Genomic DNA, 70,174 nt, shown 5'->3' with positions numbered 1-70,174 from the left:
ATGTGTGGGTGGGGGGCATGCATGTTGTCTATCAGCGTTGTATGACCCTGGCATCAAAAATGAAAAAAATAAATCCTTTGCGATGATAGGTATAATGCATTTTTTTCTTTTTTCTTTTTTATAAAAGAAAGTTTCTTTTTTATAAAAAAGGCACACATAGGATTTTATTTTTGCAAGATAGATCTAGGAAAACATGTTTTACCTGGTGGATTTATGAATGGTATGATAGAAGGCCATTCATAAAAGTGTGTGCACTGCTTGTATGTCTCTGGGTGTCTCTCTCTCTCTCTCTCTCTCTCTCTCTCTCTCTCTCTCTCTCTCTCTCTCTCTCTCTCTCTCGCCCAGGCCTGGCTTATAACATTCCTTGTAGTTTACATTCCTCTAAGGTAACCAGGTAATGGAGGATGTATCACTCTAAACCCTGAACACACCAAACTAGACTGGCCGGATCAGAAACTGAGTGACACGCAACGGAACTATCATCTCAGTGCTCGGCACGCACACCTGGCCCATGCACGCACACGTGCACCAACGCAAGCATACATGCAGAGGAACACATCTTGATAAAACCAAGAATGTAATGTAGAAGTCCCCTTTTCTGCAATGCAAACCCATGTTCATTCCCTTCCCTTTCTCTCTTCCTCTGTCCAATGACTTTGGCCCATTAGTGAATGAGTTCAATCTGAACCATTTTTGTTGTGAAAAATAATTGCAGTACGAATCAACAGTGTATGCTGCCAAATGTTTGTGTTTTTATCAAGTTGAGATCATCATCCACCAGTGTAACTACTTATTATTTAAATGATGCACACAAATATTATTTCCAATTAAATGATGGCCGCATAAATACAAAACAATTTCAAATTTTTTTTTTTGATTGACATACGAGGTAGTCTAGTATTTAATTGAAGCAGGCCTAACCCTAAAAGGTTCCAATGCTCAAATGTACTACAGAACAATAACGATTTGGCAAGTACATACTGCCGCCATTGAACACGTACTCCCTTCTGAGCTCTCTAGTTACATAGGGACCCGACGCCACCTCTTTGCCTAGTTTTTGATGATTTGTAAATTTTTCGGCTGAATGTGGGCCTGTGAAGTCCTTTGAGACTGGTAATTGTGGTAAGGGACTATATGTCTAAACCCCAACTGATTTCAGTGCAAGCGAGTTGAGAAGTTGGCCTTATGCATTTCCTGCCTGCCGTATCACACAAAGGCATGCCCCGTGTTCCCCTTCTGTCCTCCTACCAGAAACTCGGCAGCCCCTCGGTAGTGGAGAGGAAGCAAGTGTGTGTGTGTGTGTGTGTGTGTGTGTGTGTGTGTGTGTGTGTGTGGGTGTGTGTGCATGTGTGCGTGTGTGTGTGTGTGTGTGTGTGTGTGCATGTGCTTGCAGGTGTGCATGTGTGCCTGCGTGTGTGTGCATGTGCGTGTGTGTGTGTGTGTGTGTGTGTGTGTGTGTGTGTGTGTGTGTGTGCGTTTGGTAAAAGGAGCTGCTAGGGAGGTTATTGTCACAGCCTTAGTATCGCGTGCGCTGGCTCTGCCCAGACAACCCTGCTCTTCTCACGAACAGCTTGCACAAGGGAGCGGAGGATTGGCTAAAGAGGGAAGTATCTCATGGAGAATCTGTCTCACAGCAGGTCGCACAAAGATTCTGATGAATGTCCCACTTGGATCTGTTACACACCATTGATATGTCATGCCATCTCTGGGCCATCAAGATTCGGGGGGTGAAACTATCTTGTGAAAGCTCTCCTTCAGTGGCAGATGGCACAGAGTGTAGTGATTCTGCCCTCTGTCTTTAGTGTAGTGTTTGTCCCCTGTATTCATTTGACCTTCTGTTAACCTGTGCGCCAGAGTCTGAGTTCCTTAACTCCTGCCCCAGTTTGTCGTTTTCTATCTTATCTCTGCAATTGGATAATGCACCCAGCAGAGATTGTGCCATTATCAAGGTACCTTTGAGCGTCAGGACCGCCTCATTGGCTGTATCATGGAGAGGACTACAGAACTCGCTCCCCAGCTGCCAGGTAGCCATATTCTTGGCTGCCCTAGCTCTGTTCCTGTTCCAAAACTGCTTAGCCCCGTTCCTGACCTGCCAAGCCCAGTTCCTTTTCCTGACCTTCCTAGCCCTGTTCCCGTTCTGGAGCTGCCTAGCCCTGTTTCTGTTCCCGTTCCCGTTCCTGACCTGCCAAGCAGTCAAAAGGGGATTTTTAAGGTGTATTTTCTACATTGGTTTCTACAGTTGATACCTTTACAGATGCATTTTTACGGTTTACTTATTCGTGTCGAGTTTGTCGAGGCGCTTACAGAGCCCTGCCTCCAGCAGTGATTGGTAGAAAACAAATATGAAGGGAATCAAAGTGAAGCACTCTGTTATGTGCTCGTCTGCCTTCAGATTTGAGATATTAATCTAAGATTCCTCAGACCAGCCTCAGGCTAATCTTGGTGCCTATTGACTCAAACTGTCACGATAGCTGCAGGAGAATGATATGAATGAAAAGTAAGTATGCAACACTGTTGGAGGACTTCAGACAGGAAACAGTCCCAGGACGGGTCCCACAGCCCCACGATGGGGTCAACAGTCCCGGGCCCCCGTGGCCCCTGAAGTCCCCAGTATCAGGGGTCCTGCAAAGATCACAGGGTGACTTAAAAAATAAAAGCGTGCATGGCATGTTTTATTATCATTATTACTAATACTATTACTACTCTGTGTGTGTTGGGGTCTAGATAAAAGTAAGACATACCTGAGAACCCCTGATTTGAAACATTATTTTAATTTCATAAGTTTATTTTTAGAGTTTAAAGCTCTTGTTTGAGAATGAATTATCGTTTGACTGTTTTGAAATGCAGAGGAATAATAGTAATCCTAATAGTAACATTAGGAAAGACATCTGTTAATAAATATTGAGTCATCGTTTTTATAAAAAGTAAGACCACTATGGGCCGAATGTGCGAGTAAGAGCACACCGGACAGACTGGACGGAGGGAATGAGACTGGGCTAGGAGAATGTCAGAGGGGGCTGTTGATCGGCTCCTGCTGATCATATGGTGGGTGCTTGCCCGTCAATTCCAGTCCCACCCGTCAGTCCCACCCTTCCTACCCTCTCCAATACACAGTGGCCTTCAGGACCCCGAGTGTTTAGAGTGTCCAGTCCACTCCAGACACATGAGTGTTTGGTATGAGTCACGCTCCACCCCAGATCCCATCTGCTGGTGTCACCAAACAAACTGACCAGGAGCCATTCAGGAGCCAGATACTAGGAGCCCCGGTTCATACAGACTTCACAATGCAGGGCCATCTAATCAGCAAACCAACTAGAATAGAGGATCGTTTTGGTTGCTCAAATGGTTTTTGTCCTTTCTTTCCTGAATGAAGTAAGGTATTCTGTTGAATTTAACGTCTTGGTTTTAAAGAGGATTAAAAGTCGGCACAGTACAGGTTCTGTTATTGCGAAGCTATGTGGTTCATGGTTTATATTAAAGACAGAACAGAGGGGTTAGTGGGGGAGGGGGAGCGACTGTAATACCTCCGCAGACCATCGCATGTATATTTGATTTGTTAATTTACGGTTAACCATGGCCTTGCCCATTATCATCTCCAAATACCCCTGGATTTGCAAAACCTGGCCCTGAGAGCTGTAGTGTTGCTGTTAATTCCCCCTCTTCAAAGAAATCACATTACTCTCTACCACTCACCAAGTCCTCCCGTTCCCCTCTCTCAAAGGACTTGAATATATATTCCATAATTGCCCAAGTGGCGTTATTGGCGTTGACAGCGTCCCATTGTGTGGCCCTAAGCCCTGCCAGTCCTACCTGGCAATGAGAGGGGTGTGTGGAATCTAACACTCTAGACAGGGCCTAGTGACAGCACCTTTGTTTGCGTTTGTTTGTTCGTTGCTAATTGATGTCAACGTGTGGGCTGTGCTGACCGTCCCCCGCGAGGTATTTATAACACTTATTCTTCTGGGGGGATATCAGGATGGCAACACCTCCTACAGGTGGAGGGCTTTTTCCACAGGAAGATGTTAACATGAAGAAAGACCTTGCAATATGATGTTGTTTATAAGATGAGGGTCGTGAGATGCAAGTGTTTCACAGCAATGTCATCTGCACATATTTCCTGGTTTCAACTTTTTATTTATGTAATTTATTTAATACAATACGATACAATTGCTTTTAATTTGTTGTTTCATAATCCGTCTTAATCCAATTCTGAATTTATGAAACTGGCATTGTGTTTGTTTTGGAATGTAATACCATGATAATATTGACTTTATTAAATATAACAGTAGCCTAGGTGATCGAACCTTCAAATCAGAATGGCACCAGTTATATTTTTAATGGTTGTCATGGTTCTGAAGTTTCGGCATGGAAAGGAATTGGGCCAGTTAAACAATAAGGTGCTGCCATTTTGTATGTTCCTTTTAGGCATTAACAGTTTCCTAGTTTTGGGTTTAGTTTCAGGAAAAAAACATGTTCATGCCAAGCACATAGAAGTAAGAAGATCATTTATATTCAGGGGAAACATACAAACAATAACAATATTGAAAAAAAAAAAAATAATAACAATCGGCTCACACAGAATTGCTGTTGTTAATGTTAATGTGTGTTTCTGTATGTGTGAGAGATTGTATTAGTATGTGTGTGGCTGGGCATGATAATTGAGTTGAAACATTCTCCAGTGGTATATTGAATTCATGATATTGCCACAATCGGTCTGTATCTAAAATTGGAAGGACGATTATCAATTAAACTGAAGGAAGCGTTCTTCTTAAGCTCTACTGATCTTAACATCCTATCCATTGTGCCATATGCATTGTCAAAGCTTTCCTATTGAGGTCCTATGTGAATGTAGCCGGCTGCACGTATACAAACATTCACCCGCGTGAGAGCTGCGTGGACTCATGCATGTCATGCGAACGATAATCCCGCGGCTGGATTAGTCAATGAGACCCGGCAATTATCAAACAAGCGCCAAGCGCCTCTTCTCCCTGTAAAAACCCACCTTGAGTCACCACATCACCACCATCTCCATGCCAGGAATCCCTTTGCATGGATTCCTGCGCCATCGTGAGCTCATACAACCTTTTTTTATTAATGTGGTTGACTTCGCAATTCAAACACATCATTAAACGCTTACTCACAGAAAACATCACACTGACTCATTGGAAAACATGCTTCCACCGATAAAGCATTTAGAGATGTGTTCATATGCTTTTATGTGCCTTCAGGGCATGGGACTCACAGTTCACATTCAGGATGGTTCAAATGTGTATTTGTATGTTCACCAGGGTTCTGGGATGTTGAAGGTTACTTGTTGTTCGGGAGGACTAATAGTCTTTTGATCTTCTCCTCTTGAGACATTAAGCTCTTACACTGAACACACACACACACACACACACACACACACACACACACACACACACACACACACACACACACACACACACACACACACACACACACACACACGCACACAGACAGACACACACAAACACACACACACACACACACACACACACACACACACACACACACACACACACACACACACACACACACACACAACCACACACACTGAAATGGGCCCAGTTTATCCTCTACCTAGAGGTGACAGACAGAAGGTGGAGGTTGCTGCCCACCAGAGATGGCCTCTTTGTCGGCCCTAGCAGCCATGCCTCTGCCATGTGATGTGGACACCAAAGCTTCCCTTTGAGGCACCCTGGTTGGATGGGGGTAAGGTGACCAGATTTCTGAGACAAAATCCGGGGACTACATTCACATAGGACCTCAATAGGAAAGCTTTGACAAGACTAAACGTGTAGTGTTTTTGTCATAGAAAAACTAAAACGGGGACACTGCCTTACCATTCACAAAGCAGGGGGTGAGAGGTGTACGGGATTACGGGCTAACGGAGTTGTTGATGGGGGGAGGGGGTACGGGCTGGCGGAGTTGTTGACGGGGGAAAGGGGGGTGTGTGACAACCGCACCAATTTTTAGTTTTTTTCATTTTTTCCAAAAGGATTTTTTCCAATCCTTTTTCCAATTTCGGATCTTTCAGTCACAGTGAAAACCGGGGACATTTCCGGGGACAGCAGTAGCCGGGGAGAGGTCACTGAAAACGGGGACTGTCCCCGGAAACCGGGGACGTCTGGTCACCCTAGATGGGGGTCAAAGTTCACCATGCTAATGGTCATACAACGATAAAAGTAGGGGCTGGTTATCAGCCAGCCCCCCCAATCAGTAGCCCTTATGTGCTGTGTGTGTGTGTGTACAGCGTCACTGCAAGGCCACTGCAACCCGCTTTAGTTGTGGGAAAAGCATCATTGTGTCTGCAGTGTTGTAACAACACCTTATCTTACCTATAGAACGTGCACAACAATAGCTTCAATGTTGGATGTTGCATGATAAAGTTAAGAATTTGAAAACAACAAATATCATAGCTGACAATCAAGATCACACACGTACACACACACACACACACACACACACACACACACACACACACACACACACACACACACACACACACACACGCAGTTGTCCATATGGAGTGATGTCTACCTGAACTCCAGGTGATCCGTCTGAAAAGTTCCCTTTTGAAATAACTTATCTTGGGGCATGTCTATCAACACGTGTGAAGGGGGGGAAATAGTCTCGATAGAAATAGTCTGCACTGTGTGTAATCAGGACCAACCACCTGTTTTCTCCACACTAAGGGTTCTGCTACCGACAATGACGTACACATGGATGAAGCATAATGGAAATAAAACATTTAATACCCGATATTTTGGGGGAGAGGGGGGGGGTCTCCTAGTTTACTGCATTTTTATTTTTTTGATGAAATATGAAATGTCATAAAGGTTGCTCAAACTGTTGATACGACTGACCATCATTATGTAATCTGTACAAGGTTTTGGCTACTCCCCTTCAACTAAATACATTTCACCCTGGTGACTCATCCTGAATGTATCTGTGTGCCTTAGATTCTCAGTATTTGTGCGTTGTTCTCGTGAATGTGTACCGAGGCTCACATCAAATACACCCAACTTCAAAGCATCCGACACCTCGTCCATTCTTCTCCCTGTCTCAGCGTGTCCTCTCCTGCCTTCCCCCTGTCCAGTCACCCTGAAGACTGTACCTTTGGGATGCGTGTAGTGGTACAGAGTGTCTTCTACTCCAGGTAACTCATACCGCACTCGTGAATCAGCCTGTGAAAGGCAAGCTCATAACAAATTCTTCGTTCAGGGTACAAACTACTCATTCGGCACTGTAATCAATGTTGCAATGCTATAAAAGGTGTGCAGATGTGTCACAGAACTTGAAGAAAGTCAAGTTCCTTTTCACTTTCTGTCACAGAAAGTGAAAAGGCACATATTTATATTTCCTTTCGAACAACAAGATGAGGGTTCATTTGAACAACATCACCCAAACATCACAACTACAGATCTCAGCATTCTGGCTCCTAACAGCAAATATGAAGAAGCAAGACAAAACGCCTTGACGTAGAGGCTTCTCTGTCTTTGTTCATCAGGAGCTGTCATCCAGAGTGGAGCCCAGGCTCCCAGCACTGTACTCTGGTGACCACGCTGGTCCGATGAAGGAGGAGGATGGTGGTGGCGGTGGGCGGGGGGGGAGGAGAGCGCGGGTTGAGGGGAAGGACAAGCCTCCTCCTATCTCTCCCTCCCTTCCTCCCTCTCTCCGTCTCTCTATATCCCTCTCCCTCCCTCTCTCTCCCTCGCTCCCCCTTCATCTCTCTCTCTCCCTCTCTCCCCCTTCATCCCTCTCTCTCCCTCTCTCCCCCTTCATCCCTCTCTCTCTCTCTCCCCCTCCCCCTCCCTCCCTCCCTCCCTCCCTCCCTCCCTCTCTCTGCTACTGTGCAGGTTCATCGGCTGGTCAGGGGAGCTCAGGTGTATCGGCAGCGTGGCGGAGGAGGGTTCTGTGGGTGATCGTGGCCGTGCAGCGAGCAGAACTGGCTGCCAGCCAGTCCGACCCGGGAGGTCCTGTGTTCCTCCTTTAGCGCCTGCCTGGAACTCACGGGCGACAAGTGGCACGCAACATGGCCCCGACCGTACACTGATACAGACAGCAGCCACCAAATAAAAAGAATAAAGCCTTGTCATGCTGTTATAACTAGGTTATCTGGTAGAGAGAGAGAGAGAGAGAGAGAGAGAGAGAGAGAGAGAGAGAGAGAGAGAGAGAGAGAGAGAGCGAGAGCGAGAGAGCGAGAGCAAACAATGACATAAGCCGACCATAATGGCTTCAGAGTAGTACATAGGCTTCACATAAGTCCTGCAGGGACATCGTGTATATGTTTAGATATGTTTAGATATAAATATATATTTCTACATAGAGGTAGAGTGCGTTGCATAACCGGCCAAAGAGGCACCATACTGTCCTAGAACACTTTGTTGTGTTTTTGTTTGTGTGTACGTGCAGTTTGACAGACTCCCGCCGTTGCCATGACGAGTGCCGTTAAGTGTGTCTCTAGACTGCAGTTCATACATTCCCGTGCCCGCGATACAATCTCACATCTACGTGTGTGTGTGTGTGTGTGTGTGTGTGTTTGTGTGCGTATGTGCTTAAATAATTACATAATTTTCAAGTATTTTATTATCAACTGTCATTCAGAATGTATACGGTAGAACCCTTCTGATCCATGAATATGATTTATTTTGTATATGTTTGATTGATTTTAGCAAAACAAACAATGTAGGCCTATGTCCTCAAGGAAATGTGGCCTTTCGCTTCTGTGACTCATCAACAATAATATATAGTGACATTTTTTTTTGTTATTGATGTTAAATAGTGCCATCGTTTTTAACAGTATACTCTGATATATGTTCTTTGGGATTTACACACACTAACTGAGCGAGAGAGAGAGAGAGAGAGAGAGAGAGAGAGAGGGAGAGAGAGAGAGAGAGAGAGAGAGAGAGAGAGAGAGAGACAGGGGATGTTTTTTGTGTTTTACTTGCGTCTTGATGTTATGGAACATCGTTATTCTGATTAAGTATTATTTATGTTGGGCGCTGTTGCAGGCAGCAGAGAGATCATACATGCATCAGCCACCCACGATGATAAAGTGCAACTGAGTATGTTTGTAAAACGCGGGGAATGCGGCACTCTTAGATGTCTGTAAATGACATGGTGGGAAAACATAAACAACACCAAAATAGAACCGGTAAGTTCTTCAAAAACTATCGGGGAATTCCATGTGCATGTTTGAATGAAGTCCGCACCTACTGCAACCACATTTCCTGCTTAGATTTTAAGTCTGTGATAATTAAGCAACGGCTTGGAATTCACTTGCAACATGTCTTTCATTTTTACAAGCATGCCTCACCTTCGCATGCAACAGGCAGGTGCTGTTAAGATACATTAATGACAGCTTGCTCTTCAGTTGTCCCAATATCCATGTCATTCGTCCTCAAGATAAACTTGTGTAATTACACACTCAATACTCAAACTTCAGCAACGTCCCCACAGCGGCTATGGTGCATGCAGTAGCGCTTAATACTTAGGTATGAGCACACCAAGCCCTCACGCAGTTGCGTGTGAACCTCTGGCATTTGTCCAGCTGAAAAAGTAAGCAAAGCACACGGTTGCGTAATAAATAAAGAATGTTTGGATAGTGGTTGTGCGCTCGATCCACCAAGTCATACAGGCTTATTAAGTAGGCCAACATTTTAGACGAAGAACAAGTTTACACCATATCATTTCCTATTCTCTGTCTTGACTGAATTCCAAAAGATCCCGTCTGGACAAACCAAAAGCTAAACATGTTGCTAGAACTAACCAACGGCGTGGGGTAATATTGTTATAATTATAAAGATTATTCATATAATATTCTCAGACAATGTCACATGGTGTCTTTGCAGTGCTATTGCTATTGTAACTGAATAGGCAGACAAGGCAGACATAGTTTGTACTAATAGGCCTCTGTTCCTTTAAACAGTGCTGGCTGATCCTAGAAAGAGTCTCATTTCGAGTACATATCCTTGCTGATGTATTATTATTATTTTTTTTAAATTAACAAAGCCTGTAAATTGATCCACTCCCGCCCTCTAGTGGACGCAACGAGGTGTCGCGCTGTTTTTAGAACTACAACCACATGACCCTGAAAAGGAACCGCAACCGATTCGATTCCGAAGTCACTTCCGCGTGTGTTTACGTCGAACTCAGAACTGGTACGCCGCAATGGATCGAAAGCCCATTGAGGCGATATTGTTTGATTTAGACAACACACTCATTGAAACTGCACTTGCATCCCGTGTTGCAATAGGAAAGGTGAGGTTATTAAACAATTCAAACGTATAAGGTTTTAATTACTTTGGTTTTAATGGTCTGAATAATAAATTAAATGTAAAAGAGCCGTATTTATTTATACAATATATTACGATTGTTGGCGGATGAAATGACAATGGGGGTGGATCGTGGATTTATATGTTGTATTTTGTTTGTATTTTAGACCAACGACTACCTGCGGAAGACACGGGGCCTCGATGACGTCACCATGGGCCACATCAATGAAAAGTTCAAACACAAACTGCAGCGCGAGACCTTTGACCCTACGTCAGGCGGCTCTATAGACGAGCTGCGGGTGGACCACTGGGAGCACGGCATCCAGGAGGCCGCCGGCAGTTGTACTAGATCGTTGGCTAGTGAATGCTACTACCTCTGGAAAAGCAGCCGTTTGGAGCTTCTCAGCCTCAGCCCGGAGATATGCGCCCTGCTGGAGGCTCTGAGAAGTAGATACAAGCTGCTCCTGCTCACCAACGGCGAGAGTCAGACGCAGAGGGAGAAGATAATCGCGACGAGGTGCGAGGAGTTCTTCGACTTTATCATAGTGGGAGGAGACTTTGCGGAGCAGAAGCCGGCTGTTTCCATCTTCAACCACTGCTTCACAGTGCTTGGGGTAGAGGCGCAGCGCTGCGTGATGGTCGGGGACTCTCTGGACACAGATATACAGGGGGGCTTTGATGCCGGGGTGCGAGCTACGGTTTGGATTAAGAACTCTGGAGCACCGCAAGACATGTGTACAGCTAAACCCGACTATACCGTTCCAACCGTTCTAGACCTGCCGGGCATCTTGGTAGAATTGAATGAATAAAATGTACCTTATGTGATGAAAGAGTGCCAAATCAAATGATTTATATTAGGATAGGATGAATGAAAACAACACTACATTAGAATAGAATCTTAGATAATAGCCGCCTGTGTGTACGCTCATTAAAATATTGGAACAATCATAAACAGCTTTTATAGTCTTTATTGCTCTCTTCAGCAGAAATTGAAATAGCATAATCATACACAGAAACACCCCTCTGTTTGGGTGTGTGTTCCAGAAATGAACATCTTATAAAATCGATGATATGTTGCATCTTTCATCCCCACTCCTCCATCATTAAGCCTTTTCATCCATCTTTAACCATTGCATTCAAACCAGCTCCATAACTTCCCGTCTAAAACAGTGCAGTAGTCTTGTTCTGGCTGAATTCCACGTATACAAAAATATCTTAAATACAACATCACATAATCATTCCTCCCTTGCTCAAAAGGCACCACGGCCTGCACCCAATCCACATGGGCGGAACCCAACCCCACCCTCGGGTCCACATTGCCCCCCCCCCCCCTCGGTCGGCGGGGAGTTCTCACTTCACGTTCAACTTGACTTTAATATTCATGGCGGCCAGCTCGGCCACAAAGTAGCGGAAGACGTACGGCACGTTGATGGTGTCGATGGTGTCGCTGCGGCCGCACAGCATGCACACCGTCTTGCGGTGGCGGATGGTCGAGTTGGTGGGCTTCTCCAGCAGCGGCGACAGCAGGCTGCCGCACGGCACGCACACCTCCGCCTCGGAGCGGTCCGAGCAGTTGAAGAGGCGGTCGTGCAGCAGGAAGGAGGTGCCGTGCGCCAGCAGCGCGTCCCGCTCCATCTCGCCGAAGCGCACGCCGCCCTGCATGTTGCGCCCGCCCACCGGCTGGTTGGTCACCTTGTCCCGGGCGCCCGTCGTCCGCACCTGGAACTTGTCGGAGACCATGTGGCGCAGCCGCTGGTAGTACACCACGCCGATGAAGATGTCCGCCTCCAGCTCCAGGCCGCTCAGCCCGCTGTACAGCCGCTCCGTGCCGTAGTAGTTGTAGCCCGCCTCGCGCAGCAGCACGCCGAAGTGGTCCAGCGCCGCGTTCTTCTCCGAGAAGGTGAAGGGCGTGGCGTCGTGGCACAGGCCGTGCATGGACGCCGACTTGCCCGCCATGCTCTCGATGAGCATGCCGATGGTCATGCGCGACGGGAAGCCGTGGGGGTTGAAGAGGATGTCGGGCGACATGCCGTTCTCCGTGAAGGGCATGTCCTCGGCGGGCCACAGGCGGCTGAGGATGCCCTTCTGGCCGTGGCGGCTGGCGAACTTGTCGCCGATGGTGGGGTTGCGCGGGATGCGCACCGTGATGCAGATGCGCTTGAAGGTGCCCGTGCCCTGGTCGTTGCTGCAGATCTTGATGTTGTCCACCACGGAGCTCTCCTGGTTCCTGCCAATCAGACGACCACAAAACATTGGAACGGACTCTGGCCCTCCTGCGCCGAGGAATGACTGAACGCGAGCCCGGCTTACGTGACTGGGGAGAGGGGAGGGGGGGGGGGGGGGGGGGGGGGTGACCTACTTGTAGAAGTTGACGTGGCTCACGCCGGTGTTGAGGTTGATGTAGCTGTAGAAGGGGTCCCCGTAGCTGAGCCTCGCTCCGATCTGCGGGAGTCCGTCGGCGTCCAGCTTGCCGCGCACTTTGGGGTCGGCCGGGTCGGCGTGGAACACCAGGTTGTCCTCGCCCTTCATCTTCTGCGTCAGGTCCACCATCTCCGTCTTGTAGATGCAGCCGTGGGCGAAGCCCCTCTCCCAGGACGACTTGTTCACAATCTGAAGGACACAAACCCCAAAGTCACTTCAGGTCATCGCCTCTTCCCACACTGTTGATGGGGAAACCCGACTCTAAAAAAAGGTGGATGTCTCACCATGGCGTCCTCCATGTCGTAGCCCGTGTAGGATATGACCGCCACGATGGCGTTGGTGCCGATGGGGTACTCGTCGACGTTGTAGTGGTCGTACATGACGGGCCTGACCAGGGGGCTCTGGGGGGTCTGCAGGCGGTACAGCTTGTTGTCGGAGCGATTCAGGAACGCTTGCAGCGGGAAGCCCATCGTCTGTTTACCTGCAGGGACCGTGGGGGGGTGGGGGTGGGGAGTTGCAGTTCAGATTCCAGTGGTCCGTGCATTTCAACATTTACTTTCAATGGAATTCAGTTTAATTGCTCGGCGGACGAATTGAGGCCTTTACCCATCTGACACTGGTACATGTTCCTGGGACTCTGGTTGTGGTCGGAGTAGGGGATGAAGTTGGCCACGACACTCAGCATGGTGTGGGGGAACAGTTCCTGGTGAGTGGTGACGCCCGGCTGTATCTCATCCTCCATGACGCCCACATTGATGTAGAGCTGTGAGAGTGACAGAGAGAGCGGTAATGTAATTACCTAGCCTTGAAAGATCGTCCCGATATTAAGGTTTGCGTTTCACAACGAATATCACTCTGGCATGGACTGGGCAGCAATAGATGTCCACATATGGGCATGGCATTATGTTGTTAAATAAGTCCAGCCATCCAATCCGATTAAGCAATCGCTCTTCCGAATCCGGTTGGAAGTCAAGCAGAGACATTCTCCTCGAAGAAAAGCCTTTCGATTGATCTTTAACAAGATTATTCAGTCTATTTTATATCAAAATGTTAGACTGCTCCGTTGATTCCCAGACTTTTCCTTGGCACATCCGTTGTTTTGAAATTCTGCAGTCTGCGGCGCTCCTTATTATTCTCCAACTGAAACTCTCTCCCCCAAGAACTGATTTAATCATTTAGTATTCATTGGAAGAGGTCCAACCGGCCCGAGGACAGTATGTTCCACTGAGAGAAAACAGAATGTGAGAGCAGGTTGGTCTCATGAGGCTGGACATCTCTCACCCACCCCTCCCATCCAGGTCCACTGCGTGACAACCATTCCCACGCACCTGTTCAAAGGTTCCTATGAGCTCCTCCTTGCCCAGGGCGAGGTTCCGGACGGGCCGCATCATGCGGCAGGTTGTGGTGAAGATGAACAGGCCGGGGTACATGCTGGCCTTGCCCGTCTTGGGGACCAACACGATCTCGGTCCACGGTGGAATCCTCTTCTCCTTCAGAACCTGCAGAAGGACCATGTGGCTCATTAGCAGGAGGCTGGTGCTGGATTATTGACCATGTGGCTCATTAGGAGGAGACTGATGCTTGATTATGTGGACTGCTGATCGAGTTACAATATTTGTGAGTAAAGATGGATATGTATTTATATGTATTTTTTTCATGTATTTTTTCTTGATTCATGTGTGAATAAGTTTTTTTGTGACAAAGGTTTGTACTAAAAGCAAGATATTTATTGTTACGTCTTACGGACTCTTTAACTGAATATAAAGCGACTGGGCTAAAAGCTAACTGAACAAATACCTTAAAGGTGCGCAGTGAGTCAGCGACCAGTGGGGCGATCTCCTCCTCCACCCAGCCCACCACGTTACCATCCAGGAGCACGACGTAGCAGTCGGAAAACGCTTTACTGGGCATCCCGTCCACAGGGGTGACACCTACGACATAGAGGGACAGCAGTCTGAGTTTTCAATGTATTGTGCCAGGTTTCAAACACACACAAGCACACACACATGACTCTGTCTTTCTCTCTCTGTAATCCGCCTAGTGAACTAGGAACATCAGCTACCCACCCAGGGAGCAGAGCAGACCGGGCAGGCTCACGTTGGACCAGCTCTGGGTGACTAATTCACAGCTGGCGGTCATGTGGTTCATGAGGCCGCAGGGCTCTCCGTCGGGGGTGTGGACGGGACACAGGAAGCCCCAGGACTCGGGCAGCAGCTTGCGCACTGTGGTGGTCCTCATCTTGGCGAAGGCGGCCCCTCGATGCACGCAGCGGAAGTGAGACAGGTAGCGGATGAAGTTGAGCTTGTCGGCCACAACACTCAGGCCTGAGTTCTGCATCATGCCCAGACCTGGGGGGGGACGGCAGAGGAGTTAGGGCTCGGTGTGTGAGAGAGCTCTGTGTGTGAGGGAAAAAAACATTCTGAGCAAACAAATCATCAGTACGATTCCAATTATTGCACGGCCATACCAGATCGGGAAACGAGAGTCCCGGTTGCGAGGAAGTATTCGAACGCTCTGGTGATCTCGGTGGCTTTTAGGAACATCTTCATCATGGAACCGGAGGTCAGCTGTTCGGTCACTTTGCGTTTCTTTCTCATGTTCAGCATTACGCTGGTCAACCAGCTGGCCATCCGCTCCTGTTTGCATTGAGGACAGGACGACAATGGAAAGGATTACAACACTTTCCCTTGCCCTGATTGAGACAGTCGCCCTATTGGAGCATGGGTATTCTAAAAATCACGTGATTCTAAAAGTCATCACATAGGTTTCATGTGATCAGCCGGCACACTCTCTTATAGGAGTGTACCATTTACTCACGTAAATATGACCCCTTCCCAAAATGACAGCAGTGCATGTAAACAAACGGAGGTGACTTATATAATACTCAGGGTGACACCACTTGCCTTGAGGAAGCGTATGTACAGCTGACCAGGTGTGAGGGCCTCCTGCGTCATGAGACTGTCCAGGTTCTCATCCGTGCACTCCTGCTTGGCGAAGGTGAAGAGCTTTCTGGTCATCATGCACAGCAGGTAGAACTTCTCCACGTTGGACTTGAGGTGGATGCAGATGCACTCCCTGGTGAGAGCAGAAACCAAGAGATTCACCATCACATGACTGCACTACAACAACAACAAGGGCAGGAGCATGATGGATGGAGATGGTGATGGAAACGTACTCAAGGAGGTATTCTGCAAACTGCTCATTGGTGTACCACTCGGGCAGCATGAGCTTGACCCGGAAGCGCTCTCCAAGGTAGTTGAGTGTCTGGCTGCGGGTCACGCAGTCCTGCTCCATGACCATGCGCAGCATCTCCGCCGCACAGCTCTTGTAGAAGGTGTTGTGCTCCTGCCCCTTGATCAGCTCCTGGTAGATCTGGAAGTCTGAGAAGTCCACCAGGGCCTGAAAAAACATGTGGGGGTTAGAAGATAGCACCATTCCAGTAGGTTCAACAACTCATAGAATTCACTTGACTCATACAAGCGTGAGTAGTATTGATGCAGAAATAATAAATACAAAAGCAGATTAAATGAAGGAAAAAAATGAGTTGCCAACCTAAAGAATTAACAAGCTGGAAAGTAGGTAAATATAAACCCATTCATTCAATATTATGACCATAAGCCATAATCCGTACCTTGAGCACAAAGCCAAGCGGAAGAAAGAAGAGCTCTTTATTGAATATGAAGTTCAACATCATGGTGCCGTTTTCCAGGTAATGAAGGTTCATGTTGACGGCCGTGTGCTCCTCCCTCACACTGTGCATGGAAATACCTGGTGGCACAGAACACGCCAGACCAACCTGTTAACAAGCTGGAGAGTCAACCAGCAATCCTGGCGGATGGATTTTGAAAATGGTTTTACCTACCGTACTGAGTATATCCCTGGCCTCTGGACTTCCACTTGGGCCTGCACAAGACTATCGGGTAGTTCCTCCTCGGCATGATCAACATCCGGATTACCTTCTCGATCCCGTTAATGATGAAGTACCCGCCCATTTCCTATTGAGGAGAGCAGACTTTGTTTTCACATAAAGCAGATGGCTGATGTGTACATGGACACGTTTGTTGCGTCAGCTGTCTTAGTTAAGTGGTTGCTGCGTTCATTTTTCATACAAGCATACAAGAGTTGGACCAGGCTTTTTATAGGCCTGATTAACCAACGTATAGCAACAGTAGTTTGACAAAACTTCTAATCATGAATTTAATCATTTAATTAATCTTAAGGGAAATTAGTAGTCAGAATCATCCGGAGTTAGTGTGCAATATATCTGTTACCTGGGCTTCTTCGTGGTGCTTGATAAGCTCTTTTGGGGGAAGGCCGTGCAGGTTGCACAGTTTGGACTTCACCATGATGGGTACCTGGCCCAGGAACTGTTTGATGATGCCTTTGGGAACGCCATTCACCGACCAACTGATATCTGCCTGGTAGACAAACGACGAGGCTCAGATTACAACACAAGGTTATACTTTATCATAACAGCTTCATGTCCCAATTGTTGTCATATTCACAACATAATATGTCACTGGCAGTGGGATAAGAAAAAGATGGGCTACTTTATTAAATGCTGTGTTACTGCTAATGCTAAACTACTGCAACAAACAATTGAAAACACTGTTAATCATTCCTCCTGGTTCACACACAGCTAACCCCTTTTAAAGGATGACTTACCACAATCTTTGACTTGTAAGAACATTTTCTTGCCCTGCACTCTGCTGGGAACACCCTCAGGTCCCGGCAGACAGTGCCCTTTGCCACCATTGGTTTCATAATGGTGGCATCGACAAAGGCCAGGGAGATTCGGTCATTATTGTATGTGAACTCCAATGGCCGAATAGCCTGAGAAAAGAAAAGAACATGCAAAGTAAAGCAAGCTGCACATGGTAAGTGACACATTTGATCATGTCGGTTTACATGAATCCGTCGTGCATTGGAAGACTTCGGAAGAAGGGTTATCAGATAGCAGGCCTTGATCATGGACGGCATGCTTCAATTAGCTCTATCTTTATTGTGTTATTGCTTGATTATAGTTCAGTCTCAACAAAATAATTAGTAATTATTAATGATCAATGATCCATCCCTTAGATCTATAATAGTGACCGGGCCCGATATTTTAACCCATATTTCTTAACTTTAGATTTAATTACTTGGTTCAAGTTCATTAAACCTAATAACACAGGAGGACACCAGGACTAACCTGCACCACGCGACTCAGCCCATCTGTGACAGCCTGGTCGAAGGACTCCGTGTGGGCTTTAGTAATATCCTGAATAGCAGCATGCTGTTTCTCCTTCGGGACGCCAAATCCTGGTTCCGATAAATGCTTTAAACTTGGACCTTCTGATAGATCATCCCACTTGGTTGAAAAGTCCATGTTGCTGCAGTGCTTGTTTACCACATGTGCCTTGTGATACCGGAAGTACAACCCCTATGTCACCCGGAAGAGAAAGCTGTTTTCACTGTATGGAAGTGACGCTTCTTCAATTCGCTTTTAGTTGCCATGGTATTATTATCTGATTATTATTCTTGATTATTATTCATAATTAAATAATGTCTACTTGAAAAAGAAAAAAAAAGTCATATTTACGAACACGTTTTGTGTTGACCTCTTTCAGTTCTGAATTCGCAATATACTGCTGATGGCAGATGTATTGGTGGTGGCTAAGTTTGATTAAAAAACTGAAGATATATAAGTATTTAGCCTAATTTCATAAAGTTTAAAGAATAATTGCATTAATGAAATGAATGCATTGATAACATTGGGTAAAGACAATCACGGTTTCGTGCAGGTTTTAATAAAACATCAAAACATACAGAAACACACGAACAGCATTTACATATTTTGACTACGGATGCCTCCTTCTACGACCTGATGACCACCTAAACTTCCAATCTGACATAAAAAAAAATATAACATTTAAAAGCACTGAAATGTATCTGGGGAAAAAACAGCAATGTTTTCTTTGGTAAGAAAGAGGAACCCAAAATGAAGAGAAAACACAGTCTAAAAATGATCAGATGTGCAACAAAACGTGCATGACAGGAAATTACATCAATGCTGTTCAAGAAATAACATCAAACAGCAAATCTTCAAAGGTATGGTAACAAATTCAGACCATTACAATCAATTGAATAAATGAATTTTCATTTACATGCAGGAGGTCGATTGCTTCTATTTCAGGCAATACAACAAGCAATTCCCTCTAAGGCACCCCTTCCCTTTGATGGAAAGACTTTTTCCAGCAAGTATGTTTTTTTTTAAATACTGACACTTTTTAATTTCCCCAAATGATTAGCAGATATAAAGACATTTGTATATTTGTGTACATAGTCTCTACAGAAATGCCATTTATTTGTATTTCTTTATCAAGCAACCCGTCTGGGTAATGCTTCTACACATAAAAAGCATGTTGATATTCACACATTTGCATTGACCTCTGAGAACATGATATTAAGTAATCACTAAATAAATACACTTCAATTATTTTCCATTCCACAACCATTGATGTTTTGCTTCATGGCTGCATTCCTTCATTTCTCAGTCAACATGTTAACACACGGTAAATAAAAACATAAATAATGTCCATATACAGGCTGGGAGAGTACTGTGGAAGTGGATCTGTGTGCATTGCTGATGCTGGACTAAACAAAAAATACATGTAACATGAGGGACAATTTTGGGCTGAAGAGCTAAGGAAAGACCAGTGGATCTTTATTGCAAATACTAAAATAAAAGTACAAAAATCACACAACTAATGTAGAAAATGTTTTCTTTTTTTATCAAGAAGTTGCTAAAAAAAAACAGGCAAATACGATAATACTGTTTACGCTATAGTGTAGCAAAATAAGTATAAAAAATTATGTATTAAATTAACAAGGTGGAGTAATGAAATGGCAGTGATATGAGGTTAATGAGCCAGGCCAGTGAGTTCCTAGGCGTGAAGCTTGAACAGTGAAGGTTCATCTTTGGTGAAGACAAATCAAAAACGGTTGAAACTTAGAAGGTATTGGAAGATATTATAGACACAAATAAACTACATTGGTCTGTATAGGGCTTGTACATCAGAATGCATCATGGGATGTTTTTGTTGGCAATGTTCGGCAATATTGAGAGGACTCAAGAGAGTTGTAGTACTGTAGAATCATAAACCAACATAAATATACCGTAAATGGGCTTGGTTAGTTTTGTCGGGACACTCTAGTCATGCGCCCCCATCAACTGACAGTTAACTGTCCAATAAAACACATTCATTGTGTCATATCCCAGATGAGATGTACAAGCACTATACACTACATTTCTTCCAAACAGAATGATCTTTTTCCTGTTCTATAAATAATTTCCTTTTTAGGAAGCATTCTGTAAGTACATGAGTACATGATTTGCATTTATAAAGAGTAAGAAATAATAACCATTAATCATGTTATATTTTAAAGAAATAGGCTAGCATAAATCAAAATATTCTTAGTGCCAAGATACCTAAAGAAACTATCAAAAGTGTCAATGCTTTCCATAATCGTCGATTTTGATAGTTTAGGTGTACATTTTTTGCAATAGAAAAACATAGATTTACACTAGCCGTATCAAATATGATAGGATTATTGTACTGAAGCAATCCTTTCACCAGCAGGAGACCATGTGGTAAAGTAGTGTTACTAACTGGGACAGAACAGCAGTCTAGTGTCTTACCCAGTGCTCAGCTAAGCAGGTGCATGAGTACGTGCAGTACGTGTGAATATGAAAACACAATACTAACTCACTTTTGCACTCCTTCCACCCTTTCAACATTAAGTAATTTGTAGCATTCACGCAACCAGCATAGAGAAATTTGGGACTGCACTTGAATACTTGAATTGGATTTTGAACTTGTGTGTTCCTCCGTCAAACCTTGGCAGTGGGCCATTTGCAGTGAGAGGGAGGACCGAAGGCTTCAACAAACTCTTCCAGGGTAAAACCTCAATAGACCTCATTAAGACATCGTTCATCATCTGTAAAGCAATCCAGAAAGACATCAATCCTCCCCCTTACTTTCTCTTCCCGATTCAGCACTGCCAAGGCAGACGGGAACACAAAGACTTGACTGATGCTTTTAAAGGGAGTGAGGGCTGGGGGATTCACAAAGGCACTGCAGTTCTTCTGACTTATCCATTATCGGTTTCCATCTTCGCCCAACGTTTGTCCATCCTTATCCATCCAACGGAAGCATTGGCGGTGGCGGGCTGTGCCACATTTTTCTAAAACTCATCCTTCAACTATTTTCCATCTCGTCGCTTGCCTTCTCCTCCTCCTCCTCCTCCTCCTCTATCTTCACTTTCAATATTTACATCCAAGTCTTTTATTCACTTCCCCCTGCCCCACATCCTGGGAGTGGAGAACACATTCATGATCATGTAACACAATATGCAGGCAGGGGCTCTCCCCCCCCCAATACACACCCCACCCTGTGAGGGCTAGGTGTGTATTGAGGGTGCGTGTGGCATGGCACACACACAGCCTTCCTGGGTGGGACAGCATGAGAAGAAGCATGGGGGAGTCCCCAAGCTCAGGGGGTGGGTCGGGGCCGGAGGGGGTTGTGCCTACAGTCTGGTGAAGGGTCCCACGTGCAGGGGCCCTCTCAGCTTGGGAGAGGAGCATGAGCCAGGGGTGATGGTGGAGAAGGATGGTGAGGAGGAGTATGGGGTGGAGGAAGAGGAGGAGCCAGAGTCGGCGCCGCTGTTAAGGTTGAAGACGCTGGAGATGGCCACATCTACAATGCCTTGGCAGAGCTCCGGGTACAGCTTCCTGTAGGTGGAGAAGATAATATATATTGATACAGAGTGGCAAAGAAAGCCATGCCTTTAAGCAATTTTATTTAAAAATTAACACCGGTAATGTCACTATGGAACGATACATGCAAACTGGTGCTTATCTAGAAAGTAGTGCCACCAAGGAGTGCCACCTTGCTCAGATTGAAAATGTTGATACTGCGAATAATATCAAGAACCAATAACCCTCCTTAAAAATCAATACATTTCAAGACTCCCAGGGGACATAATAAGTTGTCAAGCTTAACAAAAAGGTGCCAAGTCAAGGCTAACACAGAGGAAGCAACACTTAGCAGATGTATACAGTGGCATGAAACCGATACCAACGGATCAATAAGTGAAGACAAGGCTACTGCGGTACTGACTGTGCGCAGGCCGGCGCTCCATTGATCTCTATCAGCCACACCCTGAAGCTGGTGTCCACCATGAAGTCGAAGCCAAACAGCTGGAAGCTCTGGTAGGACAGGTGCTTAGTGGTGATGGAAGGCTCCACACACGACAGGCAGCTCCTGAAAGACCCAGATCACATAAGATGGTTGTTAGGGGGGCTTTCCCCATCTCAAACACTGTACTGTAAATAACCATCTTTCTTTTTAATAGGATCACTAAAGGAAGTATATGCGATAGCGATGGTGGATAAACAAATACATTCTGATTTGATAGATCTTACAAAGGAATACTCCAAACACACTCAGCCAGAGATGTTTGAAAGTGAGTGGGAGGAAACACCCAACGACGTACTTGTTTCAAGCTTTTGAATACAAAGACAAAACAGGGCCCCTCCCCCTGACATGAAACCATCACACACACACGCACTGTGGGGCCTACTTAATGATCTGCTTGATCTGAGGTAAGATGGTGGTCTCCATGGTAACGTGGTGGGCGCTCAGCAGGTACTGGCGGAACTCGTCGAAGAACAGCTCGTTGCCCTCCTCGTAGCGGCCGAAGTTCTGCGAGTGCTCCTTCTGGATGCAGTGGTTGGTCAGGTGGCTGGTCATGTCATCCAGGTCGGCGCTGTTGTACGGGTCCGAGGAGGTGCGCAGCACGCCTTCCCGGTACAGGTAGATGTTGTACTGACTGTCCACCAGCACCCAGCTCCTAGCAAGCAGAACCCAGCAGACGGTTAGAATCTGGAGGATGATGTTAGAAGCTGTTCACTGCTGTTATAAATCCCTCTCAGAGCCACCAGAAATACGGTGGTTTGTGATTATTTAATAGTAATGTGCAAATCTGTATAATTGCCAAGTTCACTCTGGCTCTTTGAAGGGGAATATGCATCTCACTGTGGGCCTGGTAAGTAATTTGAGGCCAGCATTGGGATGAACAGCTCTTGAAAGTATTGAACCTGACATTGACATGACATTGACTTGACTTGCCTGATGTCAAATTTGCGATGGCCAGGCTCCAGCAGGAGCGGTTTCTCCAGGTACTTCTGAATGATGTGGACCTGCCCCTGATTATCAATGTACTCCAGTAACTGATTCGCATCACTGGATATCAAAATACCAGCACCTGTAGGAATTTGGAGAAGTTAAAATATTTCAACTGAAATTTTTGATTTTATAGTCTGTATTTCATTTGATATTAGTAATACAGTCATATTATAGTTTGAAAAAAAATAATGAATGCCTAATTTGATTAAGACACACAAAGCGCACACAGAAAGACTTGCCTTTGGCTCCGGCTGATGACTTGGCAATCCACACTGTTCCCTCGCCGCTCTCTTTCCTAGCATGATAGGAGGCCAGGAAAACCTCCCGCTCATCTGTCTTGGGGTTGCTCTTCAGGTGGCTAATGCCGTTCTTAGCCGGGGCAACCGGGGTGTTGAGGTTGGTAGGATAGATGATGTAGGACTCTGGTAACCAGGTTGAGGCGTCAGACAGCTCTGGGCTGGTCTTTATCAGCCTGCGCGAAGAATGTCCCAGTAAAGCAGAGTCAATGGTCAGCTTTTAGCTAATGTCCAATGAATAATTAATCCATGGAGGAAAAATGATGTTATAATAAAACATGTTATAATATACATACTTCACAAGTGATGCTTTTCTGCAGAGTTTATCAGCACCTCGATAATAGTTGACCAGTTGCACAAGTCCGGGTTCGTGACCTGTGCAGACAAATGTAATAAATGAAGAATTGCATTAACTTTCCGCAATATGTACACTACAGCCTATCCCTGCCTGGACTGCAGAGGCAGACGTCAACACGTCTCCGCATCGACATGATGGAGCAACTATTTTATGTTTGAGTGGCAGCAACAGAGTATTTTATGGAAAAGATTAACGATTGCAAGCTTAACACAACAAACGATGTAATAAGGTAGCCTTCTTTTGAGTTTATCTTTCATTAGATTACAGAAAAAAAAAATGTAACATTTACCTAGGCGTCCAAATGGTAACCTGTTCCGTTCCCCCAGGATCAGGTTAAATCTGGGATTGTCTCGTTTCAACCTCTTCCAGTGTCCAGTAGAAACAAGTATTTTCGCAACTTCTGCATAAACTGAACTGTTGTCGTCCCGGGTCACAAATGTATATACAGGGGAATTCATGGTGGTAGAGGTCGAGAGGCTGTGATGATGATCTAGGGATAATAATAACACACTGTTGTGTAAAGCCGGCTGGTTGGCTCTACAGCAGGCGGACTGGCGAGGGTTATCTCCGCAGACGCAATTGTTTGTAGCATGATAATAAGTCCGTCATATCCAGTCCAGACCTACCTCCTCCAGAACTCCTTTCAGGCGTTATGCTACAGTCGATAAACCTACAAATGATCCATGTATGACACTTTGTGTTGGCTGAAGGACATAGTTTGGGTTGGATGGGTATCCCTGGATAAGGGCGTGACTGCTATCGCCCCCAGTTCACGGTGCCTCTTCCGTCTGGAACCAAGATTATCTCCCCAGCTTGCTAACTGACCAATATCATTGTTAGCCCGCAAACTTTAGCACAAGCTTCTTTAAATCCTAAACAATATACAGTGAATGCAAATTAACAAATGGCTAACTGGAAAACTAGGATCGAGATGGCAGTCACGCAATCCAAATTGTCTACGCGCAGTGTGTCTATTATTCCCTATTCTCTTGTTGAACCCAGTGTCGTCTGTCATTCCCTACAGACAGGCTACCGCAAACCGTGCCTGGTTTCTGGGTAGTGTAGTCTGCCATGCAGTGTATAGGCTACCGGTCGATTCATTATAGGATATTTGGGCTGAACTCATTACCCAAGTTTATCTATACAAGCAATGCAAAATTGTTTGATATTTTCACGTGTCATATTTTTTTTATAATTACTTATATCTATTTTGGCATCATAAAATATACTTAATATCCCAGTATGCAATTCGGTTAACATAGTTACTGTACATCTGCAATATTGCCACTAGATGGCATTGTAGACTTTTTTAATCTAAGGTTTGCTGTGAACGAAGCAAAAATAATTGTTTAAATAATGTTTAAGTAATTCTATCATGTTTTCAAAGTTACATAAGAATTAAAAAAATCGTAAATGTTTTTTTTTTTTTACATTAAGGCGTACACGTATAAATAAAATCACAAATTAAAACCACACACGAGGTCAACCCGGACTATGAAACCGAGCACACCGGCATGACACTGTTGACACCGTTCCAATTATTTTACCTTTCCCTTCTGTTTTTCCTCGTCTTATGTTTGCATCTAAATGGCCGTTTTACTCTTATGTAGAAACATTTAATAAAACTTATTTCCTCAACCAAGTGTATATAATAGTGCAGTCCGTAATTCTTGAACTCGAATATAAAATGCTTTATGGCCGTATTGTAACCAACTAATTGGAACGCAGCCCTCGCTTCGTGGATCAGCAGCTGGCGGGAAGGTTGGTTGTTGTGTGGGCAGTGGGCACTAGTTGTTTTGGGCATGTATATTTAACGGAGGTTATCGCAAATACTAGTAAGTGGAGTTCATAGATTCCTGCACATTTGGATACGTTGTTTGGCACTGTTGTCAAGTTGTCTAGATTGGTCTATAACCGATAATATTTCGATTCTTTCTATTGTTAGTTTTATTGAAGTACTACTGTACATCGTGACGTCACATCGCAATTACCGCCTTCACTTTGGAAGCATAAGATCGTTCAATGTTAACCTAATTGGGTTCACAATGAGTTTTTTGTTCGTTGTTTAGTAGTTATTTGTGAAATGATTTATCGTTAGGGGGACATTGTTCTGCTTCAAACTGCCACACGGTTGGTAAAGTTATGTTATATTTACGTTGATTTAGGATTTGACAATGCTGCAACTCTCATGAGTCCTCTCAATATGGCAGAGTATTGCCAACATAACATCCCATGCATGATGCATTCTGATCTAGCGATATAAAGCTAAAGGCTAAGCTATAAGCATCATTACTAAGTCCAATCATGCCTAGCTTAAAACAACGGTGATCCCAGTGCACAAAATGCCCAGTCTCTCCAATGCTATGGTTTTAGAAATTGAAATGGGGGTTGGAGCGTTGGTCACTGGTTAACTCGTCAGTCCTGCTGCTCCTTGGGTCATGTATTTTTAATGAATGTGGTCCTTTCTCCTTGAGCAGGCTGGAGCAGACCAGGCATGAGTGGCGCACACCTGGACGAGTGGCAGCAGAGGTCCTTTGACATTTCATCCGGCACCTGCACACCTGAACAGAAGGCAGACGCCTACCGGGCACACATCCTCTCCATTCAGTATGCATGGGCAAGCTCCCAGATCTCCCAAGCCGGCGCGGACAGCCTGCTCAGGACCTACTCGGAGCGCTACGCCGCCGTGCTGGACTCCGATGACCCGCACTCAGGGTTGAATAACTATGCAGAGAGCGCACTGCACCTGGCCCGCAGTCAGCGCAACCACAGTGACAAATGGGAGTCGTCCCTGACCTCCGAGAGTGTGCAGGAGCTGCCCTGCGTGCAGAGGATCATTCAGGCAGGGACGAAGGGGGGAGGCGGCGGTGGCTCCCTGGTGGAGCCAGCAGATGTTAACATCTCTGTTGGACAAGAAGAAGGCAGAGGCAGCATCGCTCCATTATTCAAATCCACGGGAGCTGAAGTGTACAAAAAAACAGAGGGTAGCAACACTGCAGGGAAAGCACTGGGTGGTGCTGCAGAGAGGGGGAATGACTTTGAGGGGGGTTCCACCAGCGCCAATGCGTTCGGCCGCCTGGGGAACCCGGGCCTCGCCGGTGCCACGCACAACCAGCCGTCCGCCTGCTTCCCTCCCACCAACGCTGTGAAGCGGAAGAATTTCTACAACCAAACCGGAGAGACCTCCAGGGACGCGGGTGTCAAGGGAACGCACAGAGGCCAGAGCAGCTCGGAGACACGAGCAGCAGCAGGCAATTTCCGATCAGCTCGGGAGCAGTTCATCGTCGAACAACAGAAGAAGAACTCCCATCAGCCCCAGAGAGGCCCCGCCCCCGGCTTGGCGGCGGCCATGAAGAAATCGCTCGGCGCCAACAGGCCTCGTGGGGCAGGCTCTAAGTTTGTGTCTCCTCTACCAAGATCAGAGGATGAGGAGGGCGGGGCCAGCCTTGATGCCAATCAAGAGCCTCCAATCGTGGACGAGCGGCTGAAGAACTTTGAGCCCAAGATAATTGAGCTGATCATGAGCGAGATCATGGACCATGGGCCTCCCGTCGCCTGGGACGACATCGCCGGCCTGGAGTTTGCCAAGGCCACCATAAAGGAGATTGTGGTCTGGCCCATGTTGCGCCCAGACATTTTCACGGGCCTTCGTGGTCCACCTAAAGGCATCCTCCTGTTCGGGCCCCCAGGCACCGGCAAGACCCTCATCGGGAAGTGCATCGCCTGCCAGTCGGGGGCCACCTTCTTCAGCATCAGCGCCTCGTCGCTCACCTCCAAGTGGGTGGGCGACGGCGAGAAGATGGTGCGCGCCCTGTTCGCCATCGCCCGCTGCCACCAGCCGGCGGTCATCTTCATCGACGAGATCGACTCGCTGCTGTCCCAGCGCACGGACGGAGAGCACGACTCGTCACGCCGCATCAAGACGGAGTTCCTGGTGCAGCTGGACGGGGCGTCAACCGCGGCCGAGGACCGTATCCTGGTGGTGGGCGCCACCAACCGGCCCCATGAGATCGACGAGGCGGCCCGCCGGCGCCTGTCCAAGCGGCTGTACATCCCCTTGCCCGAGGCCGCCGCCCGGCGTCAGATCATCGCCAGCCTCATGGCCCGCGAGAAGAACCAGCTGGGCGCGGAGGAGCTGGAGGGAGTGGTGGTGGCGGCGGAGGGGTTCTCCGGGGCGGACATGACGCAACTGTGCCGCGAGGCGGCGCTGGGACCGATCCGTAGCATCCAGCTCAGCGACATCGCCACCATCAGCCCCGACCAGGTACGGCCCATCCTCTACCACGACTTCCAGGATGCGCTGAGGGCCGTGCGGCCCAGCGTCTCTCCCAAAGACCTGGAGCTGTATGAGGAGTGGAACCGGATCTTTGGATGTGGCCGTTGAGAGCGTCTGGATCTTTATGAATGTTTATTCTATTTGTTCTGGGTTTGTTACTCAGTGGTTGTACATTGTTGGGCTGACATGAGGAAAATGTTGTTTTGATACAGTAATTTGAATATCTATTTTTTTATGTTTTGAATTAATATTCGGGTCACTGTTTTCTTAATTGTTGTTTCTCAGATTTGCATTTCCTTGTGTGAGGGAGCTTGTGAGGTGAAAACCTGCATTTTACCCATTTGTTATCTGGTGGCAACCAGGAGGTCTGACTCGCTTTCCTGGATGTTAATAACCACTTTCTTCATTTATTAGCATATGACCTCCACATCACCTCCTCTGTTTACTCTCACAAACAAAGCTGTGATGATTTACTTGTTTTTCCTGAAAGTTGTGTCTTTAAATAAACGTAATAAAGAGGAATGGTTTGGATTACTTTAAAGATTGATCATTCAGATTCTTAATTCTGGTGGGAAAAACCCTTTCTGTTTATATACTATACATAGTATATAGTTATTAGGTGCCATGGCTTGTATTTGTTGCTAATATAACATGATTCTGGGGGCGATTTCTGCTGACTCAAGGCTGTGAAGTTTTTCCATGGGCTTCTCGTGCTCCTGCAGTGAGCAGTGTTCCTGATGCTGCATGAGCTAATCATGGGTGTGGAAGTTAGGCAACTGAGCGGCTCCTGGGTTGCGTGATAATGAAACAGCCAGTTGTTGCGTTGCCTGTGTGTGTGGCCAATAGAGACAGACCACAACAGTTAAATCCCAATAAAATGCCAACATTTTTTTTTATTATTATTACCTGAGGCCATAGGTGCAGTTGAATTGATAGGACTGTATCAGTCTGAAATAACAAGGTCAGTGTCTCGTTGCTCTCTATTACTCTTCTCATCAGAATCTCTGTTATATTCATATGGTTTTACTCTTTAATTCACTTTACCCACAAAGAACAGTAACTATTACAGACTGCGCTCAGATTAAATAAAACAATTGAAAAATACATTTATTTCTTATCTTTTTGTCAAGTATCTCATCAATATTTCAGCGACATACTGCTTGCCAAAGTATTGTAACTTTGTTTAATTTGCCAGCAATGGAAGGAGTCATGTCTCCATGGGGCCCTGTGGGGGCTCCTCAGAACTCCAGGGGCCCTGTGTGCTGGATCGGGCCACAAACAGGATAGCATTACTGTCATCAGATTATGGAGGCAATAGACGTTTCCCAATGTCCCCTATGCTTGTATCTTCATTTCCTGTGTGTTTGCTTGTTAATGTGATTACAGGCTGTATGATTGCAAGCACCCAAAGTCTTAATTATAGCTTGCGTGTTACTGATTAAACCTGTCTTGCCAAACATTTTAAGTTCAGATCCAATCTTACACAGCAAGTCACCATTGCTATCAGGAGTAAGGGGAGAGTCTTGCTGATCTTGTAATATGCATATCGTTGAGCTATCGGTGTACCTTAACATTTTAAGGTTTAAAAGGCCCTACACCTTGACTTGTGACATTGTTTAACCCATGCTAATTACTGTGATGATCTTATTTTATGATGCTCATCCAAATCCGTAACTTCCATCTCCTGGCCTTCTATGGCTTTCATTTTAGTTTTATTTTGGCTCCTTCCTCTTCCCTATTTGAACTTTTGACTGACTTCTTGGTTAATGTATATGGATTGCGATTAATAATAAGCCACAGGCTACTTCCTAACCCTAGATTTTGCGTGTTCCCGCAAAGGGGTAGGATGTCCCAATACTTAGGGGAGCAAGGGGAATTGCTGTTTGTCCCTTAAAATCAACCCTTGAACGCTAGCCAGCTCGGGAGCTGACTTGCAGCTAAGGGCACTCAGAGCAAGTGTTCTTGTTAAGGGGAGAGAAATGGGACTGGGCCTTAGTCTGCATGCAAAATAAGGATACTTTATTTTTGTGTTTAGTAGGCCTCTTTAACAGTTTACATTTTGAATAATGGGTATTTTCATTATGCATGCATGCTTACAATATTGAATGTCGGTTGAACATAATACACATGTCATCGTGTACAACGACGTCCTTTTAACAGCGTGTTCAGCATGAAGAAAAGGCCTCCTTCTCAGCCATGTACACTTGGAGCCTTGGCGCAGTCATCCCTCTGGATCCCCATTACAGAGCAAGTGCAATCATATAATAGAGCTCTGATTCTTAAAACGGCCAGTCGACTATTTCAGATAACTATTTCAGTCGACTGGCTGAAAAAAAAATAAAGGAAGTGAGATTTGGGATTCTGGCTAGGAGTTGGTCGGCCAGATTATCCCTCTCATGCAAATACCCTCCCTACCCCGTTAGGTCCCAACGAAGCGTGGGGAACTCAACTCTGGCCGCAGCTGCTTCCCCTTTCTGACGAATCTCGCAGCAGCCATCTGGACGCAGCTGTGACGGAGCTGAGGAGCTCCATGGTGCTCCCACCCGCACTGCAAGCCCCCCAGACTCACTGGATTCCTGTAGGCCTACATTATCATCGTTAATGATAATCGATCATGGGATGTTTTGGTGGGCGATACTAATTCAACGTAAATATGCCGTAGCCTTGGCTGAATCAAACTTTGTTGTGCCACGTCTCGCATGATAAACGCTGTGGCGTTTCAAACACAACAATGTATTCTCATAATTACACCTTATTTCACGATTGATATAAAGTAAAAATTAAAAAGCTTAATTACCAATAGGCCTACAATAGATGGTATTCCAATGCTCCCGTGCAAAATGGCCATCGTGATGGGACGTCGTGATGAACCAGTCTGGAAAAGCAGTTCCGTCCACGGCCGTCGTAGGCCTACATTACCTTCAGAGAGGACACGCATATATATAGTCTATAATTTATAGAGTGTAAATACTAATTATAGTAAAACGCACTAATGCAGTACATAATGCAGTTACTTCCATAGCGGAGGGGCCCGGGGGACTAACATGTGCTGTTTATTTACATTGCAAATTGCAAACAGCAAAACTGAGAAGACGATACATAGTTTATGTGTAAATATTGAAAATGTATACTGTACGTACAAAAGTTAATTTTAATCTTTATGTAATTTAGTAGGAGAATGATAATAATGAAACTGAAAAAGAAAATAAACACACTGTCTATAAGTCACTTATGTAAAATACAATTTTATTTATATTTCGCAAGCATGAAATTACCTTTTATCACTACTGTTTATTGACAAATAGACACATGTCACTCAGCAGACACAACACGGAAACCAGGTGACCTTTGAACTTAGGGAGGAAAGGATTCCAGCAGCAGTCAGTTTTTAAGCTTCATGTCATGTTATACAGTCGGACAGGAATTATGCAGTCAATATAACTATTCTAGAAGAACTAAATAAACGCAAATAAATACAAAAACATACTGTGACCTAAACAACAAGAAAGGCAATAAAACCAAGATGTTTAATACAAAAAAAAAGTATAATATGTGTATATTGAATACAGTAAGGGGTAGTACGCAGAGGTCATTTTTTTAAATATCCTTTCAATATAAAATGAATTATTTATTCGGATCCCTATGCATCATCATATTTTTATATTTTATGATATTTTATATTTATATAAAAAGATCAATAGGAAGACATGATACAGCTGCCATGAATAGATAAACAACCTCACACCTAAATACAGCACAATGATGCCAAATAGCAATGTTGAACTTTAACAGGCTATAATAACAGCACATTGACACACACATTTTCCATGGCACTGAAACTCAATATAAAAAAAGCATTACTCTGTTCAATTTGCATTTTTGGTATTCTACAAACATGCATTTTCGGTATAAAAACTATAACAGTGTATTTTACAATGACGTCTTTAAATAACTTTGTGTGTGTGTGTGTGTGTGTGTGTGTATGTGTGTGTGTTTGAATGCATGAGTGAGTATGCACGCAACAGAGAGCAAGGGTGTGTGTGTGTATTTGTGTGTGTGTGTGTGTGTGTGTGTGTGTGTGTGTGTGTGTGTGTGTGTGTGTGTGTGTGTGTGTGTGTGTGTGTGTGTGTGTGTGTGTGAATATCGGTCAAGCGTTCCTTATATGTACATGAAACATTTCGTCTGCTTGGCGGACGGCCCCCCCCCCCCACGGACCGAGGGCCCTCAGTAGCGGTGCTCCCCTCGGGTCATATGGGAGGAGAACTCATAGCGGTCCTGGCTGCGGTGGCCGCACAGGTTGCACTCGAAGGGGTCCCTGAAGCCGTGGCAGCCCATGTGGATGGTGTACATGACGTGGTCCAGGAAGAGCACGCGGCAGTGCTGGCAGCGGTACGCCCTCACCTGCTCCCCGTCGCCCGACACCACCTTGAAGCCCTCCGAGGCCAGCTCCATGCTGGCCCGGATGGCCTCCGCCAGCTGCCTCTGCTGCTCCTCCTTCACCAGGGGCAGCACGCCGTTGCGCAGACCCCCCGACCCCATGTGGTTGGCCAGGTAGATGAGCCCCGGCCCCGCCCCCGCGCCGCCCCCGGCTCCGCCTCCTCCGCCGCCGCCGCTGTGGGCGGTGGAGCGCTGCTCCTCGTTGTTGCTCTCCGAGTCGGTGGAGTCCTGGCCGCTGGGGCTGCCCGAGCCGTCCTTCTCGCTGGACGACTTGGACTTGGAGAGCAGCAGCAGGTTCTCGGCGGCGCTGTCTTTGGACGACAGGCCGTTGCCCGCGTGGCCGCCGCCGCCGCCGCCATCGGGCTGCGGCGGCTGGGGGAGCTTGCCATGCAGCGAGGCGTACATGGAGGTCAGCGCCACGTCGCCGACCCCCCCGGAGGAGGAGGCCGGGGAGGTCTGCACCAGCGGCCGCAGCGACTCCGCCCCCAGGTAGCTGATGGCGCTGTTGATGGCCTGGTCCATGACGTGGGGCTGGATCATCTCCACAGCCCCGCCCTCGAAGGACAGCTCCGACAGACGCTTCTCACCTGAGGGGGGGGGGGAGCAGAGGGAAGGGGTTAGGAGGGTGGGGCCACAGTGCTAGACAGAGTTCACACTTATTCCTGAGGCTTTGGAGATGGCTATCTTTCTAGGGTGTTACACGTGTTGAGGTAGTAACTGAAATGTTGTTATAGTTAAAAGCATTGAAGACTTCTAAAGCCTCGTGTCCAATTGTGTCCAATTCAAACTTGGTAACACAGCAACTAGTGTAATCATCATAGTGCTTTTGTTTTTTAGAATTCCTTTTTTTACATGCAATACGTGAAATTATTAATGGCACAATGGTTATTAGGAATTATTTATATAGACTACAGAGTACGTAGCATGCATTCCACAAAGTGAGCAAATGGCAAATTGTAATGCTCTTCTAAAAATGCAAAATATTTTAAACATTATTTCATAGCTCGACCAGCTAAATGTTAAATTAAGCAGGTTTTCTTTTGTAAAAATGCACAGATTTAGTTTGTATACAAAAAAAGCAGACTCCAGCCCTTACCCATAAACCTTTGAGGCATAGTGCTCTTACGTTTAGCTACATTATTAGCTAGTCTGTCTAGCACCAGAGCTCTCTCAGATCCGGTTTGGCTTAAGTCTTCCCTCTGCTCATTCTGGTTGCTTTCTTCCTTTACTACTGGAAAGCAAAACAGAAAATATGATTTTTAGAGTTTTTAGAGGCAAAAAGTGTATTACATCTGACCCTTTTCAAAAATAATAAATCAGTCCCTCAGAGCACAATGATTCAGACATATGAAGCATTTGGCTCATTTCTACTGTAGATGGAAATGTTTACTGACTTTAGACTGTCTTTAGACTCAAAATATGTTGCTAAAAGGGATAGGTTTCAATTGTTGTACCTCAAAGCAATATCTATTCATATATTTATACATTTAGCAGCCTCTCTTTTCATGAACAAAATGCAGGCCGCTACTGGGGTGACCTTTCAATTAAACAATAAATAAGAGGGAAAGAGAAGTCCTTTTACTCGAATTCGGTCTGACCTGCTAAATTGTCACTTAACAGTCTCAACAGTCGTTGCGACACTATGGATGTGGTGACCTGCATAGTGAGAGCATGTGCTCAGGGGGCGAAGTAGGTCGCCTGTGGCTGGCTTAGTGGTGGTGGGCTGAGGGAGGCCTGGAAGGGGAGGGCAGGGAGGGGACACGGACCTGTGTAGATGCTGTTCTGGAGGCCCATGCACTGCAAGTAGTGATGACATCGCTCCTTGTGCTCCTCAAGAGAGCTGCGCTGCTTGTAGCTCCGCCCACAGTACGCACACTTGTGGGGCTTTCCGACTACGGCGTTAAAACAAGGACAAAAGCAACCAAACGTTGCTCTATCAGTAAACACAGGAATGGCATCTTTGGTAAACCAGGAAAGCTTATTTTTGTGCAATGTTAAACTTTTGTGTTTTTTGATAATACGCCCAGTGCCTGTGCAGTGGTAATTATACACGGGGACTCAGGGATAACATTAAGAAATGAAATATGTAACTGGGGGGATCTCGCTTCAATAAGATTGTGGCTGTGTGTCATCTGGTTCAAGATGGGTGAGAACAAACACAGATGCCACATTTAAACAATGATACTTCCCTTTTTTTTACACTGGGGCAAAATAAGGAAATCTCACTGAAGCCGTATGTGGTTGTAGAGTTTTCAAATTGCAATGTTATTTTATATTATTATTTTTATTTAATTATGAGTGTGTGTGTGTGTATGTGTTTGTGTATCTGTGAACTGTTGGCATGTGTGTTTGTGTTTACGTGTGTGTGTACATGTGTGTATATATTTGTGTGTGGCTGTGTGTTTTTGTATGTGTTTGTTGTGTGTGTGTGTGTGTGTGTGTGTGTGTGCGTGTATGTATTTGTGTATATTTGTGTGTTTATCTGCGTGTATATATATTTGTGTGTGTGTGTGTGTGTGTGTGTGTGTGTGTGTGTGTGGGGGGGGGGATCTATGTGTGGGGATCTATGTGTGTGTTTGTGTGTGTGTGTGTGTCAGTAATTAGAGATCGACCGATATGGATTTTTTAGTGCCGATACTGATACTGTTTTTTTTCCATCAGCCTTAGCTGATAACTGATACGCCGATACCGTTTTTTTTGAGCCGATATTTGGAGCCGATACTGCGTTTGCTCCCTCAATTTACATCATAAAATTACACAATGATGATAACACATGTTACAAGTCCTTGTAAAAATTAAAAAAAGGAACATTTATTGAACTGTCTGTTCAATATTTATTTTTTAATTAAAGATCTGCGGAAAAAATTGGCAGATGCCGATAAAACACGCAAATATCGGCTGATATATCGGTCGATCACTAGTCAGTATGCTTGTGTTTATATGTGCCTGTGTGTGTGTGTGTGTGTGTATCTGTGCTTCTGTGTGTGTGTGTGTGTGTGTGTGTGTGTGTATGTGTGTATGCGTGTGTTTATATGTGCTTCTGTGTGTGTATCTTTGCTTCTGTGTGTGTGTGTGTGTGTGTGTGTGTGTGTGTGTATCTGTGCTTCTGTGTGTGTGTGTGTATGTGTGTGTGTGTGTGTGTGTGTGTGTGTGTGTGTGTGCCTCACCAGAGTGGGTGCGGAGGTGTCCGGTGAGGGCGTCCCGCCGGCGGCAGGCGTAGTTACACAGGTGACACTTGAAGGGCTTCTCCCCCGAGTGCAGCTTGATGTGACGCAGCAGGTTGCCTTTCTGGGTGAACGACGCACCGCACTGGTTACACTGGAACGGACGCTCTCCTGGGGGCAGCACACACACACACACACACACACACACACAAGACACACACTTAAAGGGCTTGTACATAAATAACATGAAATAATCGCCTCCATTTTGTAAGTGTAGGAGCATGGGACACAAAGTCACCTAGTACAGTTCAGTACTAAAACTCTTTTGAGTCCTCTCAATATGGCGGATTTAGCCAACAAAAAATCCCAAGATGCATTCTGATGCACAAGCCTAAATAGTTATTTGTAGAACTGCTTATTGTACATTTAAAGATAAGTAAATATCATACACATGCTATCAGCAGTCATCAATTGTTCTGAATGGTACATTTGAAATCAATAATCTAGTTATTGATGAGGGTTAAGAAATGCGATTTTATCTACGACAGAAAACTGAAACTGTAATGGCATGGCTTGAGGCTGCAATGGGATCGATGTACATATGTGTTTAACTAAAGTGTTTTTTTCTGATTTATTTTTCAGAATATGATATCCTCGGGAGAATCCACCATCCACTCAGTAAAGGTGCGATAAAGATGCAATAATCGTAGTGTCGACACCATAAGTAAGATCTTCCGATTTAAGATCCTAGACAGAACTATCTTTTAAAGTTGAACTCTTGCGAGGCCAAGGAGGTCAAGAAGTCTCATCAATCAACTTGAATACAGAAGGATGGTTCAAGATCAAGTCACACAAAAACAAACAGACAGCACTGTCTGGAAGGGGTTTCACATACTCCATCCCCCCACATATCACCACCAGCACCACCACCACCACCCAGCCTGATCAGCCCCCCACCACCGCCCCCCCACCACAGCACAGCCCCTGCTTTGCCCCGCTGAGTTCCCGCACTCTGATCGAACAACAGCCGTCTCTCAGACTAGGCCTGCCACTACCGTGACGCACCATTGCCTGGGTCAATTTGATCTGAAAATCTCATTTTTTTCCCGCTCTTCTTCATCGCTAAAATAAGAACGCCACATCACAATGCAAATTCTGCCTCATTTGAATAAAGCGAAAAAGGAAACACTTTGTGTTGAGAGCCAGTCTTCCTGATCAGCGCGTTTGGAATAAACCAATATCCAGCCACCGCCGTGTTGTGGCATTCTGTGAGGACGTTTTAATACGCCTCCCCCCCCTCCACCCAGCCCCGCCGCATAAAATAAGAGTCACCAGTGAAGCAGCAAAAATCTATAGAAAAAAGGGAACTCATTAAAAATGCATTTCAGGAGCAAAGAACCCACCGGAGAGTATTTTCTATTTAAAATGGAGACACTTCATTATATCTTTTATTGTAAGTTCCTCTGCATTTGCATATGTCGAGTGTTCCTTTCTTCTATTTTGGGTTTCATTAGTTTTTAAAAGCTTGGCAGTTAAGTGCCTTTTTGAAAATGGTTCCTCGCCACTGGTTTTGGTTTATTACGATGGGATATGAATTTTGAATTTAAAAAACTTTTAAAGTCATATCATTTTCTCCTCCCGGAGAGATTCCATTTAAATGTGGCAGACGATTGACAAAACGTTTCTTGCATTTAAATAATCTGTCAACCCCATAAAATACTATTGGTTGCCATTAAGGAGTTCTCAAATGATTTAGATAAAGACTAAAACTAACAGGGGCTAATGATAATGTCAGAGTCTATTACCCACTCTTAAGAGGCATCCATGTACAGATAATCACATTGATAACTAATGACGCTGCAACTCAACACCAGATGTACAGCATACTTATGGGATCTAAGTCAATCATGGGGTTGAATAGCAAGAAGGAACTGTCTATCTCAAATAGTTACCTCAGGGGGCTTGCTCACAATCTGTGTCAATCCATCCTCATTACCTTGCATGTATCCCATGATAATAATTCTGACAAGGCCAATATTCGATCATTTGAAGCCATTGTGACAGTCGCCAATGGACCTCCACATAAGGTGCGTGTGTTTTCCCCACCGAGACCCTGGCACTCCGCGGGCCAAACGGAGAGCACAGCAGCAGGTATGGGGAGGTGCGGGGGCGGGTAAGTATCACAGGTGCTTACCAGTGTGGCTGCGCTTGTGCACCATCAGCACATTGGGGCCAATGCAAACTATCCCACAGATATCACACTTGAGCTTCCCGTTGGGCAGGCGGATGCCCCCGGCCGAGGAGTAGCCCTTGGAGTCGGGGCCCGCCTGGGAGCCGTTCACCCCTGAGGCCCCGAGCACGCGCAAGTCTTCCGCACACTCCTCCTCGCCATTGATGTCACAGGCGAGCCCGTTCTCCTCGTCACTGCGCGCCTCAACTTTAATGTTACAGGCTGGAAAAGAGGGCAAGGGGAGGGGCCACGTTTTAGAATCCCAGCGTGGTTCTTTTGCATTTGACATCTTATAAAAGTACTACACACAGACAACAAGAACAAAGGCTCTCTGAGGTCGGCCCAGCCCAGGTTGCAATAACTACATAGGGTGAATTTGAAGATAAGGTGAAATGGCATGGCCTACTTTACTCATATGCTTTCTAATATGGGTTTGTGCAAACGTGACAAAACACAGATGATCTGGCGCATTGAACCGTTATTGGCTGCCAGTGCGGACGGTAACTGCATCACAAGAACCTTTCCGTTTAGGTTAAATTCTAAAAGATTTTGATTCAAGATAACTACTCATTGCATGTCAATTCGTTTTCAATAAACTGAAAATTAGATGACGATGTTACTAAAATATTAAATGTGCACCTGTCATCTTTAAATATGTACATGTATACCGGCTACGAACGACGTACATTGAGGTTTTACACATGTCAGTGAGGGAATGAAGGAACGCACTTTGTGTCTCCATCTGACACCGCGGAGTCTTTTGTAAAACAACCAACAGCGAGATAAACAGGAAACACTGAGACAGGAAACCGTGTTACTGGGGAAACCAGGGTGGAGAGAAGACCAAAGGGGTGTAATGAATTCAATTTCATCATCTCTCTCTCTCTCTCTCTCTCTCTCTCTCTCTCTCTCTCTCTCTCTCTCACTCTCTCCGTCTCCCTCTTCCTCCCTCCTCCCTCCTCCCTAGCTCTATCTACACATCTCTCAAATGCACACAAAAGTGCAGTCACGTACAAACATACATGTAGGGCCACACTTTAACACGGTTGAGAAGTCATATCACAGGGTCAAAAAAACCTATGTTGTGTATCAGACCTTGTTCTGCACACAAATGAACGACCACTGTGGATGCTTTGTTCCCAGTTGTCCGAATAGGGAAGTGTCCTGTGTGTCAAGTTGTCAGGTTTCTCTTTCCCTGCCTGCTGTTGCTGTGGCAAAACTTTGACACAACACACAATCTTGCAAGTCCCATATCTGCAGGCCTGTGGTTTTGCATGTCACAGTGGCTGCCTGATTTCCTCACATACACTCTTGTTTGTACAAGGCAAGAGGAAGAAGAGGCAAACGTGAATTATAGGAATCTATGGGGAAAAGGGGAAGCTTCAGAAACGGGGCCGGTGTAACTGAAATACCAAGAATTATGGAGAAGTGACAGAAAGGGAAGCGCAGACGAGGAATTGTAAAACAGCCTGTAACTAAACGCAAATCACTTTTGTTAGGAGGCTTGTTTTCACTGAACTGACACATGATTCACCCGAGCAAGGGAGGGATACATGGTTGTGAAAATTGGGATTCAAATGAACTGCTTAGCTTTCAAATTCACAGAGCAGTTAATAAACTGTTCTTGGAATCATTCAAAATCGCTTTTATTAACGTTAACGTTATACCGTTTGATTTATTCTTCCAAGTACTCCCTTCAATACTTTTTCGATTGAAATAATCTCACCTATAACAAATTCCTAGAGACACACGCTGTCCTTTCAGTACCTTTCCAGCTAGCTTCTTGGAAATTGTTGCTTGGAAATTGTTGCATGGAAGTTCTATGAATTTAGAGATCTATGGGCCAAATTAAACATAGCTGACCAGGTTTTTCAGTCTCTGTTACCATCATTCATTGCATAAGGAAGGCTAGTATGATAGATTCACTAAAATACTGGTGAAGGAAAACTGATGCGATCAATAATTGAAAAAATTGAAAAAGATTGCCTTAAATTTAATATATTCATATTTATGAACTAACTTCAAAATAAAATATGTCTAGTTTATAAATGTCCAACTGGAGAAGGATAGTGCTGCGACATACCAGACTGTATAGGAAAGACTAGGCCAGAAGCACATAAAGGCATAGGGAACTATGACTGCTGGGCTGCAGATTCTCAGGGATATGGGGAAGTTGAGACTAAATTGGGAATAGGAAGAAGAGCTTTTACCTCATTTCATGTGTTGGTTACACATCCTGATTTACTCATTTTTGGAGCAACACTCTTAACACAACCCAAAAGGCTAACAACAATAGAGGCGTCTCTTGATGACCTTTAAACTTAAATCCTCAAAATAGAGAGTCATAAAATAATATTAACTCACTAAAAAACACTAAATCAAAACTAGTCTAAATAAAAGAACAAATATTGATATAAAAATGAGTGAAATCTTATAAAGAAAATCCTATACAATAGGTAAAAATTGAGTTCTCAGGAAGATAGAGGGAAAGAAGGTGTTTGAGAGCTCTTGCATGTAGCGGTGTGGCATTAAAAGGAACCCACCGGAGGTTCCTGTGTGCGAGGGCTCTGCGCTGCTCTCGCTGCCTGAAAATAGCCCAGTGCGCAAGGTAGTGGAACCACACGTGTTAAACCACCAGGCCTTCGACACACTCAACCGAGCTGGCTGCTCCCTTGCTTCTCAGTCTCTTTTTTGGTTTCCTTTTCAAGTATTCTGTTTTTGGGAACTTTTTGGCTGATAAGCTAAGCGTCTCCAAAATGATCACTAGCATCTCGTATTAAGTTATTTTTAGTTGCATGCTTTTCACTAGCCAATAGAATTTGAGCGCTTTTATGCTCTGCTTGGGTCGCTCAGGAAGCTCATACACAGACAACTACGTAAGTTCGAGAAAGTTCTAGAAGGTAAATGTAATATGCCATTGCACGTAAAGATAATCCACAAAGAATGAAGAAGAAATATAATAAATATATATATTTAAAACCTTGATCTGACACCTTTTCTATTTGTCACTTTTGAAGATCCTGATTATAGAAAATCTTTACTGGGCTGAGTACAAAGTTCCCGTTTACCTTTCTGTCACAATGAAAGTGAGCAGGGATGCATCAATATGTTCATTTTGGAATGAGTAAGCATGAGTAAGCATGTGTGTGTGTGTGTGTGTGTGTGTGTGTGTGTGTGTGTGTGTGTGTGTGTGTGTGTGTGTGTGTGTGAGTGTGCATCTTTTGTGTGTGGGTGTGTCCAATTGTGCATTAGTGTGCATGTATGTGTGCATGCATGTGTGTGTTTGTGTGAGTGTGTTTTTAATTGTGCGTGTTTGTCTGTGTACGCGTGTACGTGTTTGCATGCAAGAGTGTGTGTGTGTGTGTGTCGTTTGCGCGTGTGCAAGCTTGTGTGTGTGTGTGTGTGTGTGTGTGTGTGTGTGTGTGTGTGTGTGTGTATGTATGTATGTGTGCATGCAGGCAGGTGTGTGACCTATGTGGTGGGATGCTGGCTGATCTCTCGACATGGCTCTGTGTTCCTGAACTCTTTATCTCCATGAGTGTTGAAATGTTGTCTGATGGCAGCATCTTCTTAGGAAACTCTTACACATCCTATTTCAGTTTCCTCTGACATCTTATTTTGTGACACTGTGTGTTACCTTGCATGCTGCATTTATCTCTGCCGTTACTGAAGTGGAAAAACACTGACGACTTGCTTTCTATTTCTTTAATTTCGGCTGCTGTTTTATAATCACAATGATCCTATTTATTAAACTACATTATCAAAAACACAGCTTTGGAATATCATTTTAAATATCATATTATAACACAAAAATATTAAAATATATTTCAAGAAGATTTTACATAAAAAACATGTATCCCTCTGTACTCCAACCAATCAGCTCTATTAAGTTTGTGCTGTGACACCAGCACTTACCAATGAGGATGTTTTCCCTTTAAGTAATCTGAAACACTTTCTTCATCTGAAACACTTCCTGGTTTGTCAGCCAGAAGACCATGTCCGGAGAGCTGAGATGCTACAGATGCGATTCCCCTCATCTCTGTCCTTTATGACATTGGTGCCATGATATTCCCTGGCTTAATGTTTGCATATTCAAATCAAGGCCACATTAGCTATTCCTTAAGATTCTCTTTCACATGCCATAAATATTTATTTATTTGTATATTTTTATTTGCCAGTGACCTAAATGCAACTCCATGGAGATGTGAGTTAATTTTTCTTAAGGATTTGCGGAGGTTAATAACTCTCCCACTGGATGTTACAGGAATTAAAGATATTACAGCAGTTAGGGTTTAGTGCTTTTGATATTGACATTGCCCCTAATTACCCGTTTACTCTTTCTGATATTTTATTTTTTTCAGTTTTTTTCAGTTATTAGTGTGTTTATGTTTTTGCACACTTTCAAATAGGTGATCTTAAAATTCCATTATAAAGTTAAATCAAATATTGAGTTTTGAGTTCTGTCAGTTAATTCCAGAATATAAAAATAATTATTATGTTCTATACATTTTTAATTCAATAAAAAAGTATTAATTAAAATGTGTACCTCCTATTTATTCTCCCCCCCCCCCCCCCCCCAAAAAAAAAAAGAAATACAGTTCTGCATTTTTGTAGGTGAACAAGGAGTGGGGGAAGAGTGGGGGTAGGGTTTGGGGTTCGGGCTGGGGCTGGAGTTAGGGCTAGGATCGGGGTAAAGAAAGCGAGGGAATGGCTCCATACCTTTCTCCCCCCTGTTGTTCTGGTGCTGGAGGCCCGAGCTGGCCGACAGGTCCTCAGGGACCGCCATGGGCTCGTCCGTCTCCTCAGACACGTCGTTGATGGGTGGACTGTCCCTGCCTGAGAGGAGAAGGTGGGGGGGGGGCAGGAGGGGAGGAAGTCGGGGGGAGGGGGGAGCACCACGGAAACAACCGTTACTCACCAAAGTGTTCCGTTTCAAGACAGTGGACACAATGACCGTATTTGTGTATTTGTTTTTCAGGCCGATTGCATTACTACTACAAGTACTACTACCACGACTGCTACTATATGATCCCACACTGCCCCACCCAAACCTGCCCTACCTGGCATGTGGGACATGTCCTGGGCCTCCTCTGTCTCCATTCGGTGGAGGTACTCTAGCGGGGGAGAGAGAGAGATGGAGAGAAAGAGAGAGGGATTGAGATGGCTGTGTGAGTTTTTCAATCAAGAGTGCGCGATGGAAACAGCATTAGAGAAATAACAGGGTGCAGGGGTTTGGTGGGGGTGGTGGTGGCGGAGGGGGCAAAGAGGTGAACCCTCTCTCCGTGAAGCTCCTACACCGTCACCCCCAACCAGATCACTCCTGTCAGCGCAGCCACCGCCGCCGCCGCGCACGCCCCTATTACATTACAATCACAGACACTTTCATTAGGAGTGTGACAGAGGCCCGCGCCTCGGCTCCTGGGAGGGGGCAGCCGAGCTGGGGCTGGTGGGGGGGCCCGGCTGGGGCTGGGGCCGGGGGGGAGGGGTGGAGGGGGAGGGCGTTACGGCAGGGAAAGGAGCGGGTGGGGGGGAGGCTTTCAGTCCACATTTGTTATTTATTGTTAATTTCCTGCCACATAATCATCCAAAAATGCAAACTGACTGCCGCAAAATTAAGCAGAAAATGAGGCGGCCCCCGGGGTCAGCGGCAAGGCTGAGCGTGCGGTGGCGACCGGCTGATCCGCGCTCGTGTTCGCTCTAATTTACACCGCACGCATCGCTGGGCCCAGGGCACACACGCCGCGCCGCACCGAGCTGCAATCACAGACAAAGACAGAGACAGCAAGAGGGAAAAAAAAGAGATGGAGAGTGGGTGTGAGAGAGAGAGAGAGAGAGAGAGAGAGAGAGAGAGAGAGAGTGAAAGGGTGAAAATAAATATTGCTGTAGATTGGGAACGGAGGGTGTAATGTGTGAAACTGAAGGTGGTACAAGGACAGCAGGAAGGGGGCCAGAGACAGACAGGACAAAGATGAGTACAGAGAGACAGAAGGACAGACAGATGAGTACACAGAGAATGAAAGACAGACAGATGAGAACAGAGAGACGGACACAGACGAGGGCAGAGAGACAGAAAGACAGATGGAAGTACAGAGAGACAGAAAGACAGACAAGGGCAGAGAGACCGAAAGACAGAGATAGACGAGTACAGACAGACGAGTACAGAGACAGAAAAAGAGACAAAAAGTGAACAAAAAGTGAAAGTACAGAGAGACCCAAGAAAAAAAAGAGCAGGCCAAAGGAGAGGGGTTTGTTATCTTAAAAAAGAAAAAACACACACACACACACAAGGCGAGCGTGCTCACACAGAGCCCTCACTCCGGCCAGAACCTGCATATGTGAGGAGTCACAAGTGCACGCGGCCGTATTAATTATGAATGGCCCCCGATGCCTGCAGCAGATGGGGCCCCAGCAGCCCGGGCCCTCGGCTCTGCCACTTCAAGAAAACCCCTGGCGGGGCCGTAGCCCGGTCCAAGCCACAGCAGCAGCAGCAGCAGGAGCCACGCAGGGAGACGCGGGGGTGCCCCAAAATAGCGAGACAAGCCCATGGGGGGAACCCTAGCTCTTCCTGTTTGACAGACAGATGGCTCCACACACTTGGAACAAACACTAGGGAAGCGTTGAGGGAGAGCGGGAGGGGGGGGGGGGGGGGGGGTTGCGTGGCTCTTTCGCAACGCACAACGGACCGGCGACATAAGTCATGAGGCCGCTGTCTACCACCCCACCTCCTTCCGCGGACACACGCCTGTGAAGGGGGGGGGGGGGGGGGGGTGGTGGTAGGGGTGGATAAAGGGTCAACGGTGCACATGATTCGTCAGGCCCGTGGGCCCGTGGGCCCGCCTCGCGTGCGACGGGGACGGTCCGAGGGACCCTGGCGTCTCGGGCATCTGGAGGAGTCTGGAGGTGGGGTGAGGCTGGGCGTGTGGGAGCTGCGTGATCTCTCGTCTGACTTTGGTATCGGTTTAAACGTAGGCAGATGGCAGATAAGAGAGGAAACATGGACACGTTGGCGGGGTCGGTGGGCTCCGATGCAAATATTCCTATAATCGACCGCAGGCTGTGTGTGTGTGTGTGTGTGTGTGTGTGTGTGTGTGTGTGTGTGTGTGTGCGTGGGCATGTGGAAAGAGGAAACCGTGTCGTGGAGCCCCTGATGCAATTGTTTGTTCCGACAACAGCCAGCACAATATTTGTTTTTTTTCCAAGTTCAAGTTTCCAAGTTTACATTAGTATTTCATATTATTATTTTTTTTGCCTATTCTGCACTGGTGAGATTAATAATTACATTTGAGAAAAACACATGTGTGTCCACAGATTATAACTCTTTTTCTTTTTTTTTTATTATTGACACTGCACCACACAAACACCTTTCAGAGTGTCTGGTGTTCAGTTGAAGCCGGTGGTTTCAGTAGATGGTGTCGGGGCTGCGCCTGAATATCTCTGAGGTCATGCACTGGGAGCATATAGAGAAAATAAAGGTTAGAAGCTTTCGATGTAGAACTGGAAAGGTTTTGGTCTTAGTTGAACAAGCGAGGAGAGGCAGGAAGAGGCTTGTGGGTTCAGAAAATGTGGTGTGCATGTTTTTGGTGTGTTTGTGTGTGTGTCTCTATGTGCATGCTTTTCAATGTCAGGCAGAGGTGGTAGTTGTGTGTGTGTGTGTGTGTGTGTGTGTGTGTGTGTGCGTGTGTGTGTGTGTGTGTGTGTGTGTGTGTGCAAGCATGTTTGTGTGTGTGTTGGTGGGGTAGGGGTCTGGGGTAGGGGGTGGGGAGGTCTGCTGAAAATCAGGCCAGACCTGCAGGGTGGAGATCACACACAGTCAAACGGTTGAAAAGAGACTATGGGGACCACACCAGCAAATATGGTCCCCATGCTATGAATCAGCAGCACTCCAACTTGTCAGTATGTGTGAGTGTGTGTATGTGTGTCTGTGTGTAAGTGAGCATGTATGTGTATGTGTGTGGGTTTGTGCGTGTATGTGTGTGTTTGTATGTTTCTGTGTGTAAGTGCGCGTGTGTGTGTATGTGTGTGTGTGTGTGTGTGTGTGTGTGGGTGTGTGTGTGTGTGTGTGTGTGTGTGTGTGTGTGTGTGTGTGTGTGTGTGTGTGTATGTAATTGGAAGATATAAGGAACTCTAAAACAAGGCCTTCTGTATTTCTGATAAGAACTTTTCACGTGCATTCATTTAGGGTGGTTTAGTTGTCTGTTGCTGCAATGTAGTTCATTAATAAAATGAAATAAGATTATACAATAAAAAACTATTTAGATTTTAACTTCTCTGGCAGTTTTTTAATTGTTCACAATATGTGCACAAGCTGTAAGGGACAAATAAATGCCTCTAGTAGCCAATATATTTATACGTCTTAGTGGATCATCTTCTGTATCTTCTATACAGAACATCAGAACTGACAAGAATATATGCGGCTGCTCCAAACGACTAATAATATAATGCTGAATCATTTAGGTTTATGATCTATTTCACAGCAGATTTCAGATGATTACAAAGTTGATAATACAACATATAGTAGTAGTAGTAGTAGTACAGAAAATACAACAGGAAAGTTGACCAATTCAAGCCCCAAATTACAAGTATGAAATTATTATTTTAGTATTTAAGTATTTGAAATAAAAAATATATAATAAAAATATTCCATGCCAATATGACAATGGAATAACATAATCACATTGCCATGTGATTTGATGCCCGATCACCTTTCATTCAAATATGGGGTAAATATATAGAGGTTCTCATCAGTAATGCAGGTGCTCTACAGGAATAAGTGGCAGATCAATAGAGTCGTATGTCGTAGGAGTGGGTAGGGTGACACTTGAACATTTTAAGGGGTGAAAAGATGTTTTCCTCATTTGCATGATCATTTTAATAACCGCCGGGGCCCCTCTTCCTCCCTGCTTTTCTTGCGACGAGGAAGCTGAGGTATCTGCGCACATCTTTGCGCCATTTTCCTCATTCCGATGCTGTAATCTATTGTTTTTATTGCTTTTATAGGGTAGATTTAGGGTCATTTTGTAATGAAGTGTGGAATACATAGGATTACTTATAGCCTATTTGATTTCCACATAGGCTATACATTTGATCTAATTTAAAGTTCACTGATATGCTATGAATAAAGTCAGTTATATTTAAATAAAATGACATCTAAAGGCTAAAGGCTGCACATGCATATCGATTAAAGCAAAATAAAAAATGTTATCCTATAAAAATAGACCTATAGGCCTACATTTATGACAGTACATTAAGATTATAATAACTTTATAAACATCTGAATTGCTATAATATCAAATAGGCATATGGAATAAAAAAGTGTTTTGAAAACAGACCAAAACGTTTCACGGGGTGAAGGTAAAAAAAAAAACTTTTCTTTAAACGTCTTCCTTAAAGACGTTCAGTATTGACAAGAATTGACTCATCTGACTCATGGGTATTTTCTGACCAGCTCTCGTATCGGTTGTGTAGAAAGTTCTGGAGTCTCATGTCCTTTACGGTTTCATTTGAGCTTTCGTTAGCTCCGTTGCTGTCCTTCTCTCCACTTGGATGTCAATGTTTACGGAGAAGAAGCGGGGAAATATAATCGATGATTCTCACGTTAAAGACGTTGAGAAAGATGTCAAATCATTTGTTTTGCTTGCTTTTGAGCGGGTATTTCCTCTTAATTTAAAACAGGACGTAGGCTACAAGTAGGCTAAACCACCAAACTGTTAATAGTCGTTCTACTAAGTTTATATTTGAATATGAAGTTTATAACTGTTCTTGTTTTTTTATATATATATATAGTTATTTGACTTTTCAGTCAGCACCAAAGTGCGGAAATCGTCGCAACAGGTGTCATAGCGCGATGTACTGAAAAAGTACAGAAATAGGCAGATAAACAATAACATAAACGTAAAACTCTCCCTTAAATTGATTTGATAATCCCTTGAGTAATGAAAATGTTACAGTAGTGAAAGATAAATCCCAACATTTCCAAAAGTAGGAATGGGAAATCGGGAACAATGAGTTTTCCAAAGATTTTACATTTTATGGCCCTAAATAATACAATTAGGCAAATAATTTATATCTCAACACTTATCTCAACTTGTGAATTCCGTTATACCGGCTGGCAGTTAGACGCGCCAGACAGGAATAGATGCTGGGGCGCACCTGCGCTGAAACTAAGGACAGCGTTTCCCAGGTGCTCCCTGCTCTCCACGCACAACGGCGCGGGGCGAAGACACACAACTTCATACACATATTCAAAATGTTTCCCTTTCGGCGAGAAGCAAGACGAGGGCTCACTGTACCTGCTATTCCTTGAGTTTGCAATATGAAGTTCTTCCAGCTCTCCCCGGCTCCATGTGCAGAAGTTCGCAGCGCCGCGGCAGCCCCATGGAACTCTGCCCTCGGTCCCTCCCCTCTCCACTGCACTTCCTCGTTCCAGCCCAGCATGTCTGTGTCTGTGTGTGCGACTGAGGCATTTTGCTTGCTTTTATCCAGAGGCCGAGTTTGCTGGGGGAGCCTTGGCGCTGGCACTTGGCACTTGCTTTGTATCGTGCCAATAAGAGCTGACACCCAGTAGACCATTACTGGCAGCCATGCATGAGATGGGATGAGGCGAGCGGGAGAGTGGACCATTCATTGTTTATTTATTTATTTCGTATACAGAGGGGGACGAAGGGGACTCCTCACTTGCATATGGGCAGCTCCCCGTCTGTCACCTGTTCTGGTGCGCTGCTGAAACAGTCCATGAAATTAACACTGCTTTTTTTAAACATCTGCTTTCTTTCCAATATAATGAGGTTATTTATGTGCATATGTGCACATGTGTGTGTGTGTGTGTGTGTGTGTGTGTGTGTGTGTGTGTGTGTGTGTGCGTGGCACATGTGTGTGCATGTGGGTGTGTGTGTAGGTGTGTGGGTGCACACACAATGTTTTATCTATTTAGTTGCTGGATTAACAAGCCAACAAGTGCCCTCGTATTACACTGCATTCTTCTTTAACTGATGTATACCCTGTTTTAGGGGTATTTGTATTACATTGTATTACTCCTACTGTATCCTTTTGAAACAGTGTGACCCTGCATTAAATGCTATTTACATGGGAATAAAGGGGAATAACGCAACCATGGAAATTCATGTCTGTTCAACAATTTACCCATTATACCTGGCCTGGTTTTCCTTAATAGAAGTGTCCAGCAGGACACAATGCCAGCTGAGTATTATAGCGATATCTTTAAACCATTACCCAACAGGAGACACTGAAAGGGGTTTCAGAGTTGACGGTACACATGCGTTTGGAGATGTGATTTGGGCGTACAGCTACAGCTCCCTGGTCCACGCTCTCTCTCTCATCATTGGTACTAGATCCATCACATACGTGTGCTGTGCATTCGAGTGCAACCTTCTGCGGTGTGTGTGTTAAGACTGCTATATGAGCTCTTTTTAAGTTGTTTAATAATGACTCGCAGCTCTCGGCTGTGTTGCCAATTTTCCGAGTCAATCAAGTGCACATCGGTAAGTAGTGAACGCCACATTGTGAGCCGAGTGCCCTGATACCATCTCACATCATCTAGAAATATGAACTGTGGATAAATATTAATGGGAGCGCTAAATAAATAATTACGTGTTTTCTTATTTTCTAAAGCAAATCATTTGTCATCTTCAATATCTGATCTTCACTCTCACTTCTTCAATATATACCATTTCTAGGAAGTGGAGCTGGCATTTTTTCATATTCTGTGTATGACCAACGGCCAATTGATTAGTTGGTCAGTTAGGGTTACTGAATAGGGACAAATACAGACACACCATACAGTTTGTCTGATGGATTACATTATGTATTTGGAGCTCATGCTAATTTGCAATACCCGTCCCTAGATAGGTTATTCTAACCACAATCCTAAAATAAAATGCAACAGTTTAATATATAAATTTTGAAGAAGTTACACCGCTCTGAGAACACAAGTGGCTTCTATTAAAAAAGAGGACAGACTCCTTTATAAAGAACATTTCTGAACGGAAAGACCACCTTTATAAAGAACATTTCTAAATGGAAAGACCATCCATGAAATTTCAACACTTAACAAAACAAGGTGTAAACAGCCCTCAGGCCCCACCACCACACGCTCCCAGGATCCCTTCCTCCCCGCAGGCCCCCCCCGGCCGCTCTTATCTCAGGAGAGACTGCATGCTGTGGACCACTGCTGAGTCACCTTTAACTGGAGGCCGCCCCCCCCCCCCCCCCCCCCCCCTTATCTCCTCAGACGCACAGCGCTCGGGCAGTTGGTGGAGGGATAAGAGAGAGAGAAAAAGGGGGAACTTTGGTCAGGATCGTTAGCAAGGCCCTGCTGTGTCATGACGGCCATCTTGGATTACAGCAACAACTCCTTGTGCAGACTTCCTCAAAGCCCGCCGGCCCAACCGACTGTCCTGGGCACCGCCGGAACGCTAAATTACGACGTGTATTAACCCCCCCCCCCCCCCCCCCCCCCCCCCCCCCCCCCGTCTCTTGGGTAGGGGGCGACACAGAGGGAATGTTGTCGCCGTAGCCATGGTGTGACTCAGCATTATCAATGCACACAGAGCCGGCCAATCGCTGCAAGCAGAGGACTGAAGCTGGGGGGAGCGGGGGGCTTCCAGGTTCCCCGACAAGATACCGTCCCTATCCCAGCGGCGCAGCTGGGCCCCTGGGCCCAACAGTTAGCCTCGAGAAGAGATGGGCGAGGTGAACACATTTCAACGTTCAGGACTCTCTGCTCTTTATGGAGACATGAACATCCAACCGTCTCACAGAGCGAGTTCTTAAGCTCCCACAACCCACGTGTACGCCAATGGGTGTGAAATCAGCACAGGACGACGTTAAAAGCGCCCCCTATAGAGGGGATGCTGGTCTCTGCATAAGAGCTGTATCATTTCCTTAATTCCGCAACATGCAGGCTCCGTGCAGGCCAACACACAGGGTTCCCACGTGCCGGAGGCCTACATCTGCATAGGCACCAACATTATCTCCCGGTTCCTTTGTGGTAATCCACCAGCTATGGCGCGTGGCGATGTGTTTTGCTGTAATTAATGCCGCTACCTGGAGAGAGCCTCATAACATCATCAGCCAGCGCCGTCGCAGTCAGCCATCCGGCTGCTGAACAAAAGGCCCCGTCTGCCTCTTATTTCATGGATCTTTAAGCAGTATTCACAGTTTTCACATTTGGAGGCAAATGGGGGAGAGATGAGGAGATGGGCGGGAGGGGGGGGGGTAGGGTGGACGGTGTAGGGCGGGGGGACAACATGTAACCCTTAATTGGTTTCAACACCTTAATAAGTCGAGACGTTCAACGCCGATAATCACATTAAATAGTCCAATTTATCTAAAACGCCAATTGAAAAACTGAAAAACTCTTTTCTTTAGGAATGCATTATGCGGATGAGGGGGGGGGATATGTCAGAGTAAATTAAATCCCCTCCCCGTTCTCCCCCATCCTCCCTCATCTCTCCCCCCGCCACCCACACCCCCACTGCACACTAAAGCATCAATTTCCTTATGGTAATTATCTGCTGGAATAGACGTGTCACTGGAAGGACTCAGGCAAGCTTGACATTTAGCCTTTCTACGGCGAGGCGATGAGTAAAAATTAAGATGAGGAGGGAGAAATTAATGTAGAAAGCCCAGGCAGGCGAGAGATCCTTGTGGATAGCAGCAGAATCAATCATGATTCTGTTTGTGACCCTGGTGGGTGTTTTTTTTTTTACAGAGGAGACGAGAATATACGAGCGCGTCGGGAGATCATAATGTGACCTGCGTTGAGGAAATGAAGACTTTTATTTGTTACTGCAGTCTAGGGAGAGTATTCTTTGTGTCTGCAATGGGTGACTATATCCTAACCCTATAGAAAAGTATCTTGGAACCTGTTTTCTCTCTCTGATGATGTCTTAACTATGAAAACAGGAACGAAAAAAAAGATGTGTTTCAATAGCCATGGTCACAAAATGGACTAAAAACAGATCCATGTATTGTTGCACCAAGGGAGGTAGTGGCAAAATAGTTATATTAAACCTTAAGAGAGGTGAGGTTGTGCTTCGGTTCTCATTTTAGAGTCTGTGGTATGATTGTGATCAGGTTGTGCACACACTCTGGTTCTTTCACACCTAATCCCAGATCAAGAGTTACTTCATGGGTTGATACTGAATACCGTTTTCATCCATCACCTTTAATGAAACGTGCACACTCAGCCCATTGTCATCATGATTGTGTGTGATTTTTTCATTTTTCAACTCAGAAAACATTATTTAATACCAGAATACTATCTGGTGATGAATGCATAGAATACCAGAAAAATACATCAATAATTTTGACATTGAAAGTCTGTAAACATAAGGTGAAAAGAAACCCACAATTAGAGTAAATATTTACAAATTATCGATGGATCAGGAAACCTCATCCCTATTTCCTGTGTAAGAAATTGCTCAAACCACATTGCAACAAAACACTATTTCCTTGTTCATAGCTTCATTCAACTGGGGCAATATGTTTTCCCTTTCAAGATAAACCTTAAGCTGTTTATAAAATCTATACACTTTACAATGTAAATACGGCAGTGATAAAGTTCCTGTATCAATGCACACTTAGAATTTCCTTTGCTCTGAGTGGCTCTTAAAAAAAGAATAACGGATACGTGATGCACGCGCACACAACGCATGTGCACGCATGCACACACACGGCCTTCCCCCCCCGCCCGGTACAGAGGGAGCGACGTATAGAAGAGGGAGACAGAGAGAGAGAGCATTTATGGAGGACAATGCAAGAGCTCACCAGCCAAGAGTTAGAAAACCACTCATCTAAATCAGGGAAATTATGCTAATGGTGGATCTCATTATACTCGGGCTCACTCAGAATCAGTCATCGATATCACATCATTATAGATGTATTCATACAAACAGATTGGGTGGCAGAAAAAAAGGAGCTGACACTTTTTCGCTCAAACTTTCTCATGCGCTTTGTCTCTTTTACTTGTTTCCCACCAGGGCCTTGGGTCTCAGGAACGGGTTCCACGGGGACGTGGTGGTCACCATTTTGGACAGGGGCCCCTTACGCCCGAAAGTCGGGGGCCCCGATCTCATGATTGTCCTGTAGAAAAAAGAAAAGAAAAAAGGATTATTTTCAAAAGATGCCGTAGCCGGCTAATAGGGGCTGACACTAAAATAAACCCACACAGAGGTAAATAGAGAGGGGCTCCCGGTGAGACATTAGTTCATTGGGTGTTTGAACCATTGTGTCTGATAGTTAATCCGTATGAGGACTTTTTTCTCTGCATTTTACAGAAAGTAAACATGGGAGGCCTGATCGGATGAGAAGAGGAAACAGAACAGAGAGGGGAAGGGGGGGGGGAGAGTTGGGGACCAGGAAAATGGATCTGGGTTGTGAAAACCACCATTACCACGAGCTGCTCTGGATTCAACCATCTGGAGATGCCTGCTCCAAAAAAATTTGTTGAAAACATGTTTGGCAGGACCCAGGCCTCCCTGCGAGGAAACTGTTTCTCACATCCTTCACAGACAGCCTGGACTACTGTGCGGGGGGGGAGGGGGGGGGGGCTTTTCCTCTCACTGTTCTCTATACGCAAGCAGGTTAAGTCTACCAAGTTCCCTGTTTCAGACCTTATATCAGATCGTATATCTGTAGCTATAATTATTGAGATGACACCTAACGTCATGTTTTCTGTGTTTCAGAACAGTGCCATGTCATTTTAGGGGGCTAGATTGATTGATGGTCTGGGCATTGTTTCGCTGGTTCAAAATAATAATTCTTTGCACTTAATAATATAAAAAAATATTGAAGTTAAAAGGAATACAGGAAATATAATCATCCAAAAAGCCCTTATAAGTGCCTGAAACACAGGGTAGCTTAACTATAATTTAACAAAATATAAATTCTGAACATTATTGGATAAGAAAAGACAGCTCCTGAAAAGGGTATCATCGACTTCCAGAACAATTTACAGTAATACATTTTATGTATTTTATTTTATTTGTATAAATTATATTTTGTAAATGACGACTGACCAACTGTGTACATAGCCATTTTTTCTATTTTTTTTTATAAAAAGGCCATTGCGTGATGTCGGTCTATCGTTAGTTATGAAGTGCGTTAGATCGCCCTCTAACGGACAGGTTTGGTAATACCCGGCATGCATAATGGCAGCGCAACGATGTATTCAACTAAAGCGTTCGTATTACACAGACAATACACAGAGACACAGCGAGGTCATCATGTCCTCAGCATTTTTCATCATGTCCGTTACAATAAATGCATCTGAATTAAACAACCAAAATTAAAGCTACATCATCCAAGGTTTCAATATAAATATGCATTACAAATATCCGTATACTTCATATAGTTAATAAATATAATGTATCACATTGTTTAACCTTACAGAATATCAAATTACACTAAATATGCAGGGTCCAATTGTTATTCCTGACTTCTATTAATTAGTTTTAGTGATAAAGTAGACTAAAAAGAATACAGCGCAGTGACCCGGGTTCGATTCCTGCCCGTGGTCCTTTGCTGCATGTCCTTCGCTCTATCTACCATAACTTCCCAACTATTTCACTCTATAACAGGGGTCTTCAACGTTTTTAGGCCAAGGACCCCATAGCTGATAGAGTGACTGAGCTGGGACCCCCCACTACAAATATTGTATAAAACGCTGCTATGAAGGTGTCAGATACTGATCTTACCGCAATGATTCATGGGTAGCCTTTCATCAATGTTGCATAAATGTAATATGTTAGTTACTGAAAATACACATTAACATGAATAATAACATGAATACACATTAACATAACTGTTATTGAATGCATATTTGAAAAAAGATTCATGTTAATGTGTATTTTTTTTTAAATCGAACAATAATTTTGCGACCCTACTGCAGTACCTCTGCGACCCCACTTGGGGTCGCGACCCCAAGGTTGAAGACCCCTGCTCTATAATAAAGCATAAAAAAAAGCAAAAATCTATAAAAAAACAAAAAAAACAAATACAGGTTGTCATAGTTACGATCTGATGTAAACTTACCCAGGAATGGAAAGAATGGGAAGAGAGACATCAGTATTGTTAGCATAGACGCCCTTGCCTGCGTAACCAGGGATGGTTCTGCGGCTGTGGGGGACAGACGGAACATGTTTGGAACATTCTGCTCTTTTAAGTCCCAGATTAAAACAAAGTCCTATGAAGATCAACCAATAACAGTTATCACAACTATATAAACAAAATATAATTTGAAAACCTATGTTCTTATTTACTTCTGTAATGATCCACTAGGCCTGATATGTGAGTTAATCCGGTGGGTCTTACCGTGCAGTAGGGGTGTACGGGGGGATGGTTTTCCTCAGCAGAGTGGTGGGCCGGAAATCTGCATCCATGTTATCTATGTGGTCCTTGTTCTCAGAACCAATAATACCACTGCAAAATCACAGTAGAACGTGTACACAAACACACACACACACACACACACACACACAGACACGTGAGAAACAGGTAATTGAAGGCACATCTGGAACATTCATGTTTCAATATCCAAATAATTTCCAATGCAAATGGAATGCAAATAAATCAACCCAAACGGTAAGTACTTACCTATAAAGCGGTATTTGACCTGATTTTGGGCATGGACTGCAGCTGTAGGTATCAAAATCAAATTAATTATTTGGTGAATTAATAGTCAATGAGTCATGGATAATGTACCGTCAGCATTATTGCCATAAACACTGATGATGTTTGAAGCAGCTTACAATGAGATGGGTTTCCTGACGTCATACCGAGCTCGGATCTGCTGTCGGTCCCACTGGCCTCCCATCAACTTGGGTGGAATAAGAAACAGGTAGATTGGGATTTGCATCTTGATAAGGTACCATATTTTATATTTCCCTGCTCTTGTGTCGCCTTGCAAACTGATTTGTGAACACAGAGACACACACAGTCACGTCACGTACACAGATAAAATAAATATTGGTCCTAAAGGGCTACATTAAAATTGAATTTGTTCCAGCGGCTATTCTATGTCGGTTTATAAAGCCTCTAAAACCAAAAATAATTCCGAACCGCTTTCAGGTTTGAAATTCACAGCTGTGCTACAGCCTACTTTCAGGCCAACACTATAAAACCGAGGACAACTTGAAATGGCTGTCCTTGAAGTTCTGCCGGTATGACTACTGTCACAGCTAACCTGCCACAGCTGAGGCCCGGTGGGGTAACGCGCCGGAGAGGAACACCCAGTCACTGGGTCGGCCATCTTCTCCAGTGTTGTGGGCGGGGCCAGGAATCGCCGGGGTAACTTAGCGTCCCAGTCGACCTCCTGGTAACTCCTGCAACACGACATGAGAAAAAAAAGAAACATTCCTGATTTCAATTTTTGTTTCTTTCCTTTGTTTTTCTGCTGCGTTGTTGACACCTTATTTCCAAAGATTTCCTAATTTATTCAGGCACAGTTGTTGTCTCATCAGGCATTAAACAAAAACACAGACGCAACTCCTATTCCCTGATGAGGACTTCACTGGAGCACAAAATCAATGCTGTGGCATTGGCGGTTGTGACACGATGGCTGGCGTCCTCCATGATTAAGATCTGATCTCAGATGGAATTGCTTCATTAGTCGTTGACAGGCGACAGCCGTCACTGCTTCTGAATGGCATTCTGTTTGCTTTGTGAATACCGGGCCTCCAGTGATGTTTGCCATCACCAACACTCTACACATTTTCTGTTTCATATTAGGAGCGTTCACAGACCCCCCAGAAGCCCTTCCAGAGAGCCTCGCATGGGGAGCCAATAGAATACACAAGACCTCCCTAATGTGTTTTTCTGCTTGAGGTTTGGATATGTTTTCCCACTGGGGCATTTCTTTCTACAGTGGGTGAGTAACATTTAGACGGTAAGATAACAAGGGCCTGTGGAGGGTTTTAACACTGTATAAAACCTTTAAAAGACCCAGCAGACAGACCTTTGAGTGGAGGATGTGTACACATGGCGTCGCACAGCGTTCTCCATCCACGCCCGCTCGTCAGAGGAGAGGCCGTCCTTCAACAACAAACATGGAAGAAAAGGATTTTTCCTCATCTCGTGATTTCATGTTTTGAAGTAGAGAAGGAAATGTGCCATCTCTAACATTATAATGCAATGTAGGCAAAGCAGGGTACGTTTATTTGTATAGCAATTAAGATAAGATGCAAAAGAAAAATGTATAAAAAGAACATTTAAACGCAATTACAGTTTTTTAATTATTCAAATTAAATTGAATGAAAAAGCAGTATCAAACAGAAAAGTCTTCAGCCTTGATTCAAAAGAACTGAGATATCTGACACGTCTTTAAACAATTACACAAGGACTTAGACAGAGTAGTGTCTCAAGAATTTAAATGAGCCAACCTGAACAGTACAGCGAATATATACAAGGGGACTTGAATACCAAAGTCATCGTTATTCTCCAGCAACCAGCAAAACCAGTGTTCCCACCTGCATCCCAATGTCCTCCTCCAGCAGCACTCTGGCTGTATGAGGAGTCCTCTCTGACGGCACGGCTCTCATCTTGACAGCACTGGTCCAACCTTGCAACCCAGAATAAGGACCACGCAAGGAACAAAGACATTCGTGATTAGGGTAGAGTATGAAGAGTAGTCCACTGGGCCTAGACCTAAAGAAATGAATAACTTTTATTTTACCGCCGAGTCTGGCCCTGAGCGCTGCATCGGGTATTCTCCTCGAGTTCCACGCCTTGTCGGCCGCTGGGTCCGGGGTCAGGGTGGACGACTGGCGGGGCGTTTGCGGTCTCTCGCCGCGGCCCGAGGGGACACGCAGGGCGGAGGGCACGTGGTTGAAGTCTATGAACTTCTGTCTCCCTTTAATGCCCAGGTCTACCTCTGCCCCGGCGCTCAGCTGGCCGGAGCACGGGTCGAAGAGGGCCACGTCGTCCCTGGAGGGAGCCACCGGTGCGTGCTCCGCTGGGAGACGGGCCTGCGGGTTATGTCGTAAAAAGGCATCGCTTCCACCCACACCACCGCTGTTGTCCAGACTTCGAAAAGTATGTGGCCCTCCCTTTCGGGATACGCGACCGTATCGTTGGTCGATGCTGCAGGGGTCAGTCATCATCGATCGTGCAGACTTCGCGGCGGCTTGGTGTTTGTGGAATGTCCAATCCTTAAATCGGTCGGACTATAATTCCGAGTCCTACGTCATTGTCTGCTATAGTGTTTGCTATTATGACGTATACTTTGTTGAACATGTGCGTACCCGTTGCTGAGATACAGTCTATGTTTTCAATACCGAGCTCAAGTTACTAATTAGGAAAGATGAGCAGCCCCCCCTTCTTGTGGCCATTGGTCCTATAGGCCTACGAGTGGCCGATATAGTCCCTATGTAAACATACATTTACATTGATCAAAAAATATTTGAAACAAAGTTCCTGCTAGCATATTCACTAGTAGAAAAATATTCACATAGAGCACTGATTGAAATAGATATGACATTTAGATTAAAACGCTGTTGTTACGACCTATAACCGCCAGATGGCGATAACAGCTCGTACAGCCATGACCAATGACCAGTTAATGTAAAGACGTTCATCCTCTTTGCCGTGCCGTGTTTATTGAAAGAAACTGGACAGTCAAGGGAAAAATGGTACTAATCCCGTGTAAAAAATAAAGATAAAAGGACTGTATATACTTGGACAGATATCATAAGCTGATATAGTAGGTTTTTTTTGTGTACACTGCATTTAGGCCCTGTGTAGATAAATTAAAACAAAATAATTTAATTAGGAAAAGGTACACACAAAGGCCAGTATATATATGTATATCTAAAGCCTATCTGATCCCCAAAGGAACACTGCATGCCAAGATAATAACGACTAGCTCGGCTAAGGTCAACATTTGTATTGCAGCAGATTGTTTCACATGTCAGTGGCGATGACGGTAATGCCGGCTGAAAGATGAGCTTCATCCAGGCTGTCATTAGCAAATGCAAACACCCCAGAAGCTGTTAAAACGAGCTGCGGTTAAAAATAGCCCAATTAGGGCTATTCTGATGAGCGGTGAATCTGCTGACTCCCACACACTGCTCACCCACTCTTGTCTCAGAGTGACACTTGTGAGATCTGATGCAGACGTCTGTGAACGGAGGGTCTCACGTGGAATCCAACCATTTGTTGCCTCAGCCCTTTCTTAACAACCGTGCAAATCCAATATGCATATTCATAAATGTGTTATGAACGAGTGTCTGACTGGGCCCCAAAGCCCAGTGATGGAGTGCCTCTGAGGATCATTAATTACTCTCACGTCAACATCCTCCATAATACGATATGTCTCATTCTCTGTATTCCACGTTTTGCCCCCTGCTGTCACGTCTGTACACCGGTCCCTCCCCAAAGCCTTGTTGGCAACAACCCATGTATTTCTAGAGCGAGGAGTCATCCCTATTGATGCGATCCTCGTTACTGAACTCTGTTATTAGTCAGCGTAGCCTGCCTCTCTCGATCTGTCACTCACTTCCTTCCTTCCCCTCTCACTCTCTGTCACCCCCTCCATCTCCCGCTCTCACCCTGTCTGTCTCAGTCTCTCTCTCTCTCTTTCTAGAGTCCTCCACAGTCTGCAGGAATTATTTAAATCTCACCTCACTCCCCCTGCGTCCCAGCATTACCAAGGAGCAGCCACTCATTTGCAATGCGCCCTATACATAAGATATGAGAGGAGCCGGTTCTGTCCTGTGGTTCAGGTCCTGCTACTCGGTCGCTGGTCTCTGTGGTTCTTGTTGCTGTTGTTCTTGTGGTCGTAGCCATTGCATTGCTGCTGCCATTGCACTGCTCACTGCAGAGGGTCGTCAAAGGAGAGACACAATGCAAAGCAAAAACAAAACTTCAGACACATTTGTGTGTACGTGCATGTTTGTGTGTGTGGGTGTTTAGGTGTGTGTGCCCTTTGTGGTAAGGTTGATTATGTTGTTGTGGAAGGGGGGGGGGTGTCAGTGTGTGTGTGTATGTGTGAGAGATGGTGTGTTTGTGTGTGTGTTTGAGTGTGTGTGTGTGTGGGTGTGCGTGTTTATGTGTGTGTGTGTGTGTGTGTGTGTGGGTGTGTGTGTGTTTGTGTGAGATGGTGTGTGTGTGTGTGTGTGTGTGTGTGTGTGCGTGAGGGGGAGATGAGGGCAGGATGGAGCGACCCCCACAATGGCACCTTCAGGATGTGAACGGGCACAAACAGGCAGTGACCTGTTCTTATTATAACATCCATAAAAGTGATGACACTGCTACAGGGCCCTGGGTGCAGCAGGGCACCGCACACAGCTGATCACCCAGAGAGGAGCGGTCACACAGTGACAGGGCCTGCGATGATGTCGGCCTATTCCCAGACCCAAAGGGATGCTGGGAGAAATTAAGGAATGCATGGCTGAATAGAGGAGTGATGCATTACATTATAATCACAAATCCCTGACTATTCCTACTGAGATATTCCTATTGAGATATTGAATGCAGTCTGAGTGTGTAGACACTCCGGAGTGGAATAATGTCATCACGTTCAGATTCCTATTAGGTCTGCAATCCACCAGCCGATTTGAATGTATGCACCAAACCCTACAGTGGAGCGAGACTGTATTTTAAAGGGCAAGAAATCAAGAAAAACAAGACCAATCTGTATATGCAACCCCTTTTGCACTCTGTTTGGATAATGTCCTATATGTCTGGTAAACTGACGTTAGTGCTTTTTATAGCATGCACGCTGCGGCCCCTGCACCACACACATGGCTCGGTCTGCCTCACAAGGTAAAGGCAACAGATTGATTACTGAAGGATGACCGTGCATTAGCATAAAGGGCAAACTGGCTCCAGCACATGACGATATACCAGGTCAAATATTACGGCGTGTGGCACCTTCAACCATTTGGAAAAACCCAAGGAAAGTCCAGGCTGAGTTGAGTGGTGGAGCCAGCAGCCAGCATGTGAGGAATGCGGCCGAGGTTCTTGCAAGCGGTGTTTCCCTCCGGGACTCCGGTCATCGCCGACGGCTCTGTGCTTGTCAAACTCACTTAGCTCAATGAAGCCATGAATATGCCGTTGCGCATTTCCCCTCTCCTCTCGGAAGGTAGGCGGGAGTGAAAAGTATTTTCCTTGATAAGGCTTTCAATATGGAACGTTTCACACTCACTGCAGAAGGCGTAGCTCCAATCCCCCGCGCCATAAAGCTGTTCCCAGCTGAAGTGTGCTTGTGAATGCGACGGCTGCAGTAGGGCATAACTATAGGCAGAATGTCACGTCACTTACACTGATGGATAATATGTTGACGGCAGCGTGTAACCATACCATGCAGCCGTTCAGCGAGGAATCCATTATTTAAACATTAGTTGGTCGTTTGTGTTTGCTTTCTCCTGGTTTGTTGTGTTTGTTTCCATAAAGGGCAGGATGGATGCCGGAGAGACACACGCACGCACGCACACACACACACACACACACACACACACACACACACACACACACACACACACACACACACACACACACACAGGTGAAGGTTGTTGTAATGTCTCTTGTTTCACAGCATTGCATCTGCTTGTCATATTGTATCATTTAAATAATACATTGGTTTTAGTGGTAAACTTACCCGGGGGCCCGTTCAAAGATGAAGGACTATCACAAGAATGGCGGTGCGCCGGGCCGCCCTGATGATGAAGCTACACACATATTTAGAGCAGTTGCCGAGGTGAATCAGTCAATTTGTATTTGGTTGGGCTAGCAACACTTCTATTGTTAAATACGGGCACAATGGGAACCAACAGCATAAACAGCTGTCCTGTTGTCTGAGAGGGCCACTAAGACACCTTTGTTCCCAGGCCCACGTTTTAACTTATCTCGCTGGGGCTATTTCAGGATGTGACTCCTGAAGCTGCAGCAGGAAGCCCAACGACGGCCCCCCCCTCCCTCCGCCTCCCTCCCTCTCCTCCCCCTCCCCCTGCTTCCTCTTCCATTTTACTGTATGCAATAATTCACGTCTGATTTTCAATTACGGCTATAGGACGTCGCATTAGGCAAAGCAACAGTAAGGGTAATGGACTTTCTCTGTCCAACGGGAGACACAGACACGTCCCCCAAGACCTCTGGTTCCATTATTGAAGCCCTCGCCTGCGTCTCGCTGCCTATATCCCGGCCTCCATCCCGCTTCAAGTGAAATTACCTGTATCTCAAACCCCCTAGATGCTGCACGTTAGGCCATCCCATCAGCATGCAGGTCGCCATGGCTCCTGGAGCGAAGGGGTGTGGATGGCGAGAGGCGGGGCGGGGAGATATTGAGGAAGATGTTTTGGAAAACGACATCAGCAGCAGCATCTTTCAGCACTTGGATTCTTTTTTGCGGGGAGGAGAGGGGGCGTTTATGTTCACAACGCCGGCATTTACACCCTCATTCCCACATGTCGTAGGGGCTGGATGTATCAGCCTCTGTTTGTCCACAGAAGACTCGTTGGTTAATGTATTCCGGACCCTCGCTGGAAGAGCGGTGCACAAGCCGCCACTAGATGATGAATCACTATGCAGAGAGAGAGAGGGAGAGAGAGAGAGAGAGAGAGAGAGAGAGAGAGAGAGAGAGAGAGAGAGAAAGATATATAGGGAGCGTGGAAAAGTGCAACAACCCAAAAAGTAGGAAAAGAAGAACAAAAGAGAAGGTTCCTAAGATGAATGTTGTGTTGCAGCATGCACAAACACTGGGGTGCTCAGAGCCAATGCTGCTTTCTTTATGATAACACAGAGTACAGTATACTATCACACCATCTGACAGCAAAGTTATTCAGACATGAGCGCACCCTAACGATGCTCTCTCAAAGTGACCTCAGAACCCTCTATCTCTTTGTTTTTCTGTTTGTCTCTCTCTTTCTCTCTCTCTCCTCTCTCTCTCTCTCTTCTCTCTCTTTGTTTTTCTCTGTTTGTCTTTTTTCTCAATGTCTTTCTCTCTATCACTCTCTCCTCTCTCTTTCTCTTTCTCAGTTTGTTTTTCTCCCTCTCCCTCTCTCGCTCTCTCTTTATCTCTCTCTCCTCTCTCTGTCTCTCTTCTCTCTCTTTGTTTCTCTGTTTGTCTTTTTTCTCTCTTTCTCGCTCTATCACTCTCTCTCCTCTCTCTTTCTCTATCTCAGTTTGTCTTTCTCCCTCCTTCTCGCTCTCTCTCTCTCCCTCTCTCTCTCTCTCTCTCTCTCTCTCTCTCTCTGTCCCTCTCTCTGTGTCTCTCTCTCTCTCTCAGGCTGGTCACATGGACCAGGCTTCCTTGTATCTCGTTACGACCACTCCCGTGCCAGAGACTCAAAGCGGTCGTGATGGAGAGGGCTTGATTGCCTTTCTGGGTCGTGGTACCTTTGAGTAAACAGGAAAACATTGTTTTTCCCCTCCTTCGTGTTGTCTCCTCTCCACCCCCCCGCCCCCCCCACCAGGTTTCTCTACCTCGTGTGTGTATGAGATCTAAACACAAGTCAAGGGGCACAGTTGGACGACAGCCGTCAACATGCGGCTGGCCCTGCGAAGTCACAGCGAAATCACACCCAGATGAGGCGTGTATGCCGGTTTACCGTGTGCTGAACCGGTGCCTCGATGCCTCGTCGACTGTCTGTCGCTCACTCTCTCGCTCTGGGGGGCGAGACCGGGCGGGAAGGTGAAATTGAAAATGTGAATGTCTCGCTGATGGCGAGGCAGGGAGGAGCGGAGCGACGGAAAGGAGATATAATGCCGAATCTATAAAGGACAATTTCAGGCTCGGCAGTGTGGAGGGCCGGCCGCTCAATCATGAAACGATTCTCAGGGATTGATCAAGGGCTGTCGTAATCACATGGGAATGTTACATGTGGCGGGAAGAATGATTCAGGGGGGGCCGGCAGGGGGGAGGAGGGGAATGAGGAGGCTGGGGGGTGCTGTCTGTCAGGGGGATTCAAAGCTGGAGTTAATGGATTCAAAGTGATGTGCTTCAAGACCGCTTTGGAGCCCAGCACATGGAATGCTCCAATGTGTTTGCACCGGGCTGCAGCATCTGTCTGCTGGCATCAGTGTAGAACACAGTGATATCAAGAATGAAGTAAGAAAAGGGTGGGGGGTGGTGGTGTGGGGGGGGGGCACTGAATTGTCTCAGATTTGTCTTCTTGCGTTACAAAATGTATTCCACGTGAGCCCAATAACAGGTAGGAGGCCTCCCTCAGAGATTACACAGACAACATGACCTTTTGGGGTTGCATGTGGATCTAACTCCATCTCTGCTGCAGCTGCTGTATAATGTATTATTATTTACTTTGGCGCTGTGGACCTTATGATCTAGCAGTCTGTTTCCAGTGAGCAGTGCTAGGCTACATTTGTTTTTTAGTGAACTGCCAAGCTGCCTGAAAAAGATTTTCATAAATGGGTGAGCTAATGATCCTAATTGTTGTATTAGCCTAATTGGGCTATTGGCAGTAAGTAAGATATGAAGTCTTTGATGTAGCCTCTTAAAAAAAATCTCACTGTGAATCTTTGCTTTTTTCAGAAATTGTATTTTTTTACCTCCTATAATGTTAGCTGTGTAAGTGCAAAAGGTTGAAGGTGGATAATATTATTGACTCAAACTAATGCTATGGTGTGGTGAAATACATTCTGGAATAATAACGATATTATGAACCCATGCTTTTATTACATATGGTTTTCCTTGGTAGACTCTCTATCATGCCACAAAGGGTGGAATGTATAGTGACATCTTTTGTCATTTCACTAAAGCCAGCCTAGCCATTGAAATTTCATTAAGCCCTAGTAAGGCAGAATATCATTTTCCTTTTGGTCCCCATGGTAACATGGTGTAGAATAGTGTATAATACATTAAGGTGCATGTTCATTCTCCCCTTATCTCCTGACTGATTAGACATCGGAGCTTATCACATTAAACATAATCAAATGAGACTCCCTGCAGTTTGAATACCAGTCAAACATTAGTATGGACGATGCCTGCGTCTCCATGCTCCACGGAGCACACACACACACACACACACACACACACACACACATATACACACACACACACACCTGGAGAGGCTGCGCAGCACCGCAAGAGTCATGTCCTTCTACTGTCTTCAGCGCCTTCAACAACATCCAACCACTCCGGCTGGGCTGAGATGCTCTCAGTGAGGCGGAGGGAGGACCCGGTGGCCTGGATAATGGACTTCCTTACCAGCAGCACACCACGGTACGTCAGACAACAGGGCCGCCTGTCAGAGCCACAGCGGCGCTCGAGGAACTCTGCTGTCACCTTCTCCTGTTCACCTCTCCTGCACCTCCGACTTCCTCCCTCAACCTGAGTGCATGCCACCTGCATGAAGTTCCTCTGTGACTCCGCTCCGTTGTCAGTCGTTGTCATAGGTGGATGACAACGAGGAGGGACGCAGTGCTCTGGTGGAGATCTCTGTAGAGTGGTGTGACAACCATCACCTCCAGCTCCACACCGGAAAGGCCGAGGATCTGGTGGTGGACTGATGGAGCAGGAAGAGTTCCGCCAACCCCCATCACCATCCCAGGAGTTGGTGGACACTTGGTGGTTCCCTGGGAGTACACATGATCAATAAACTGGACTGGACGGACAGGAGTGAGGCCCTCTACAGTTGGGGTGCACGATATATATTTTTTGTACCGAAATTGCGATGTGCGCATGTGCAATATTCGTTTTGCTGGACGTGCGATATTAAAAAGAAAAGAAAAAATTGGATTTAACATAATTTACTCAGATTTAAGGGTTCTTGGATACACAAGAACTTTGTTGCTAGGGAGCAGTGTTGCCACAGTTACCTTGAAAAAGTAATCTGATTACTAATAATAATACTGACTACTCCTTTAAAAAGCTTTAACTTAGTTACTTTACTGATTACTTGGTTTTTAAAGTAACTAAGTTAGATTACAAGTTACTTTATTAGTTACATTCAGCAGCTGCCGGGGGGGGGAGTTGTGCCGGAGTTGACGCGCCAGTAGGCTACCGCGCCGAGACGAGCGTCAACGCGTTAACGCTGGAATGCGATAAACCGGCGGGACAATTGCATTACATTAATTGGGGACATTACATTATAACAGGGTCCGCGGGCGGAATTGTTGACGGGGGGGTTGTACGGGAATTTGCAGGCTCTGCATGCACAGTGAACCACCCATCACTGATCATGTAGATCAGTTAATGATCAGACAACCACAGCAGTGGTAGACAGCCCCCGAACAAAACTTCAAAATGAGCCAGCAAAAATATGATTTAATTCAAATTGATTTAAAGAGAACAACGTCAGTTGTATGGAATTATTTTGATTACAGAAAAGACGACGTCGCCCAAAAAACAGGTACTTTGCAGAGTGCTTTGCAATTGTTGCCGCAACAAAAGGCAACCCAACTAATTTATTTTCCCATTTAATTCACCACCATAAATCTCTGTATAATCAGTGCAAAGCCTAATCTGAATTCCATACAAAGCCAAATATGTATCGCAGAAAGACAAAATATGGCAATACAAAGAGACAGGGCACGCTGTTCTTCCAGAGGAGGCTAGGGTCCTTCAACGTGTGCATTATGCTGCGGCAGATGTTCAAGCAGCCTGGTCTGTTATGGGTGAGTAACATCAACACAAGAGATGCCATCAGACTGAACTGGTGAGGAAGGCTAGCTCCGTATCTGGAAGTGTAGGCCTACTGGACGATCTGGAGGCGGTTGCGAAGGGGAGGATGAAGCTGGGCGCTATCTGGTAAAACCCTTCCCGCTATCCTCTATGCAGAGCAAGCAAAGATAAGGAGCACGTTCAGCCACAGACTCATCCCTCCTCAGCACAACAGTGAGCACCTTGGCCAGTCCTCTGGCCTAGTGAACAACAGGCTCCACAACCAACCAATTAACACTGCCACTGTTACTTACCCTGGACCCCTTACTACGAGTCCTGCAGGGTCCCTGGCACACTGCGCCATGAACTCGTTCATCTTCATATATGTACATTTATATACATACATTTATATACATACTATTGATAGAAAGATATTGATATTGATATTTATTGAAAGACTGTACATGTTTACTTATTCACAGATCTAGTGCAGATATCTAGGGCCAGCTGCTCATTTAAATTATTTCTTATTTAGATTCAAATTATGTTTGTTTGGTCCTGTACTCTAACCTGTTCCATTGTGTTCCAACGTTGAACAGGTTTTTTTACTCCTTAAATATGGCCAAATACATAAATTAACTGTAGGGGTCATTTAATTTAATCAGATAAAGTACAAATGATTCCATTAATTGAATTACAATAACAAGGTAGAAATGACCCCAACAGTTGAACGACTACTCGCTGTTAGATAATTAAACAGGTCCTGTGTTTTGAGCCAGTATGCAGGCAGCGAATTGATGACTAGCGTGTGGAGCCATTACTGTTTGAATTTGGGAAACGGCCACAACAGCACTGCCAGCATGCAATGGGATGGTAAAGAGGAAGGCCCGTTAGACAGATGTGTTAGTTTAGGCATTTTTCAAAAATTGCAGCCAATTGATGTGATGCCTCAGGCCAGCAGTTGTTTTGTTTTTTTAGGTCAGGCCCATCCGTAAAATGTTCCAATGTTCCATGGCCCTCTGAGGGCTAGCAAGGAGCGGTCTGGCTACACACGATTACCCTCATCTGGACAACCCCCACCCCCCCCCCACTCCTCACAGGTCCTGATGGATGGGATTGACCAACAATGTCTTCAAGGTCCTTACCCTGACCTTAACCACACTTGGGCCACTCAAAACCCGATTATTGCCCATATGAATTACTGCTTTGACTAACCATGTAGTTCATTACAGTCAAGTAACGTTTGAACCAGTTTTGTTTATGCTTCTCTGCCAGATATATTCGCATTGTGGCCATATAATACACCTTGACTGACGTTTCTTCATGTTGTGCTTTATTTCGTTTAATACAAAAGTGTGCTGATGGTGCCTTCACATCCTTCGTTATGAGCTCTTGACCGCAGTGATGTAGACTTCCGATTCCAGTGGGCAGAGCTGGCTGATTGCCAATGATGAATAATGAATTTCCATCCGTGCTATATGACCCCCTTCAGTCTCCCGGCGGTGGCCGTGTGGGTTGCCCGGAACAAGGCACAAGCCTAATTGTATGGCGGTGGTGTTTGGGGGGGGAGTGCGCGCTAATCTCCCCGGTTCCTCACAGACAGTCTTGTCCAATTAACAAGGTGTTACGGGCGGTGGACATGTTTGGAAGCGAGACACTGGGAATTGAAATTCGAAACAAGTAAAACGTGTGTATACTTTATATATGTATATATATATATATATATGTGTGTGTGTGTGTGTGTGTGTGTGTGACACGCACATAACCGAGGTCCTCATACCTTTTGGGCAATATATGTGATAAAGGAGAACAATCATGGCAAATTGCTAACATTTGCTATTTGGATGCAGCGACACGGCAGTCTCGACCCCTCTTCCTCCACCGACAGCCTTTCTGAGTAGTCGTGGAAGTCAGCCCCTTAATGGAGGAGGAGATGCTAATAGGTGTGTCTGTGTGTGTGTGTGTGTGTGTGCGTGTGTACATGTGTGTTGGTGTGCCTGTGTGAGTGTGTGTGAATGGTGCTGCTTCCCTGCCGTTGCCGTGCAGATTATGTGTGCATTTATTTACCTAGATCCTGCCAGCTGGCTTCCAGGCACGTCTCCCTGCTGGGGGGTTGGGGGGTGGGGGTGGGGGGGTTGCAGCAGGGTTGTTGTCTTGCACCCCCACCACCCCCCCCCCCCCCCCCCAATCAAAGCCTTTCGGCAGTGCGGCCAGCAGCGTGTCGCCAAAGGAAAAAGCCACAGAGCAACAGTGGAGAGCAGCCACAGTTGTCAGGGAGCAGCCTCCTTTGTCGCACTCGAAACATCAAAAGCAGAGAGGTGGACACCGACATAGGTGGCGAGACAGAGACATGAAGCGGGTCTGGGAAACAAAGCCAAAGTGACAGTAAAGCAAAAGAAAGAAACAGAGTGAATCTTAAACTAAACACATTTTTCTGAAGTTCATTTTTCTCGACGAGCCTCAAGGTGTGCGGAGGCACGTTTGAAGAGTATTGTTCATACTGAAGACTCGGAATTGCAATATTAAATTAAACGTCCGCCTATGCATTATTTTTCCCAGTGTTTTGAATTATTTATTGTTGTTTTGATCTCCCCGCTTGTACCAGCCGCCCGATGCCTCCACTACATTTATATATATTTTTCCCCTTTCTATGCAAGATGAAGATGCACGGCTGGGCTGTTCTGTCCTACGAGGCTGAGCAGCTGAAGTGTATTAAGCCACGCTGACATCCAGGAGTCAGGTGACCTTTGCCCACGCCTGCATCTTGGGGAAGAGCGGTTGGGATCAATGTGATTGGGTTGCTTCATCCTGTCATTATTAATTCAGTCAAAAAGAGCATAAATCACCCTCTCACTTTACAGCGATGGAAGCGAACAATTCTCTCTTTCCATCTAATTGCTATCGTAACGCTGGCATCTTCTGCATCCCAATTTATTTCGCACCAATGTGAGACACTTTACACGCTCATTCATTATTCAGCAATAGGTTTTGCATTAAGCTTAATGTGTAAACAATTCTTTTCTGGGAACGGCACACAAGCTTAGTCTGCAAATTATTTGGAACAGCCAAATATAGATCTTTCTCCTCTGGTTCTGAAGCTTCAAAAGCCCAGGAAAACAAAACCACTTGAAATAATTATTATCTGAGCCGTCCAATGATTTTTCTATTAAAAGTTTGGCTCTTTCTTTGACTCAAGTACAACTCATCATCTTCCATTCGTATTTGAAGTAGCCAATCACAGCAGATAAATGCGAGTCTCCAAAGCAACACAAAACAAGCCCTGTGAAAAACATAAACCCTTTTTAAAAAACCTGCCAATCAGCAATGAGAGCCAATTCACCATGCCTGTTGCTTTCCCATCATGAGAATAGCGGGTTAGTCGACTGTGACCCGCCGACGGTTGCAGTCGACTTACCAGCTAGTCAACAGACAACCAGATTCAGGTGCAAGCTCATGTTCACGATGTGTGACATAACTGACATAACCAACCAGCGTGTGCAGGGGCTTTGATCTCAGGTAGAGACAAGGATATCCATCCAGACAGTACCAACAGAGCACAGGTTTATTTGAAACAAAAACACAGGTACTTAGGTAAAAAATCAAAACACTAAATCAAACGGGTACTTGGTACATCTAGAGATAAAAGTCATCTGAAAACCATCAGATGAGCACCTTTTCTTTTTTACTTTCCTCTCACGCTACCGGTTCGTAATTCATTCCAAATTGTTCAACTCCTACACACCAAATATTTACGGATAACGTTGTGTTCCAAACTCCATCGGAGTGTTGAAACCACATTAAGTGACACAGAGAGCTTCAGACCCCTAAAGACAGCCATAGGTGTTTTCTAATACATTCTGTTAAACTGACCAACAGGCCCCATTCATCATTT

At 45.4% G+C, this 70,174-nt stretch overlaps 6 protein-coding genes across 8 annotated transcripts; 2 read left to right on the top strand and 4 right to left on the bottom strand.

Moving 5' to 3' along the window:
- Window positions 1-10,173: 10,173 nt before the first annotated feature.
- On the top strand, window positions 10,174-11,244 carry nanp (N-acetylneuraminic acid phosphatase). Its single transcript, XM_084470909.1, has 2 exons — window positions 10,174-10,284; window positions 10,466-11,244. The coding sequence occupies exons 1-2, from the start codon at window positions 10,195-10,197 to the stop codon at window positions 11,105-11,107; spliced, it is 732 nt and encodes a 243-aa protein (XP_084327035.1). The 5' UTR covers window positions 10,174-10,194; the 3' UTR covers window positions 11,108-11,244.
- A 6-nt stretch (window positions 11,245-11,250) lies between these two features.
- On the bottom strand, window positions 11,251-18,104 carry polr1b (RNA polymerase I subunit B). The gene is made up of 15 exons (XM_084470876.1): window positions 17,911-18,104; window positions 17,385-17,552; window positions 16,991-17,137; window positions 16,582-16,714; window positions 16,351-16,487; window positions 15,895-16,118; window positions 15,623-15,794; window positions 15,187-15,355; window positions 14,786-15,067; window positions 14,517-14,650; window positions 14,048-14,218; window positions 13,326-13,482; window positions 13,004-13,200; window positions 12,658-12,908; window positions 11,251-12,525 (listed from the first exon to the last, which is right to left on the bottom strand). Exons 1-15 carry the CDS (start codon window positions 18,085-18,087, stop codon window positions 11,649-11,651), a joined length of 3,396 nt encoding a protein of 1,131 aa, XP_084327002.1. The 5' UTR covers window positions 18,088-18,104; the 3' UTR covers window positions 11,251-11,648.
- Window positions 18,105-18,560: 456 nt separating this feature from the next.
- Window positions 18,561-24,572, bottom strand: ttl (tubulin tyrosine ligase). Of its 2 annotated transcripts, XM_084470895.1 has the most exons (8): window positions 24,229-24,572; window positions 23,892-24,092; window positions 23,541-23,619; window positions 23,188-23,420; window positions 22,892-23,027; window positions 22,344-22,613; window positions 21,881-22,024; window positions 18,561-21,492 (listed from the first exon to the last, which is right to left on the bottom strand). In XM_084470895.1, the coding sequence occupies exons 2-8, from the start codon at window positions 24,058-24,060 to the stop codon at window positions 21,288-21,290; spliced, it is 1,236 nt and encodes a 411-aa protein (XP_084327021.1). In that variant the 5' UTR covers window positions 24,061-24,092; window positions 24,229-24,572; the 3' UTR covers window positions 18,561-21,287. The 2 variants fall into 2 exon arrangements, with proteins under 2 accessions (XP_084327021.1, XP_084327020.1); XM_084470894.1 differs by having other exon boundaries at window positions 23,892-24,572.
- A 645-nt stretch (window positions 24,573-25,217) lies between these two features.
- On the top strand, window positions 25,218-28,316 carry fignl1 (fidgetin-like 1). Of its 2 annotated transcripts, none has more exons than XM_084470885.1 (2): window positions 25,218-25,363; window positions 26,080-28,316. In XM_084470885.1, the coding sequence occupies exon 2, from the start codon at window positions 26,097-26,099 to the stop codon at window positions 27,984-27,986; it is 1,890 nt and encodes a 629-aa protein (XP_084327011.1). In that variant the 5' UTR covers window positions 25,218-25,363; window positions 26,080-26,096; the 3' UTR covers window positions 27,987-28,316. The 2 variants fall into 2 exon arrangements, with proteins under 2 accessions (XP_084327011.1, XP_084327010.1); XM_084470884.1 differs by lacking the exon at window positions 25,218-25,363 and adding an exon at window positions 25,391-25,437.
- A 2,915-nt stretch (window positions 28,317-31,231) lies between these two features.
- On the bottom strand, window positions 31,232-48,291 carry ikzf1 (IKAROS family zinc finger 1 (Ikaros); the record flags this gene model as incomplete). Its single annotated transcript, XM_084470883.1, is given in 10 exon segments — window positions 31,232-32,902; window positions 33,412-33,543; window positions 34,082-34,207; window positions 35,483-35,650; window positions 37,674-37,931; window positions 42,429-42,545; window positions 42,770-42,823; window positions 47,999-48,187; window positions 48,190-48,237; window positions 48,240-48,291. Coding segments are annotated over 10 exon segments (1,944 nt in total). The 3' UTR covers window positions 31,232-32,102.
- Window positions 48,292-52,690: 4,399 nt separating this feature from the next.
- On the bottom strand, window positions 52,691-57,823 carry spmip7 (sperm microtubule inner protein 7; the record flags this gene model as incomplete). The annotated part of the gene is made up of 8 exons (XM_084470166.1): window positions 52,691-52,811; window positions 55,041-55,148; window positions 55,323-55,364; window positions 55,478-55,545; window positions 55,912-56,050; window positions 56,683-56,759; window positions 57,194-57,285; window positions 57,400-57,823. 8 exons carry the CDS (start codon window positions 57,821-57,823, stop codon window positions 52,691-52,693), a joined length of 1,071 nt encoding a protein of 356 aa, XP_084326292.1.
- Between the last annotated feature and the right edge of the window lie 12,351 nt (window positions 57,824-70,174).

The sequence above is a fragment of the Micromesistius poutassou genome (genome assembly GCF_964030765.1).
Source record: "Micromesistius poutassou genome assembly, chromosome: 7".
In the NCBI taxonomy this organism is placed as follows: domain Eukaryota; kingdom Metazoa; phylum Chordata; class Actinopteri; order Gadiformes; family Gadidae; genus Micromesistius; species Micromesistius poutassou.
Note: the sequence above shows the minus strand (reverse complement) of the source record. Positions and strands in the feature narration are given on the sequence as shown.

Excerpts from the sequence above, each read along its gene's own strand:
- nanp (XM_084470909.1), top strand. The coding sequence starts at position 10,195 with ATGGATCGAAAGCCCATTGAGGCGATATTGTTTGATTTAGACAACACA. Across the intron at positions 10,285-10,465 it reads CCCGTGTTGCAATAGGAAAG|ACCAACGACTACCTGCGGAA; the intron begins GTGAGGTTATTA and ends TTTGTATTTTAG.
- polr1b (XM_084470876.1), bottom strand. The coding sequence starts at position 18,087 with ATGGACTTTTCAACCAAGTGGGATGATCTATCAGAAGGTCCAAGTTTA. Across the intron at positions 15,356-15,622 it reads TGTACATACGCTTCCTCAAG|GAGCGGATGGCCAGCTGGTT; the intron begins GCAAGTGGTGTC and ends CAATGCAAACAG. Across the intron at positions 12,909-13,003 it reads ACGACATGGAGGACGCCATG|ATTGTGAACAAGTCGTCCTG; the intron begins GTGAGACATCCA and ends TGTGTCCTTCAG.
- ttl (XM_084470894.1), bottom strand. The coding sequence starts at position 24,060 with ATGAATTCCCCTGTATATACATTTGTGACCCGGGACGACAACAGTTCA. Across the intron at positions 23,620-23,891 it reads GTTACCATTTGGACGCCTAG|GTCACGAACCCGGACTTGTG; the intron begins GTAAATGTTACA and ends TTGTCTGCACAG. Across the intron at positions 21,493-21,880 it reads GGAGCGCCGGCCTGCGCACA|GAAGCTGTACCCGGAGCTCT; the intron begins GTCAGTACCGCA and ends CTCCACCTACAG.
- fignl1 (XM_084470885.1), top strand. The coding sequence starts at position 26,097 with ATGAGTGGCGCACACCTGGACGAGTGGCAGCAGAGGTCCTTTGACATT.